The 50,929-nt window shown below is 42.1% G+C and overlaps 2 protein-coding genes and 1 long non-coding RNA gene across 6 annotated transcripts; 2 read left to right on the plus strand and 1 right to left on the minus strand.

Moving 5' to 3' along the window:
• Positions 1-3,811: 3,811 nt before the first annotated feature.
• On the plus strand, positions 3,812-4,762 carry OR10H2 (olfactory receptor family 10 subfamily H member 2; the record flags this gene model as incomplete). Its single annotated transcript, XM_079114095.1, has 1 exon — positions 3,812-4,762. One exon carries the CDS (start codon positions 3,812-3,814, stop codon positions 4,760-4,762), a length of 951 nt encoding a protein of 316 aa, XP_078970221.1.
• Positions 4,763-11,760: 6,998 nt separating this feature from the next.
• On the plus strand, positions 11,761-33,187 carry LOC306646928 (uncharacterized protein). 4 transcript variants are annotated; one of them, XR_013760001.1, is made up of 7 exons: positions 11,761-11,874; positions 16,905-17,031; positions 17,384-17,444; positions 17,820-19,764; positions 27,578-28,119; positions 32,789-32,914; positions 33,127-33,187. XR_013760001.1 is itself a non-coding variant. In XM_079115799.1 (4 exons), the coding sequence occupies exons 1-4, from the start codon at positions 11,872-11,874 to the stop codon at positions 19,036-19,038; spliced, it is 1,410 nt and encodes a 469-aa protein (XP_078971925.1). In that variant the 5' UTR covers positions 11,761-11,871; the 3' UTR covers positions 19,039-20,222. The 4 variants fall into 4 exon arrangements, 1 of the variants encoding a protein (XP_078971925.1); XR_013760002.1 differs by lacking the exon at positions 27,578-28,119; XR_013760003.1 differs by lacking the exons at positions 27,578-28,119; positions 32,789-32,914 and having other exon boundaries at positions 33,127-33,144.
• LOC306646934 lies at positions 19,811-27,352 on the minus strand. Its single transcript, XR_013760007.1, has 3 exons — positions 27,240-27,352; positions 20,620-25,483; positions 19,811-20,585 (listed from the first exon to the last, which is right to left on the minus strand). It is a non-coding gene; the product is annotated as an uncharacterized lncRNA (long non-coding RNA).
• Positions 33,188-50,929: the final 17,742 nt, after the last annotated feature.

The raw sequence follows: 50,929 nt of genomic DNA on the forward strand, positions 1-50,929 counted from the left end.
GTGCGGCTGCGTGAGGAGCCAGAAGGCTCCCGAAGTCCCGCCCGCCTCCTGGGTCCTGAGGTTCGCCCCGTGTGGCACCCCGCCCTGGGATCCCCCGAGATTCTTTTGGACGGTGACGCTGGGGCCACAGGGATAAAGCAAGGTCGCAGCTCCTCGCCCCGCCCACTCCCTTGCTGAGCTTGCCGTGGGGGTGAGGGCGGCCGGGCTCTCTCCCCAGCCCCACCCCGCTACTGCGCGAGTGTTTGTCCCAGGCGGTCTTCTGGGGGCGGTGACTGAAGCGCGGGACCCGGGAAAGGGCTGAGGGCGAACGGAGAGTTGGGGTGGGGAGGATCTCGCACCCCGAAGGCGGCTGAAGGACGTTCCGAGTGAGTAGGGCCTGGCGGGGAGGGTCCTCATCCCGGAGTCCTGCGCCCAGGGTCACTGTGCACTTGTCCACGCAGGTCGTAGGGTGACAGTTGCGAGCGAGGGACACCGAGCGTCGTCTCCATGCTTCTGCGGTACTGTGAGTGCGCATGCTGGTGTTCACCCCGGGTCTGCACGCGCAGGGCTCTGCGGTGGTGCGTCCATCTCCGTCGGCGGGATCTAGACTTTTGTGTAAGAGCTCGGGTCTGAACACAGCTCGTGGGCGCACGTCTGGTTTAAGTAACGGAGCCTACAGCACCTGCGCATGTGCGAAGTGGGGAGTTGGCGGCAGGTATGTGCAGGAGTGTGGACCACTGTGAGATTTCTGGCACCGCGTCCCAGTCTGTAGAGACAGGAGGCTGCCCACCCCAGGAGAGCTTTCCAGCGGAACCTCCATCACTGTTCTCAGACACACCTGGTTGAGGCTCAGCTGCTGCCCTGGGCAGGAGAAGGAAGGCTGAGCCCAGTTAGCGCTGTGGCTATCCCCTCCCGTAGCCCTGGACAGGCCGGCAGCACCTTGAGACCCTTCTTCCTTGCTGTGGACAGGCTGAGCAGTGAACACAGAGGAGAGGCAGAAAAAAGAAGGGGAGGGCTGAGGGAGGCCCATTTTGCTTTTTAAAAACTTGATGTAAATTTCACACAACATAGAATTCGCCATTTCAAAGTGCATAATTCAGTGGCATCTAGAACATTCACGATGTGCGATCATCACTCTAGTTCTAAAATATTTCCATCACCCCAGAAGGAACTAGTAGCACTCGCTCCTCCTTCCCTGTGCCCCAGGCCCTGGTGATGTGGAATCTTTCTGTCTCTATGAACTTGACTGTTGTGGGCATTTCATATTAAGAATCAGAACCCCTTTTGTCTGGATTCTTTCACTTGGTATCATGTTTTCGGGGTTCATCTTGTTGCAGTATGTATTTCATTTTAAAAATTCAGGTGAAATTCACTTAGCATAAATTTAACCATTAAGCATTTAAAATATAAAATTCAGCTGAATAGGGTGGCCCACACCTGTGATCCCAGTGGCTCAGGAGGCTGAGGCAGGAGAATGGAGGCCAGCCTGGGCAACTTTGCAAGGCTCTGCCTCAAAGTAAAAAAAAAAAAAGAATGGGTGGGTGGGGCTGGCTCCGGATGTAGCTCAGTGGCCCTGGGTCCAATCCCCAGGACACACACACACATACACACACACACACACACTCACACACACACACACACACACACACACACACACACAAACAAAGTGTACAATTCTTTGGCAGTTAGTACAGTCACAGGGTTGTGCAACCACTACCTCTCTTTAGTTCCAAGACACTTTCACAACTCAAAGGAAAACCTCATACCCACCATTGGTCATTCCCCATTCCACCCTGCCCCCATTCCCTGCCAATGGAGACTCTGCTTTCTTTCCCTGTGGATTTACCTATTCTGGACATTTCAGACAAATAGAATCACATACTGCATAGACTTTTGTGTCTGGCTTTTTTCCCTGGGCATCCTGTGTTCAAGGATTCAACTTGTAGCACAGACCAGTGCTCCACCCCTCTGTAGTGCTGCATGATATTCCATTGTATGGATGGACTGCTTTTTGTCTATCTAGTCATGTGTTGATTCATTCTGCATTTTAAGATAAATTTTGCATTTTGCATCAAGTCTGTTTGCAGCCTGGAGAGGAAGAAAGGAGAGGAGCCATAGCAGAGAGGAGGGATCCTGATAGAGTGGGTGCAGGGATGGGGAACTGCCCTCAGTGAGAACTGAGGCAGATGTGACCTGTTGCTGCTCAGGGAAGGAGATGAGAGTGTCAATGGACAGGGTCCAAGGAGTCCACCCAGCCTGGAGGAGCGGGCAATAGGACTTCAATTCAGCCTGGGCTTGTTCTTGGCTTCCTTAGCTGAAAGGAATTCCAGGATACATCAAAAGCAAGGTACAAGCAAAGATTTATTATTTAAAGACAGAAAGGTGTACATACCCCAAAGGTAGAGTGTGGGTGCCCCTTTCTTTTCAGAGAAGAGAAGATGAGTGATGCAGAAGGTTGAGTTCTCTGATTATATGCATGATATTCTGGGAAGAAGCATGCAGGTTTTCAGGCAAGCTTCTTGGAAAATCAAATCCCATGTCAATCATTTGGTATTCGGGGTTCAGAATGTTTCTATCCATAAATCAATTGTGGGCACATTGTGTAAGTCTTTGAATCTGTCAACATTTAAATTGACTATGTTTTTATTCTCCATGATCTGTTACAAGTATACGCTGGAGGTTTTGTTCATCTAACTAAAGGGACAAGCGTGGCTGGCCTTGCTCATTGATGGGAGTCTCCATCTCCTAAGGTTTCTTTTTTCTGTCTTCCTGAGAGTCCACCTATCTTAAGAGAACCTGTGACTGAGTCTTGGTTGGTTTCTGCACTGAGCTGGAGGCTGAGGATGATGGGAAGTTCAGGGTAGGGGTTAAAGAGAAGGGAGGAGATTCAGAGAATAGCATTGGCAAGTGCCTGGAGATAGAGCACTCAGGTGGGACCAGACAACATGACTTCATGGTGATGCCACCCTTTGGGGCAACTCATCGTCAAATAATGACGATGACAGCTGAGTGCTTAATGTGCATCACTTCATTTAAGCACCTCATAATAGCTCTGAGATAATGATTATTAGTTCATTTTCCAGGTGAGCAACAAGTCTCAGAGAGGGGAAACAATCTGTCCCAAGTCTTACAGCTAGTACGCAGTGGCGTTGAGAATTAAACAGAGCCTACATCCTTTCCGTATCACAGAGAATAGATGACTTCCAACTAAAGGTGGCAATTAGGGAGTAACTTTTTCTTAATCCTTGCAGGATTTATAATCATAATGATGGGGGGAAGGGTAGAGAAACTGGAGCAAAGAAAAGCATGTTAGAGATAGGAGTATATGAGGCTTACAATAGTAATAATAGTCCAATAATTATATTAGTAGTAGTAGTTCTTATTTATTGAATTCTTACTAGAACCTGTGCAGAGCACTTAAGATGTAAGATCTTACTTAAACCTCAACACATTACTACTATTATTATTATTATTATTTGGGTACTGGGGATTGAACTCAGGGGCACTCCATCACCAAGCCACATCCCCAGCCCTATTTTGTATTTTATTTAGAGACAGTGTCTCACTGAGTTGCTTAGCATCTCGATTTTGCTGAGGCTGGCTTTGAACTCTCAATCCTCCAGCCTCAGCCTCCTGAGCTGCTGGGATTACAGGCATATACCACTGTGCCCAGCTAACACATTATTATTAACACCCTTTTAAAGATGACTAACTGTGGCTTAGACAGGTGAATCATGCTCTACAGGAAGTCTCCCCAGGTAGGACTCATTAGAGACATTGTACTCCTATCCATGAGTTTTCTTCCCTCTCTCCTCCACCAGGTGCAACCACAATGGCGTGGCTAAACTACTCCTCGGTGTCTGAATTTATCCTCATTGGCTTCTCCACCTTCCCACAGCAGCTTCTGCCTGTCTTCTTCCTGCTCTTCCTGCTGATGTACCTGTTCACGCTGCTGGGAAACCTGCTCATCATGGCCACCATCTGGAGCGAGCACAGCCTCCACACACCCATGTACCTCTTCCTGTGTGCCCTCTCCATCTCCGAGATCCTCTACACCTTGGCCATCATCCCCCGCATGCTGGCTGACCTGCTCTCCACCCACCGCTCCATTGCCTTCCTGGCCTGTGCCAGTCAGATGTTCTTCTCCTTCACATTTGGCTTCACCCACTCCTTCCTGCTCACTGTCATGGGCTACGACCGCTACGTGGCCATCTGCCACCCACTGCGCTACAATGTACTCATGAGCCCCCGTGGCTGTGCTTTTCTGGTGGCCTGGTCCTGGGCTGGTGGCTTGGCAGTGGCACTGGTGGTGACAACGTCTATTTTCCACCTCACGTTCTGTGGACCCAATGAGATCCAGCATTTCTTATGTCACGTGCCACCCCTGTTGAAGTTGGCCTGTGGAGGTAATGTACCAATTGTTGCCCTTGGCGTGGGCCTGGTGTGTATCACAGCCCTGCTGGGCTGCTTCCTCCTCATCCTCCTCTCCTATGCCTTCATCGTGGCTGCCATCTTGAAGATACCATCTGCTGAGGGTCGGCACAAGGCCTTCTCCACCTGTGCGTCTCACCTTATTGTGGTCATTGTGCACTATGGCTTTGCCTCTGTCATCTACCTCAAGCCCAAGGGTCCCCACTCTCAGGAAGGCGATACCCTCATGGCTACCACCTACACCGTCCTCACACCTTTCCTCAGCCCCATCATCTTTAGCCTTCGGAACAAGGAGCTGAAGAATGCCATGAAGAAGACCTTCCTCAGGAAATTTTATTCCTCAAGCACCTGAGTAGCCAGTGTAGAACGCAGTACAAAGAGGACCATGCCCTTATCTGTATAATGGAGTAAATAACATGTACCTTGTAAGACCGGTGTGGAGAGTTGTGTGTATCACCTAGGAGGGGCTCAATAAATGTTTAAAACTTTTCTTCATCTTTATGAGTCCTTAGTTTTGTTTCTATTGAGATGTAACAGATTTATCAGAATATAATTCACATTCCAACAATTTATCCATTGAAGTGCACATTTCAGTGGTTTTAGTACATTTGGAATTAGGCAATCCACACCACAAAGAATTTTAGAAAAATTTTATTACCCAAAGAAATAAACTCATACCATTAGCTGTCACTCTCTGTTTCTCCTAACCTCTTTGCCCTGAGTCCTAGGCAGCCGTGAATCTACTTTCTGTACCAGTTTGTTCATCCCAGACATTTCCTATGAATTGACTCATAAATGGCATCACAGTTTTTTTGACTGGATATTTTACAGAGTGTAATATTTCCAAGGTTCTCCCATGTTGTAGTATGTATCAGTTCTTCATTCCTTTTAATCAAATAATATTCCATTGTATGGATACAATACATTCTATTTATCCATTCACCATTCATGGATATTTTAGCATTTCTAATTTTTGCTGTTTTTAATAATGCTGCTATACATGATTATGTATAAGTTTTTGTTGGAATATATGTTTTCATTTCTCTTGAATATATACCTAGGGGTGGAATTACTGGGCCAAATGCCATCTCTATGTTTAACTTAGAAACTGCTAGACTATTTTCCAAAGTTGGCACCATTTTACATTACCAGTAGCAATGCCCTAGGATTCTCTAATTTCTTTACGACCATACCTTTCTCTTCAATCAGCCTTCTTAGTGGGTGTGAAGCTCTATCTCACTTTGGTTTTGATTTGGATTTCCCTAATGAATAAGGATGTTGTGCATCTTACCTTGTGCTTTTTGACCATTTCTATGTCTTCTTAGGGAAATATTTATTTTTCTACTTAACCGTTTTTAATTGGATTGTTTGTCTTTCTGTGGAGTTGTAAGAATACTTATATTTTCTAGTTACAAGTCTGTTATCAGATATGTGATTTTCAAATATTTTCTCACATTCTGTGGGTTTTCACTTTGTTTTGGGTGTTTTTTGCAGCCTGAAAGATTTTGATTTTGATGACATCAATTTATGTATTGTTTTCTTTGGTTACTTGTACTTTTGATGCCATGTATAAGAAACCATTGCTTAATCTAAGGTTATGAACACTTAATGTTGTCTGATACTATTATTATAGTTTTAGCTCTTACACAGAAGCCTTTGATCCATTTTCAGGTAGTTTTTATACCGTGTGTGAGGTAGGGGGCTAATCTTAGTTTTAGCAGGCTCAGGATTGTTTCAATCTCCTTGAAACTGACCATGTCTGAGAACAGTCATCTGTGATCCATGCCTATGATTATATAATTTTTAAAGAATGTGGAAATCATCACACACATACACTGGGAGTATATATTATTCATATTGAATTAGTAAACAAAACTTTATTGCTGGATAGTCAATGGTGTCCCTGCTGCTGTTTGGCAATAGTAAAAAAAAAAAAATCCACTGTGTGAATACATATTGTATATTGAGCAGTATACTATGTCTGGCATTTTTCATAAATCATCTCTTTATCGCTAAAGACCTGTGAAGGAAAAGAAAGATAATTGTGCCAACAGAAATGTCTTGGCATTTATAATTGCTCACTGGCTTTGAAAGACATTGAGTCTCAAGAAAGACTTGTTTCTGATTTGAGCATTGGCTATGAGAAGTGGGTGTTAGAGGAGAGATAATTTCTTTCTTAAAACTTTTAAATTGACATTGTTTTGTATATGATTCTGAACTGAATGTACATCAAAATCCTGTGGAAATTTAAATTTATGTTCAGACACAAACGTAGATTAGACATGGTCAAATCATGGTAATAAGCACTTTCTCTTCAGATGCTATCATTTCTATTTGCTGGAAGTCTTTAAATTCTTCTACTCTAGTTATATTGAAATATATAAGAAGTTATTGTAGACTTTAGTTATCCTGTTATGCTGTAGAACTTTGGAACTAATTGCTCCTATGAATCTGTAGTTTGGTAACTGATCAAAACTTTTTTCAGTTGTTTTGAGTTCCTTAGGTTTTTCTGGATATTAATCCCTTTATGGATGGACAATTTTCAAATTTCCTTCCTTTCTGAAGATTTTCTTTATGCTGTTGATTATTTCTTTGATGTGCAGAAGCTTTTTAAATAGTGCCATTTACCCCCTTGTTTTTATTGTCTTTTGAGATCTTTTTAACTCTTTGCCCACGCCAATGTCCAGAAGCAGTCCCCTATGTTTTCTTTTAGAGTTTCATAGTTTCTGATCTTACGTTAAGTCTCTAATCCATGTGTTGACTTTTGTATATTGTGAGCAGTTTAGTTTAATTATCATGCTTATGGAAACCCAATTTCCCTAGCACCATTTTATTGAAGAGACTGTCTTTTTCCCCAAAGTATATGTTTGGCACCTTTGCGAAAATCAGTTGGCTGTAAATATGTGGATTTATTCCTGGGTTATCCATGCATCTGTATTTTTATGTCAGTAACATGCTTTTTTGGTTTCCATAGCTTTGTAGTATATTTTGAAGTCTGGTATTGTAATGCTTCCGCTTTTCTTGTGTTCAGGATTATTTTGGTTATTTGGGGATTTTTTGTTTGTTTGTTTCTGTATGGATTTTAGGAATGTTTTTCTATTTCTCTGAAGAATGTCATTGATACTTTGATAGGAAATGCATTGAGTCTGTATATTATTTTGGATAGTAAGGACAATTTAACAATATTAATTCTTCCAGTCCACGAACATGGAATATTTTTCTTTTTTGTGCATGTGTCCTCTTTAATTCCTTTCACCAGTGTTCGATAGTTTTCATTACAAAGATTTTTTACATGCTTGACTATTTCTAGGTACTTTTTCATTAGCTTTTGCAAATAAAAATTTTTAAATTTATTTTCAGATAATTTACTATTGGCATAGAAAAAGGCTAAAGATTTTTGCATATTCATTTTGTATCCTGCAACTTTCCTGAATTTGTTGATCAGTTCTGACTTTTTGGGGGGAGTGTTTAGGTTTTTCTATACATGACATCATGTTGTCTGCAATTAGGGACAATTTGATTACCTCTTTTTCAATTTGGGTGACTTTATTCCTTTTGTATAATTGCATAGGACTTTTAGTTCTATGTTGAATAAAAGTGGTAAAAGTGGGCACCCTTGGTTAGAGAGTTTTCAACTTCTTCCTGTTCATTATGATGTTTGAGACCTGATTTAAAGATGGATTTCTCCTGAGAGATTCGTTTGTGCTTTAACCACTCTCCTGAAGGGCAGTATGAATTTGAGATAAATTACTTTAAGATTTTGGGGTGCTCAAGAAAGCATTATTTCCATCTGAAAACCTGCATTTGTAGTCCCAAATTCTTTCTGAAGATATTCCTCCCTCAACTCAGTGCAGAAGCTTGATCATCATTTTTCCTTGAATTCCCCTTGTAGTGGAATTCCTTGTTCCTAGTGTACCCTGACATTTTTGATTCCTTGCTTTATGGGGAGGAAGATCTCCATTTACACTTTCCAATCTGTCTGTATCTGTGTTTGTTTGTTTCCTGTACTCTCCAGATCTTGGAAACTGAAAAGTAGGCTCATTTGCATCAGTTCATACATTCCTGGTTAAAGCTGAGTGGAAGTTCTCTATTGAAATCTTGAGCTCCTGTCCATCAAGACTCTGGCCTGAGAACGTTTTATTTCCTCCCCAAGTCATCAATATTTACAAGAATATGATTTTTATGTTTTCCTATTCTTTATAGCTTTTCATGGTGGGAGGCATGACCCAGGGATCTAATGCACCAAAGAGCTAGAAAAAACAGTCACATTGAGTTTTTCAGGTGCAATTTCACTGTTTTTTTGAGACCAGCTGCATTTGTGGATAGAGTACATGGTGAAGTAAGTGAATCTCAGGGGTATAGAACTCTTAAAAGACTATTATAGGTGATAGTATGATATAATTTGGATCCTGAATTTCCCCCAAAGGTTCATGTATTAATGACTTGGTCCCTAGACAATGGCACTATTGGGAAGTGTGGAACTGTTAGGAGGTGAGGCATAGTGGAAGAAAGTTAAGTCATTGTGGGGGAATGCCCGTTAGTGCGATTTTGAGACTCCAGCTTCTTTCTTTCTTTCTTTTGCTATCTGATCATCATGCAATGAACAGGCCTCCTCCACCATGCTCTTCTGCTGTGATGTACGGTGCCACCATAGTACCAAAGTAAGAGAGCCAACAGCCCATGAACCAAAACCTCTGAAACTATGAGTCAAAATAAACCTTTCCTCCTTATAAACTGTTCATCTCAGTTATTTGGTCATAGTCCAGGAAAGCTGACTAACATGGTTCTTGGTCAGTAGGAAAGATCAATCCATATTCAGGATGAATTTAAATTTCAAGCCCCTTCTGCAGTAGTAGGCATTCAATACAATCAACCTTACTCCACGTTGGTGTATTCCAGGGTCAGCATTGTTCTCTACAATTAATTGGTAAAGCAATCAGCAATGACAGCATCCAGACCAGCCTTAGTGAGGGATCACCTTCTTGTGCTCCATTCCTGATGTCATCCCTGTGTGGCTCAGGAGGGCAAAGACAAAAAGACACTCTCTTCCTTTAAACAAAATCAGCAGATACAGTCCATTACTACATATTCTCAAGACAGACCATAACTTGTCTTCATGGGAAAGAACTTGATAGCATGCATTGTTTTACATTATTTCATCTTCAGTTTACCTAGCAGTTAGGGTGGCTATCTGTTTTGGTTAGTTGCCTTTTATGAAAGGAGAAAAACACTGAATCTTCACAACAACCAATAGTTATAGTTAAGACAAAGAAAGCACTTACAAGTCATCTGCTGGATAGATAGCTACTACCTATGAATCAGTATAGGTACATATATCTGTAAATCTAGCCTTTCAGTCAAACACAATGGATCACCAGTTGAAGTAATGCTCACTATGAAGGCTTCTTCTCTTCCTTGATGCCCTGCAGGGTCACCACTCCATAAAGATGTCACTTGGTAGCTTCTCCTAGCCAATGGTCACTCATGTAGAATCATCTGTAAACTCAGACCCAACATTTTCTACAGTCCTTATTCAATTAATCCCAGGTTTAAGGACTTAGTCCCACAAATGGGCACTATTGAGAAATGTGTCAGAATTGGGTGCTCAGAGTACCTGCACTTCTGTCCAACTTGGCTACAAAGTCAGATTCTCACAACCTCTTTCTCATTTTGTGCTTGATAATTTGCTAGAAAGACTCACAGGACCAAGGAAACACTTTCCTTACTATCATCAATGCATAATAAAAGTTAAAACCCAGGAATAGCTAAAAGGGAGAGGTGTGTAAAGCAAGGTATGGGGGAAGAGGATATGTGGAACTTCCAAGTCCTATTTGAGGGTGTCAACCTTCCAGCATCTCTCCGTGTTCACCAACACAGAAGTTCTCCACAACGTATCATTTAGGGGTTTTTATGCAAGTTTCATTCTATAGGCATGCTTGATTAAATCATTTATCACTGAGGATTAGCTCCATCCCTAGAGATCTAGAGAGTGGGCTCCAAGTTCCAACCCTCTTCGTCAATTAAAAATGAAGTTAAACAATTAAGAAGTTCCACTCCATGCTGTGGTCTTTTCTGGTGAACTGATTAGCCTCCATCCTTGAGCTATCTAGGAGTTTCCAGGTAGGACTCATGAGCATACAAAACCAGTCTTATTTCTCCAGAGATGACGAATGTCTTAGAAACTCTTTTGTCAGGGACCTGCAATGAAGATACAATATAGTAGTCCTCTTTAAATGCACTTTTGCTTTCCAAGATTTTGGTTATTCTTGGTCAAACAAGGATCAAAAATATTAAGTGGAAAATATTGCAGGATCACTAGAGGCAGATGATTCTCTCTCCTTCTGCCCCTCCCCAAACTACCTTCTCTTTCACAGTGCTGGGTATGGTGCTAGGGCTTTGCCATGCTAGGCAAGCACTCTAAGCTACATATCTAGCCTGAACTTTTCTATCTTGATCACTTTGAATTAGCTCAGACAGTGAATGAATAGCAGCTTAAATTAACTTAGCTCACAATGCCTGTGTGATTCACCTCACTTCATCTCACCACATATGCATTGTTCCATCTCACTTCATCCCAAGAAGGGTGAGTACAGCATAATAAGATAGAGAAATAAAGGCATCGCCTTCACATAAATTTTATTACATTGTATTATATAAATTTTATTATTGTTTCTAATCTCTTACTGTGCCTAATTTGCAAATTAAACTTTATCACAGGCATGTACATATAGAAAAAAAACATAGTATATATTGGGTTTGGTACTATCTGAGGTTTAGGACCTCCACTAGAGTTCTTGGAATGTATCTCCCGTGGATAAAGGGAGACTACTGTAATATTTTGTGTGTACTCTCAATGAGCAGATATGACCAGGTTACAAAGAACAGAAGCAAATAAAATGGACATGGTACTCATCCAAGATATCACAGTCTATTCTGGAAGAAAGTTTCAAATCAATAACTTAAACAGAGGGACTGAGAGAACCTCAAGTGAATTCAACCAGAGTCTGTTGAATTAGACTGTTTGAAAAAGGAAAGTTATTCATTCGATGCTTGTGACCCCATTTCGAGGACGAAGGAGCAGGAGAGGCCCACTGAGTGTAGTAAGAAGCAGGTGCCAGCTCTGGAAAGGCAGGGACAAGTTCTGTTTATCCCTCATTAGGTTACCTGGGTTAGCGAGGACCAGAAGGGTCTCTTGCCACTTACGGTTCAGGAGCGGGTCCTGGATCACGAGTCAATCAGGGCCTCGGGGGCGGGGCTGTGTAAACTGTCCAATCAGGAGCGCCCGCAAGGGGCGGGGTAGACGCAGCACAAACCTTGTGCGGGGGTCGTTTATGCGCAGCCGCAGTAGGCGTCTGGCCGCCGCTCCCGCGAGGCGCCTAGCGGCTCAGCCTTTGTTGGACTGTGATCTCCGCTGACCTCAGGAGCCGCAGGGAGGACGCGGGAGACCTCGGAAGCCGGGAAATGGTGAGTGCGGGGGCGGAGGGGGAAGGAGGGCGGGTTGATTCGGCGGAAACCCACAGTAGGGACCGGCCTCTCGGTCTCGGCGCGGAGTCGGCGGCCGACCATGGCTGGCGCCGCTTGGCTCGCGGTCACCGGCCGGTGGGGTTGGGGGCGGCCGCGACGCCGGACTGGGGCTGGACAGCCGGCCGCGCGGCCCTGCGCCTGCCGGGACTGTGGTGGCGGAGGCGGGTGTGTGTGTGTGTGTATGTGGTGTGGGGTCCCCCGTCCCTTTCTCCCCTGGGAGGATCTGATTTGTGTGCGAGTGTGTGTGTGTGTGTATGTGTGTGTATGGTGTGGGATCCCTGCCCCTTTCTCCCCTGGGAGGCTCTGATTTGTGTGTGTGTGTGTAGGGTTTGTGTGGAGAAGCTGTGGTGTGTGGGATCCCTGCCCCTTTCTCCCCTGGGAGGCTCTGATTTGTGTGCGAGTGTGTGTGTGTGTGTGTATGTGTGTGTATGGTGTGGGATCCCTGCCCCTTTCTCCCCTGGGAGGCTCTGATTTGTGTGTGCGTGTAGGGTTTGTGTGGAGGAGCTGTGGTGTGTGGGATCCCTGCCCCTTTCTCCCCTGGGAGGCTCTGATTTGTGTGTGTGTGTAGGGTTTGTGTGGAGGAGCTGTGGTGTGTGGGATCACTACCCCTTTCTCCCCTGGGAGGCTCTGATTTGTGTGTGTGTGTGTAGGGTTTGTGTGGAGGAGCTGTGGTGTGTGGGATCACTACCCCTTTCTCCCCTGGGAGGATCTGATTTGTGTGTGTGTGTAGGGTCTGTGTGGAGGAGCTGTGGTGTGTGGGATCACTACCCCTTTCTCCCCTGGGAGGATCTGATTTGTGTGTGTGTGTAGGGTCTGTGTGGAGGAGCTGTGGTGTGTGGGATCACTACCCCTTTCTCCCCTGGGAGGATCTGATTTGTGTGTGTGTGTAGGGTCTGTGTGGAGGAGCTGTGGTGTGTGGGATCACTACCCCTTTCTCCCCTGGGAGGATCTGATTTGTGTGTGTGTGTAGGGTCTGTGTGGAGGAGCTGTGGTGTGTGGGATCACTACCCCTTTCTCCCCTGGGAGGATCTGATTTGTGTGTGTGGGAGGGGCTTCCATCCCTTTCTTCCCTGGGAGGATCTGATTCCCCCTGAATTTTCCAAATATTTGGAAGCAGTGCCTCAAATCCACAGCCCTGTCTTCTCAGCGTAGCTCTTCCCAGGTTTTTAAGTCTGTTTGCCGTTGCTCATAACTCAATACCATAGTCTGGGTAATTTATAAAGAAAAGCTTATATTTAGTTCATGGTTCTAGTCCAAGGTTGAGAGGTGCCATCTGGTGTTTGCTGGCAGAGCTGAGGTAGGTGTAGGGTGTCACGTGTCCAGAGAAAGGGAGTGCTGGAGAGGCTTAGCCAAACTGGCTCTCATAGATACTTAAAATAACCCATTAATCCATTAATCCATGGATGCATTAATCCATTCATGAGGCTTGGGCTTAATCATCTCCTAAAGATCCTGCTTGTTGATATTCTCATAACAGAAATTAAATTTCTGCATAAGTTTCAGAGGCAACAAGCCAGGGCTGGCAATAAATCCCTCAATTTCTAGGTCTCCCTCTGCTCCACATTCCCAAATGCTAGTTTCCATGAAATTCACAATGTTTTGAAGGTTTTATCCCCTATGCTTCATTTCATTCAGCTTCAGTGTTATAATTGTCATTTCAACAGACCAATAGATGCCTCTTTTTAAAAGATAGTTGTTTGCAAACATTTCACATGAGAAGAGAATAATTACTTGACACTCTAAAAAAATCTTTTTACCTCTCAGAACTCTCACCTTCTTTGAGTACAGACTTCAGAATGTCTTTTGCTTGAGGTTCCCTTTGGGAAATTTTTCAAGGTAATGTGTCTTTAGTCCACTCTCCTATCTTTTCATGGTCCTGGGTTTCAGAACTCTCTGTGGTTGATCCAGGATGCCTGTTGCAGCAAAGTCTCTTGGAGTGTTTTGAGAATATCCACTCCTAGGTTATCTCCTTCCAGAAGACAGCTGAGGTATGGGGGTTGGAGCCATTGATGGGAGCAGATGGATGCCCTGTGGGAGAGAGGAGTCTCTTCATATGCCCTCATTTAAATGGCTAAGCCTTTGGGACATTAGGATTTTCTTTACCCAACCAGGTCTCCATTCCTTGAAGACATATTGGTTGGCCCACTTATCAGATGCTGGTGCTGAGGGGACTTGGTAGAAATGATTCTTGCCCTCTGGATTCCTTTAGACTTGTGAAGGGATAAAACTATCCCAAAGTCTGGGTGAGGTGGCATATGCCTGTAATCCCAGTGGCTCCAGAGACTGAGACATGTCGGAGGATTACAAGTTCAAAGCCAGCTTCTGCAAAAGCAAGGTGCTAAGCAATTCAATGAGACCCTGTCTCTAAATAAAATACAAACTAGGGCTGGCGATGTTGCTCATCCCCAGTGGTCGAATGCCCCTGAATTCAATCCCTGGTAACTCCGCCACCCCAAAATGAGGGGAAAGTGGGGAGGACACATAGAAATAGAGGAAAGATCTTAGAGCAGAGGGAGGAAGGATGGGGAAAGGGAGGAAATGTAGAATGACATTGACAAAATTATGCTATGTTCATATGTGACTATACCACAGTGAATTCTACCTTGATGCATATCTGTAAAGCATCAATTTAAAAAATAATAGAAGGAAGACCAGTAGAGTAGTGGAAGGCGGATAAGGGAGGGAAAGAGGAATCACTGGAACTGAGATGGAGCAAGTTGCATTCCATGCATGTATGATTATGTCAAAATAAACCTTACTGTTTTGTTTAACTATAGTGCACTAATAAAAACTTTTTTTTTTTTTTTTTTCAAAAAAAAAGGTCATTTTACCATTTTAAAAAATATGTGGGTATCTTTCTGGGCTCTCTGTCATATTCTGTTGGTCTAGTCTTTATGCCATCACCACATTGTTTTTATTACTCTACCACCGAATAAGAATTTGAGGATTTTGGTACCAATATTCATAAGGGACATTTGACTGTAGCTTTTGTTATTATTGTTGTTGCTATGGTTAGCCTTATTTTGGCCTTGTAGGATAAATTTGGAAATGTTATCCTTCAATTTTTTTTGATGACTTTGAGGAGGATTGATGATTATTCTTAAATGTTTGGTAGATTTTTCCAGTGAAACTATTTGGTCCAAGACTTTGTTGGAGGCAGGTTGGGGTTGATTACTACATCAATCTCCTTGTTAGTTTTAGGTCTGCACATATTTTGTTATTTTTTCATGACCCAGTCTCAGTAGTTATGTGTTTCTAGACATTGTTTACACTTCTTTCATGTTACCCCATTTATTGGTGTGCCCCTTCAGACTTCTTAAATAAGGCATGAGGCATGCAATTCTATCAATTTTATTCTACTGCTGTTATACAGGAACCCTACAGATGTCGTGATAAACTACAGAGGAAGGCAGAGCATTGCACTGATGTGTTTTGACCTCATTTTTAGGATGCCTGTGTCCCTGGGTTGTCACTTCCATGAGAACTCTTCATCCTTACCTCTTAGTTGAGGCGGGAAGGTTACCGAGAGTGGGTATTACACTTGCCCCAGAGGTTTGGCTCTTGCTGTGATTTGGATAGAGTTTGAGTGTCCTCCAAGGCTTCATGTGTTGAAATTTAACCCCTACTCTTAGGAATTAAGAGGATAGACACTTAATCTCACTGGGGTATTTAGAGTTAGAAACTTTTGGAGGTGATTAGGTAATAAGAATAGAGCCCCCATGATTGAATTCTGTTGATTTTTTTAATCAGAGGGAGAGAGAGCAGAACACACACACACACACACACACACACACACACACACACACACACCTGCATCTACACCTTGTCTCTTGCTGTGTGATCCTCTGCACTGTCTCAAGACTCTGCCTGTGAGAAGGCCGTCACCAGATGTAGGCTCTTGGCTTTGTACCCTCAGAACTGTGAGCCAAAAGAAGCCTCTTTTTTTTTTTTTTAAATAAAGTAGCCTGCCTACAGTAATACCCTGCAGTGATACCCTTATAGTAACATAAAACCCTGGAAATATCCCAGTTGATAAGGCCTTAGAGAAATTGTTTTGAAGACTGGAAAGAAGAACACATTTCTATGGGCATATTTCAAAATGACTACTTTTATTTTCCTCCTGCTCAAAGTAGGAAACAGTTTTTATTTGACCATCACAATGAGAACTGGTAATATTTCTGGAAGAGAAAAGTCATAAATGAAGGGGGACTTCCTAAGAATGGGCCCCCTCTACTTTTTCCCTCTCAGACTTGTACCCATTCAATTCAGGCTTCAGCAATTAATCAATTATGGTTTAGTTCAGGTTTTCATTGTTCTTGTTTTCTTGTTCTCCCCCCACCTCTTTTTTATATTTTTTACCCTCTGAAATGCTTCACAGAAGTTTCTACTTACAGGTTTTTGTTCCAGTAAGATATAATTCTCTTATTAGTTACATTGGTGGGTTCCTTTCCAAAATCCAGATTCTGGATGCTATCAAAGGTCAGATAATACCAGAAAAATGAGAAGTTACACTCCATTTATGTATGATGTATCAAAATGCATTCTACTGTCATGTATAACTAATTAGAATAAATAAAAAAAGGTCCAATATTGTAAACAGACTGTTCTAAGGATATGCCATCTCAGGACTGCAGATGGTAGGCCCTTCAGTACACTGACAACTTTGCCATGACAGGGACTTCAGGTCCTCTGTTCAAAGAGACTTAAGGGTGATCCAAGCTGTATATCTTACTCCCTGAATTCATCAATGAGAGATGTGTTCCTATGCTGTTGCTTTATGCATAGCTCAAGTTTGTCACCACAATTGCTGTATGGAAGGATGTGAGGGTGAATAAAGGGTAAATCTGATTACCAAGTCATAGAATACATATTTTGAGTTCACAACATCATTTGGACTATTATGAGTTCAGTGTAGATCAACAGTGTTGAGTCTCACCCTTCCTTCACTAAACATATGTGGAATGTTTTAGGACCTAATGACCTTTGAGGATGTGGCAGTGAACTTCACCCTGGAGGAGTGGGCTTTGCTGGATCATTCCCAAAAGGATCTTTACAGAGAAGTGATGCTGGAAACCTTCAGGAACCTAACCTCTGTAGGTAAGGATGGCATCTTTTCCTCACTTTATCAGTTAGAGAATAAGTGTTTCTTGCTCATCAGTGCTCTTTGGTGATTTGTAATATAGAAAAGATTTATGTTGGTGAATAAGTCAAACATGGTCACAGTATTATGAATAAAGAATCTAACAATCTTTTTATAATGTAATAACTCAATTTTTTTTTTTTTTAAGTTTGATTGATTTTTGAGATGGGGGTACTGTTAGGTTGCCCAGGCTGGTCTTGAACTCCTGAGCTCCTGGGATTCTTCCACCTCAGCATCTTGAGTAACTGGGACTATAAGCATTCACCACCATGTATGACTCATAATGATTTTTCTGTATCTACATTTTAGGAATACAATGGGAAGACCAGAATATTGATGATGAGTACAAAATTTTTAGAAGAAATCTAAGGTAATTTATAAACACAAGAGAAAGTGATGTCCCTGGAGAATCTTAGAATGACAACAAATTTTAAAAATGAGGAATTCAATTTCAAATTTATTTATTCTTATAAAATTTTTTCTAAAACTTAAATATGACATAGATATGTTTGCAAAATAGTTCACTTGAAAACAGTATTAAGAAATCCAGTGTGAGTATTACTGTTTCATAGGAGTTACGGTCCAGCCATCTTGCAGAACCTTCAGTCTATTCATGCCCAGAAGATTCAGGCAGGGCATAAAACCTGTATTTTCACTGATAATGTTAAAAATGTAAATCCAGTATCTGTAAGTAAATATAAAATTATTAATAAACCTTCAGTAATGTGCTTCTCATTTTTTGCAGAAATCAAGTGATTGAGAAACTCTGTGAATATAAAGAAGGTAATCCATGTGAAGAAATCTTCAGCCAGATTTCAGATCACATTGTGAACAAGAAAACACATTCATTAAAACCATGTGAAAGCCTCGTGTGTGAAGTGGCCATTGGTCATTCATCCCTTAATAGGCATATCACATCTGACTTTGGACATAGACTATATGAGTATCAGGAAAAACCCTCTGAACATGAAGAACATGATGAAGTCTTTAGCTGGCCCAATTTCATTCAAAACTATGAAAGAACTCACACTGGGGAGAAACCCTATGAATGTAAGCAATGTGGGAAAACCTTCAGGAGTTCCAGTTATGTTCAGGTACATGAAAGAACTCACAATGGAGTGAAACCCTATGAATGTAAGCAATGTGGGAAAGCCTTCAGGAGTTCCAGTTATGTTCAAATACATGAAAGAACTCACAATGGAGTGAAACCCTATGAATGTAAACAGTGTGGGAAAGCTTTCAGTTGTTCCAGTTATATTCGAATACATGAAAGAACTCACACTGGAGAGAAACCCTATGAATGTAAGCAGTGTGGGAAAATGTTCACTTATCTCCAAAGTGTTCGAAGACACATGATAATGCACAGTGGAGATGGACCATATAAATGTGAGGTATGTGGGAAAGCATTTCATTATCCCAGTTTATTTCGTATACATGAAAGAACTCACACTGGAGAAAAACCGTATGAATGTAAACAATGTGGTAAAGCCTTTAAGTGCCCCAGTTCTGTTCGAAATCATGAAACAACTCACTCTGGTGAGAAACCCTATGAATGTAAGCAGTGTGGGAAAGCCTTCAGTTGTCCCAGTTACATTCGAATGCATGTAAGAACACATGCTGGAGAGAAACCTTATGAATGTAAGGAATGTGGGAAAATATTCACTTGTCTCAAAAGTGTTCGAAGACACATGATAACACACAGTGGAGACAGACCTTATAAATGTAAGCAATGTGGGAAAGCCTTCAGTAGTTCCAGTTATGTTAGAATACATGAAAGAACTCACACTGGAGAGAAACCCTATGAGTGTAAGCAGTGTGGGAAAGCCTTAAGTAGTTCTAATTCCTTTCGAAGACATGAAAGAACTCATACTGGAGAGAAACCTTATGAATGTAGTGAATGTGGGAAAGCCTTCAAGTGTCCCAGTTCCTTGTATAAACATGGAAAGATTCACAGTGGAGAATAATTGTACAAGTATAAGACATGATAACAAGTCTTCTGTTGTTTCCATGAACACATGGAAGAACTTAATACTGTACAGAAACCTTGTGGACGTAAAGAATGTTGGAAAATATGCTCTTGTTCCAGTTCCTTTCATGAGAAAGAAAGAACTGATCCTGGGGAGAAATCCTACCTAAGGAATTCAGGAACGCTGATAATCACACAGCCTTTCTAGCACACACAAGAATGCATAGTGGAGAGAACTGCTATGAATGGAAAGAGTATGGAAAAGCTTTTAATCCTCACAGTCCAATTTGAAGAACACACAGGGAGAGAAACCTCCTGAATATAAACAGTGTGCAAATGTCTTCAGTTGATTTACATCCTAACTGCATGTAAAAATGCACACTGGGGCTGGGGATGTAGCTCAGTGGTAGAGCACTTGCCTAAGCCCTGGGTTTGATCCCCAAACTGAAAAAACAAACAAACCAAGAAATTTTCAATTTAACCAACATTTTCAAGGTTTTGCAGAAAACCCCACTGTTTTGACATTCTATAAATCTAAGAAATATGAAATGCTTGATGCAAACTAACATGGGTATATTGCTCACCAGAATCCACAATTTGAAGGAAATGTTATAAAAGCTGTACATATATTATCTTTGTCAGTGACTTTCTCTTAAAGTGGATCTTTCTGCTATGGATTTCTAAATCTTACTCTCACAAAGAAACATTGAACTGAGATAATTCTGTAAGTACCCTTGAATTAATGCATTTAATAGGTATTGTTTTTTCTCTTATGTCAGTTAATAAATTTATCTCATTTTATGTGTAAGTTTGTAAGCTTCCTGAATGAATTGAAATGTAGTTCTATTATGCAGTAGGTCTGATTTTTTATGTAGTTTTAAATTATTCTCTGGTTAATAGGACATTGAAAAATTAGTCTGTTAAAAGTTGAGTGTTTTGTATTCTGGTGTTTGTTGAATTGGTCTTATTATATCATTCAGGCTGGTCTTCAAACTCTTGGGCTCAAGGGTTCTTCCAGCCTTAGACTTCTGAGTAGCTGGGACTATAGGCAATCACCACTATGCCCACAATTATTGAGATTTTGTCGCTGGCAGGTTTGGGATATCCCATTTCTATTATGTATATTCTACCCTTTATTATGGGGGAAAATGTGGTACAATGAAGTTCATTCTATCTTCATTGCTAATAAATAGTTGGCATAAATTTGTAAATATGTCAAGTTTATTATATAGTTCTGTGTGAATTTAACCTGTTACCCTTTACTCTGTTATTTTTTCTGACTTAGTTGGATGATTGACTTTGGGTTAAGGAGAAAGGACAATAAAAAACCTAGAGTGGGAGAATAATTTTTCTGGATTGAGTTATGTCAGTGTGAGAAATGTTGGGAACTAGTATTTTCCAGAATCCCTTTCCTTTATGGTTCTATGTTAGAACACACTAATAGACTGAGAGACTAATAAGTCATGTTTTGGAGACATCATACCCGGAGACAGTTGTGTTAGGTCATACAGACACCTTCTTCTGTTCCCTTCCCTGACTTTTTAGCTTGTCAGTCAATGATATCCCCCCAAACTACCACCTACTATCGGACTTCCATTTTCTCAGTCTTGTAGGTTTTCACAGATGTCTCTAGAAGTTCCACATTACAGGTATATCCACAGTTTGGATTTTCCTGCAAGCCCTAATGTGTGCACCAGTCAGTTCAGACTGTCACTGTTGGGAATATTCTCTGATACTCTGACTCCCTGTCCGTAGATACAGTCTAATCTAATCACATGGACCTTATAGTGATTCTCTGATTCAACTTCTTTCCATTCTCTGACTCACCAGTGTAGCCTCCTGTCTGTGGGTGATGGGGAAAGAGAACAGATCCTACTTAATGGATGGGTTTTCCCCTCTTCTCTCTCTTGCTTCTCTTCTCTCCTTATCTTTATCCCATTCACTTGCAAATCCAAGGTCTCAGGAGATCTCAAGTTGCTGTTGGAGTTTTCTCCTAGGGCAAAAATGATGCTCCAAGCAGAACACTGAAGACCATGGCCACAGGAGGCCTGGTGAGCAGGTTCTTGTAGGCCTGCCTTTCCAGGTGCAGCCCTGAGAATTGCTGAAAAGGGCTGAGGTGGGGCTGAGCAGAGGAGGGGCTGTGCTGCAACCTGAGCCGTTCAGGGGCAACCAAGAGAAAAGTTGAAGCAGGGCTGAGCTCTGTGGCACAGCTTGTATCTTAACTGCTTGGGAAACTGAAGCAGGAGAATGGAAAGTTGGAGGCCCACCTGATCAACTTAGTGAGATTGTCTCAAGATTTAAAAGGGACTGTGTATGTAGCTCAGTGGTAGAGCACTTGCCTAGCATTTGAGAGGTCCTGTGCTCAATCCCCAGTACAAAAACGTGGGAGCAGGGAGCAAGCCAGGCTGAGCCAAGAGTAGCCTGGGGGATGCAAGGCTGAGGTCCGGAATCTGGAGGTACCAGAACCAGTCTGAAGGAGCAGAGATTGGAGACGGGGGTGGGTGAGTTGGGCTGGTCCTTGAGAGGCCGAGACTGACCCAAAAGGGGATGGAAGTCAGACAACTGGGTGAACGGGGAGAGTCCAGTTGGAGTTTAGGGACAATATGAGAATGAGATAGGTAGAGCTGAGTTCAGGGAGGAGGGTTGAGCTGTTAGATGGGCTGGGAGGGATCTCAGAGAGGAGGGAGAGTCCCTGGAGCTGGGCTGACCAAAAAGGGGTTTGCCTTGTCAAGGAGAATAGGAATGCTTTGTGGGCAGGTGGGGCTAAGCCAAGAAGGGGCTTAGGCTGGGGCTGGAGCTGAGCTAGAAGGGGCAGAACGGCAGAGCTGCAGGGCTGAGGGGCACCCTAGCATCCACAGTCCTAGCCCTGCTAGCCCAGCAACAACTGAAATAAACCTAGGAAAGCGTCTGATAGCACTCTCCCTCCGAGCACCTGGGTAAACATGGACCAGATCAGAAGTGAGAGCTAGGGATATGAAGGCCTGGTGGAAGTCGGGGGATAGGGAATTGGAGAGGGACTTGGGGAAAACCAGGTGAGCTGAAGTCCTCAGGTGCTTGAGGGTAAAAGTCTGGCAAGAAATCCAGGAAGTAATAGGAGTTAGATCAAGAAAAGTTCTCAGGATAGGGAGGAGACAGACACAACCTGGGGACCTGTACTGCACAAATATTCTGGCTAGGTTGTTGGCAAGGAACTGATAATGAGAAACCTCTATTTTATAGGAGACTCAGCTTAGAGGGGTGAGTCCAAGACTTCTAGTCCACACCCCATGCCCTGTGGGGGCACCTGGCAGGTGACTGGGACAGAGGAGAGGTCAAGGATCAGGGTGGGAACCAGACATTATAGTTTGAAGGTATCACAGGCCAGCTGTGGACACTTGAGTGAAGACAGTGGTAAGTGCATGAGGGTGGATGTAGCTGAGTGGAAACTGATAAGATAAAGACCAAGTGGGGTGACCTGTGTAGGAACCAGGTAAAGGTGTGATAGGAGGACCCTCACCTACATGGAGCATTGCCTCACTCACTTCTGGGAGCTGTAAGTTTTGTTCCCATTCTGCATGTGAAGGTGTCCAGGTGAGGGACTGTTACTCCCCATTCCTATCTCAGTGCACAGGTGGAACACAGAGGAAGTGGAGGTATGGCTATAAGGAGGGATGTCCAGGTTGATGTGCTGATCCCCATCTACCAAATGGATCTGGTGGAGGGGCCAGGTTGGGAGTCTGAGATATCATGATATAAATGTAGTTGTTATCTGCATTGTAGTTTCCTGTCATGGGCTCAGTCTGGCTTAGGTTCCAGGGAGGTGGGTAGTCTCCCCTGAAGAGAGGTGGACTAGGGTCTGTCAAGCCAGGGGATTGGCCACCTTATTCCTTCCTACCTCTTTCCTCCAATACTCATTTTCACCACATGCCTCTGCCACTGTCTAGACTCAATCTTGCCACCTCCCTCCAACCTCATGTCCTCTCTGAAATTTATCAGCTGTTGTTACCTGTGTAGAAACATCTGTCTCTGCATCTTAACAGAGCAACTGATGACTTCCTTTCTTCGGCCATCACTCCCCCTGATGAAGGTGATCCCCACCTAAGCTGGCCTCCTTTTCATTGTACAGCCACCAGCCTGTAGCCACAGCCCTTTGGCAGCCACAAGTATATTAGTTCAGTGCCTTAAAACTGATGTGTTGCCTTCACCTAGCAAAGCCTTCGAGGCAGGACTTCCCTGGGCTATGTGGACACAACTCTTGCTGTGGAGTTTTTAAAGATTATAGTCATACCATCCTTATCTACAGATGAGCATTCTGTGGTTTCAGGTACCATGATCAACCATGGTCTGAAAATAGTACATGGAAATTTTCAGAAATGACATTCATAAATTTTAAATTGCGTGCTATTCTGAGTAGCTTGATGAACTCCTGTGCTATCCTGTGCCATCTCACTTCATCTCATCAGGTAGTTATTGTGTGATGTCACATCAGTAGAAGGGTCACTACAGAATAATGTGGCACACTGAGAAAGGGACCACATTATGAGATTCATTACGGTGTATTGTTATAATGGTTTTATTTTATTATTAAGTGTTTTTAATCTCTTACTGTGCCTAATTTGTAAATGAAACTTTATCACAGGTTTGTACACATAAGAAAAAATATAGTATGTAGGGTTAAGTACTATCCATTGTTTTGGGCATCCACTGGGGAACATATCCTCTTGGATAAAGGGAGCCCTACTACATTTATTTCTTATTGTAGAAAAACACACTGCTCATGTTAGACTGGCTGGTATCACCAGGACAATGGGGATAAGATAGAAGTAGATCAAGGAGAGAGGCAGGACTGTATAGTTTGACCAGAAGACACGGAGCATATACATTGTCCAAGAGAAACCACTTTTACACTCCCAGCTCTACACTGCCCTAGTCCTGGGGAGTCTTCAACTCTGCCTTTACCTCAGAACGAAGCCCTGGCTTCCCGCTCTGGGTTCCTCCAGCTCCTGGTCTTCTTCCTACAGTGCCTTTGTCTATGCCTGACTCCTCATTGGATTGAGTGTTCTTGAGACAGGGAAAAAGTCTGGCTTATCTGAAATCACTCAGACTGGAACAGAGAGTGAGTTTGGAATGAATGAATGAGTGCTGTAGACATGGGAAGAGGAATGCACAGTTGGAATCAGAAGGGACTTGGTTGACGGATGAAGCAGCTATGTGCTGCATGTTCTCCATGCACCGGACTTGACAATGTGTCATAGTGGAAACTGAGAGTAACTTGTCCAACTTCACAAAGTTGTCTCCAGATTCAGAGTGTTGTAGATAGTTAAGGAGACGGTCACGCAGATAGGAAGAGAGACAACCAGGTGCCAATTGGATGATGCCTTGGTGGCAGCCAGGACTGTGCAGACCTACTATGGTTCCTATGCCTGATTACTACTACTTTCTCAGCCTCAAGTTTCTACTTTTGTAAAGTCAGTGAGGTTGACCAGAGGACTACTCTTAGATGTCAGGTCATGTTATGATTCTTTTTGTCATCTTAAGTGTCCAAGGGACTAGACTCCGGATTTGGGAGGACAAGGTCAGGTCTGTCAGTCTTGAGCCAAGGAAGGGATCTTTCTTCAACGTAACGTGATTTGTGTCTTTTTACAGAAACACAGGGGAACTGGCATCACTCATGATCTCAAGATGGTTAGGATGTTCCTCCACAGTTACTAGAACTACATGCTATAGGGTGAATACCTGCAGAACTTGTCTATGAGAAGCAGCAAGGCTCCTGCCACAGCCAGTCCCACTCCACCCCTGTGCCTCAGCCTTGGGTCCTTTTTCTCTCTGGCCTGAGTGCCAGAAGCATCAATAAAGGATAAGTTCATGGAGGCCAGCATTCTTGTGTTCACTCTTAGGTCCTTTCCATGTTCCTCCTGAGCTGAGGGAACATACTGTTGATGAATAGCTAACTTCTGTCTTCTGAAAAATCCAATCCAGAGCACAATAAAGCTACCTGAAAAACAGAGCAAAGGAATGGCCACAGCTGCCTCATTCCAAAGAGAATTTGGCTTAAACCTTCTAGATGCCCCAACCTTTTACCTGGGCTCCTACTGGCCCCAAAGTGATGACACTCGGGATCATCAAGACCCCTCACAGCATATCCCCAGTATGTATTTCCAGGTTTCCCTCTCCATACCTTTTCTCAAACTGTTCCCTCTGCCAAGAATGCTGTTCCAATATGTCCTGGGGAACTCTTTGTCCTTCGAAGTCCTCCAAGTAAATTGCCACTTCTTCAGTGAATCTAGTCAGATTCATACTTCTGTGTTCTTATAGCACCTTGTCCTCATTTTCTCATAGAGTCAACAATGTCAGTTTCATGCTCATTCGACATGGAAATATTCTGGGTGCTTAGATTCAGCAGTGATTAAGAAGAAAGGAGTTCTTTGTACTATGCTTCTCATTGTTCAGTTTTGGAAGCTCTCCTGTAATCAAGAGATGACAGAGTGGTCAGAGTTGTAATAAGAGAGGCCCAGGCATCTCTGGGAGCTAAGTGTAGTTCTAAGAGCTAGCTAGGGGCTTAGAGAAAGTGTCTGGAGGGAGTGATGGGTAAAGTGAGACCTGAAATGCGTGCACTTGTGATTCAGGTGAAACAGGCAGTTGGATGAGTTTCCCGGTAGAAGTAACAGCAAGTGCGAAGCCTCAGGGTGATAAGTCTGGTGTGTTTGGGACAATGGGATGTCCACTGAGCCCTGGCTGAGGAAGTCTTGATGAAGGCAGACAGGTTAGAGTTCAAGAGCACCGATGACCAGGAAGTCCACTTGAAAAGTTTGTCCTTAGGGCAGTAGGAAACCCTAAAAATTTTTAAATGCATGCAGAAAGAAGCTTCATGATACCTCATGGGTATTTGAGTTATTTCTAATTTGGAGTTCTCATGAATGCCTACTATGTATCCTTAGAAGGTAATCTTTATGGGCTCTTTTGGGTCTGCACCTGGGAATGTAATTGCTGGGTCACAGGAGAGGCCTCCATCAGCTCGCATAGACATTGCCAAATGTGTTTCCAAAATATAACAGTGGGTTGGTTTTAAGCATAAGTGACCAAGTATAGAGGATATAGACAGTTCTCTGACTGTTATGAGGAGGACAGACTACAGAGGACAGTGTGGACTTGGGGGTACCCAGAAAAGGTGGCAGTGGTGGAGATAGTTCCTGAGATGGGCTGAGTGGTTGAATTTGGGACTGACTGCAGAGGTGGAATGGATAGTGTTAACATAGCACATGGAGGGAAAGAAAAAGTGAACTGGTTTTACCCACCACCTTCTGACACCACTCTGTAGGTTCTTTCCACACCTAAAACCAGTTGTCTATGTCTCCAAACACCAAGTGGGTGTCCAGCAATTCCATTGAATTCTGAAAATTCACAGTGAGAAGCTGCAGAGCACTGAATAGTGGGAGCCCCATGTGCAGATAGGGTTGGAAGTTCTGTACTTTCTGAGGTGGTGACTTTGGTTATCTTGGGGCCATTCTTTTGGGCAGTGTTTTGGTTTTGGCATGCACAGAGATGCTGGAGTCTACCTGTAACTTGTATAGATGAAGAAATTCTCTGAAGGTCAGGCTTAGAGAAAGATTCATTTAGGTAGTCTTCTGGAGAAAGGATTTCTGATGGGCTGTTTACTTAGATAAGAACCTTTGTGAGACTTCAATTAAGAGTTTCCCTCTGGGGAATATTAAGGTATTGAAGGAGGGAGAGTTTTTACATTGAGAGGAGGGGATAGCAAGGCATAGTGAACTCCCAGAGTTAAACCTGTGGGTGTCCCTGCTTCTTCTCCAGTACTGATCCATCCTGGGGCTCTATTTCAGCATTCAGCCTGACCCTGGAGCTTGGCCATAAGTTTGGCCATATGTGAGATTTTCTTGAGATGTTGGGTAAAGGAAACTGCTTGTCTGACCCAATTCAAAGGTTTGCTTCTCTTCTTGCTTGACTCTTGTGTTAGCGTTTTGTCTGTGGCCAAAACACTGAATAAAAACAACTTAGAGAAGGAAAAGTTTATTTTGGTTCAGAGTTTAAGAGGTTTAATCCAAGGAGAGACAGAATATCACTGCTGAAGGGTGTGGTTGAAAAACCTTGCTCTATTCATAGGGGACTGAAAGCAGAGAGAAAAAGGGGAAGGGGCTCAGACAAGAACCCTTACAGGCCACATACCTAGGGATCCACCCCCTCCAACCACGCCCCACTTACCTACAATTACTACTTGTCGAATCAAACTAGGATGGACTGAGATTAGGTCACAGCTCTCACAATGTAATCATTTCGCTTCCGAATATTACTGCATTAACACAGGAGCTTTGGGGCACATCTCTTGTTCAAACCATAACAACTCCTTGTAGAATATTGCTACTAGATAACTCCAGTTTCTCCATGCATTAAAAAATTGTATCTCTTATTTGCATATTTTTCTTTTGTTGGTTGAAAATGGATAGATTGAGAAACTGTGAGAAAGCTTTGATCATTAAAGCCAAGTATTTCACCCCAGATTCCTCCACTGCGACAACATCAGGTCCTCCCTCCTGTTTCAGCCTGACCTAACCACCCCTCCTACTCTGAGGTCATGGGTTATCTCCGTGGACACTGAATCTGGAATTCCTTGAGCACGCTTATGACCCCATTTCCAGGAGTAAGATGCAAAAAGAGGCCGCTGAGTTGCAATTAAGAAGCGGTTGACCGCTCCGGAAAGCCAGGAGCAAGCTCTACGCATTCTCGGGCTGGGCCACGTCTGTGTCTGGGGAGGAAGAAAGGCCGGGTAAGTGTTGTAGCCAGAATCTGTCATTTTGCTCATCTCTGCCAAGTGAGGGGATCCCTTCGGTCACTCGGGTTCTAGGGAGCGGGTCCCGTATCACTAGCCAATCAGAGGCGCGGGGTCGTACGACCTGTCCAATCAGGAGCGCCGGCGGCGGGAGGGGCGGATCCATGCCGGAAGGGTCTTCCTCTCGGCGCCGGGGTATTCCGCAGGCGGTCAGCTATTTTGAAAGGAACCAGGGGCCTCAACCTCCGTTTTGTGACGCCCACTGACGCCAGTTACTGTGGGGAGGACTCCGGGCGACCCCGGAAGCCGGAAATGGTCAGTGTTGGGGAGAGGTAAGGGGTGGGGAAAGGGGCGGCCGCTGGGACCGGCGGTGGCGGGACCCGGCCTCCCCACGTTGGCTCCGATCCTGCGAGTGAGTCCGCCGCGGGCGCCGCTCGGCCCTCGGTCCCTCCGGCCGCCTGGAGGTGCTGACCTGGCAGCCGGGGGGCCCCGGTCTCCCCAAACTGGGCGGTGCCGGCGGGAGGCCACTTTATAAGGGAGACGGACATATATAGAAATTAGTATGTTCTTTCACAAACTTAATTCTTTGTTAAATTATTTATCATGAAGTATATTCACAAAAGAATAAATTAAAAGTTTGTGATAAAGTTTGGTAATGATAACAGTATTGTGTGTCTTTGTATCTCCATCCTTGAAATGCTCATCAAGTTCCTAACTAGGCCTTGGGCAGTCATTAGCTTCTCCATTGATTCGCTGCTTGACTCATTCTTGCCCCATGGTGACCACGGTCCTTGGCTACTTTTCCTGTCTTTGCCATATGTGGTTTTTGTTTTTTGTTTGAAAATTATTTCAGTGAAAGACTCCTCTATGAATACATTGGTTGAAGTAGAAGTGAGAATCATAGATGTAGATCAGCCATCAAATATTTATGTACTGGTCACAATTTGGAACCCAATAGCTTTGTTTATTCAAAATAGAAAATATTCTCAGTCTTCTAGTTGTCTAATACAGTCCACCCATTCGTTGCTTCAGTGGACTTATTTCTCATCCTGTTTTCCTAGTTGTTTGGGTAACTTCTTTCAGCATTCCTATAGAGGGTTAACATTATGATCACTGTGGGAATAGAATCAGATAGGTCTCACCTAAGAATATCCTCATAAAACATTGACTATATATGGAAACCACATGACAGGTACCCCAAAGACTACATTAACAGGCTCCAGTACTCTACATTATTGACAAAGCTACTTCATCTCTTATAGGAAAATCAATGTAAGCTCATCTCAGAATACAAAAACTCATTTTTGTTACAAAATAATTATAAAGCTTTGTAGGGTTAGAACTATGTTTGATAATATTTTTCCATTACAAGTGATTCTATCATTGATATCATATTTCCCCAGAGGGGTTAACCTATTGTAATATGCTATAAAATGTTGCTTTCTACTAGTTCCCCAAGCATTTTCTGATTATGGCCATTAACACAATTTGTGACAGTGGTGAATATAGCATATGATAAAGTAGGTATATAAACATGTTTGCAAATGGGTTTAGACCCTTTTGTGATCTCCTAATAGAAAAATCTTCAAGTGACTCAGAACTGACTTAACAGTTTAAAAAATGGTAACAGAGCTTAATGATCAAACACTGTCAAGACTGCATTTTAACACTTCCAGACTCCTACATTAACTTTGTTTCTGTCACTGCCATTATCTTTGAAATGCCTTCCATTCAGCAAAATCAGTTCAAAATCAATTCAGAACAAGTACACCTTCTGTCCCTAACACTCCCCTGTGTGCAGTGATGGGAAACAGTTTTAGTTCTCAGGGGTATCCCTGAGAGACAGGCAGGTATAATGAAATGAACTAGGCTTCTTTGTCTTCTGAAGCCCCAGGTTTTCCCAAGAGACCACCAATATAATAAATATTGGTTCATTAGGCCCGAGGGCTCTTCCACACACAGACCATTTTCAGTAGAGGGTCAGGTGCCAGAGTCTTTCCTCAGCAAAAGGTGAGGCCTTGACCTTGCATCCCCATCTCCTTTTCTCCCAGGGTCTTGCAGTGTGGCAGCTTGTCCAGCAGATGCCCTGGCAGCTGCATTTTCATCAGCCATTCTCTATTCCTGCAGAAGAGTCTTTGAAACAGAGTTAAGTTCTCGCCTGCTTTTGCTGGATGAGTTAAAAAGCACAGGGACCTGAAGAGTTTTCAGCCTTATCTTGTTCAGGAATATAACCAGGACTCAGGATCTGCCCTGATGTCTTTGCCTCCTAACCTATATTGACTATGGTGAGTGAGCCAAGGGCAGCACTGGGCAGCATTCAGGAAAAATGGGAGAAATGAACCAGAGAGGTGCAGAGGGCCTCTAGCTAGAGAGGGCTGGGGCCAGTGCCATCCATTTAGAGAGCAGAAGACGAATGTATTGGTGAGGGTGGGAATGGTTGAAACCTAGATTTGTGGAGAATGGCAGGGGCCCTCATAAAGGGAGGGCTGCTGGATTTCATAGCAGATTGGGAGAAATGAGGGCATCAGCTCCACTCTCCATTATTTGGCGGTCTCTTGGCACTAAACTGGGCGCAGTACCTCCAGACGCTCCAGTCTTATTCTGCATGCCCTTGCCTCCCCTGCTTCCCACTTTCCACCTTGGGCCAGCCTGCCAGCAAGTGCACAGACTCCCTCCTCAGTGTAAAAGCAGGACTGGGAAGGACCACATGTGATTTCTTACCAAGCAGATTCTTTTAGTTTTGTTCCCTTGGAACTTTCAGTTAGTGTTAAAGCAATTCCAAGGAAAAGCTTTATGGGTGCTTTCTTTGCCTCCCTGTCTAACCTAAATCTGAGGGAGGCACCAAACTACTTCCTAATCCATTCCAATGGTTATGGTGTTGGAGCTTTTTCAAGGTTACTTTTCAGTGCTGTGAAAAACAACACATTTGTGTCCTGGTACAAATGCCCAATGCATTTCTGGACATTCATAAAAATGACTGTTATGTAGCTTGCAATAGTTCAAATTGCAGGAAATGGTAGAGGAGTGTATCAGTTGATCCTCCTTTTGTGCATAACTCTGACTTTGCTGTGGTCTTCAACTCTTACATTTTATTTGGCTATTTCCTCAACCCAGGCCATGATTCTTTTTGGTGTTTGGTGTTTTATCTTGACATTAGGTGTGTTTTGGTCATTTTTCAATAATGTGTTTATTCATTTTTATTCTCATTAATCCTTTTATGTTACATATGTTGCAGATATTTTCATCCTTTGTTTTTATGTTTTTCCTCCTATAATTTTCATAGATTCAGATTTCTCTGTTCATTTCTTATGGCTTACTCTTTTTCTTATGAGGAAACTCTCTTTTCTTACATCCCAAAAGATGGATTATAATGACTTCTAAAAGCCTTCAAGTTTTATCTTTCTGGTTACAATTTATAACATGATATTGTCCATGGAGACACAGTGTATGTTTCCATGTGGAAACAGGTTGTGAGTGCCTCTTGTATTAAAGAAATTGTGATTTCTGCCACTGTTGCATAATGCCTTCTCTATCATGACTCAGTTTTCAGTTTACATGTTGAAGACTGTTCTTTTCCCATGATCTGTTTCTTAATAGCTGTGTTAATAGTGAATAGTGTGCAGAGTCTTTTTTGTATGTTAGGTAAGCTTTCACTTTTCTTGTTCCAAAGACTTTAAATATCAGCCAGGCATTGTGGCAAATACCTGTAAGCCCAGTGACTCAGAAGCCTGAGGCAGGAGGATTGCAAGTTTGAGATCAGCCTCAGCAATTTTACAAGGCCCTAAACAATTTAGTAAGACCCAGTCTCAGAATTAAAAGAAAGGAGGTGGGGAAGGGTTGGAGATATGGCTCTGGTAACGTGCCCCTGGGTTCGATTCCTGGTACAAAAAAAAATTTTTTTTTAAACATCTTTAGACATTTTGTTGTCAAGTCAAAAGTTTGTCTTAGAAATTATAGAACTTTGTAGATATGTGTGAGAGGTGAGACAAGAGATGTTAAAGAGAATCTGCCAGACATGCTCATTAGAGATTCATCATCCATAGTGTACTTGGGGGCTTATCGGGTAGGGAACCTGTCAGATACTTGCAAACATTCGCAGAGACAACAGGAGTTAGACAAATATATTGTTGGCAGAAACTGTTTAGGAACACCAAACCACTCTGTACAGCTAGGCTGCTGAGGTCCATCCCAGGAGCAGTTCCCAAACACCAGAAAGGTCAAACTTTGTTCTCAAGCTTTTCTGAGACCATGCAGTCTCAGCACAGATGCTGTTAACTCGCTTGTGAACTTTGAGTAGCAGGACTTTGTTGTGAGAGGGCTGCAGACCCAGTGCACAAAGAGAGGTTGGGTGACTGGGCAGCACAGCAGGTGCTCCTGTTCTGCTGTTGCTTTACTAAAGAGTTCCCATCTAGCATCAGAATTAGTGTGTGAGAGGACGTGGGTATGAACAGAGAGTGAGAGTGTGATGACCAAGACGTGGAATGGACATCTTTTAAATTTTAATTTGTTCTTTTTAATTATACATGATAGTAGACTGTATTTTGACATATTATGCATGCATGGAATATAACTTCCCATTCTTGTGGTTGTACCTGATGGAGAATTATTTGTATGTGAACATAGGAAAGTTATGTCCAATTCATTCTACTCTCTTTCCTATTCCCATCTCCCTTCCCTTCATTCCCCTTTGTCTAACCCAATGAACTTCTGTTCTTCCATCCAGCCCCCCCTTATGTGTATTAGCACCTGCATATCAGAGAAAACATTTGGCCTTTGGTTTGGGGGATTTGCGTATTCCACTTAGCATGATAGTCTCCAGTTCCATTTGCCAGGAAATGCCATAATTTCATTCTTCTTTATGGCTGAGTAATATGGAATGAACATTTAGAGAACACAGCATCATGTGATCTTACTAGGTAGTGAGTATGGATTTCCAGTGATACAAGTCTTACCTTTCCTGGTGGAAATGTGTGGGATGTTTTAGGAGTCAGTGACCTTTGAGGATGTGACTGTGAACTTCACCTGGAGGAGTGGGCTTTGCTGAATCCTTCTCAAAAGAAGCTCTGCAGAGATGTGTTGCAGGAAACCTTCAGGAACCTGGCCTCCCTAGGTAAGGGTGATGTCATTGCCTTACATAATCAATCAGAGAGCAAGTGTTTCTTGCTCATCAATGTTGCTTCATGATTTGGAATAAGGAAAGGAAAACTTTGGACTATACCAGGCATGAACACATTATACCATGAACCTACCTAGGATTTAATAATTTTTCTGTAACATTGTAGTAACTACTGATTTTTTTTTTTTTTTTGGTCTACATTTTAGGAAGAGGACAGGAAGACCACAACTTTAAAAATGGCTACAAAAACTCCAGGAGAAATCTAAGGTAATTTACATTCACAAAAGAAAGTAATGTCTGTCCCTCAAGAATCTTGGAGTGACAGGAAATTTTAAAAATGAGCAAATGATAAAAATAATTTAGCTTCAAGTTGATTTGATCTCAAAATATGTTTTAAAATGCATACAGAACATCCATAATTGAAAAATCCAAAATAAAAAATGTTCCAATGTTGAAAATATCTGGGATACCAACAGGCACAACTGATATTTTTCTGATGTTGTAATGTATATGAACTTTGTTCTGTGCACAATATTATTAAAATTGTTGTATGAAATTACCCTCAGGCGTGGGTGTAAGGTGTATATGACAGAAAAGTAAATTTTGTGTTTAAGGTGGGACACAGCTTCAGTCCTGAAATTTTGTTTTACGGTTTGGACGTGAGGTGTTTCCTAAAGGTTCATGTGTGAGACAATGCAAGACAGGTTAGAGGAGAAATGATTAGTTTATGAGAACCTTAATTCAGTGAATTAATCCCCTGGCAGGATTAACTGAGTGGTAACTAGAGGTGGGTAAGGCATGGCTGGAGGAGGCGGGTATTGGGGGTGTCTCATTGGTGTATTTTGTATCTGGCAAGTGGAGTCTCTCTCTGCTGCATTATCCTGTGAGCCAGTTCCCTCCACCACACTCTTCCATCATGATGTTCGGAGCCCCAGGGAATAGAGTCAGTTGTCTATGGACTGAGACCTCTGAAACCGTGAGCTCTCAAATAAACTTCTCCTCCTCTAAAGTTTGTTCTCATCAGGTTTTTTAGTCATGGCAGCAAAAAAGCTGTCAAAAACAATAAGGAAATACTCAACTGTATTGCAACGTGATATAAATATTCAGTGTAGTCCAATAATTACCTGAGAAACAGATTATAGATCTCTTATGAACCAATATAGTGATTCATCCCTGTAATTCCTTGTGAAAGAGATACAGGAGGATCAGAAATTTGAGCCCAGCCTCAACAAATTAATAAGACCCTGTCTCAAAATAAAAAGAATTGGTGATGTAGCTCAGTGGGTGCAAGACGCTGCTTCCATCCCCAGTACCACAAAAAAGAAAAAGAAAAAAAGAAACCTGCTGTGAACACCACTGTTATGATAATGACTATCCTTGACCTATACTGCAGAACATTCAGGCCATTCATCTTCAAATATTCATATATAAAAAGAGCATATCTCATGGTAGGTCATTAATAAATCATTTGAAATGTGCCGCTTCTATTTTTTGTTTGTTTGTTTGTTTTTCTTTACAGAAGTCAAGTGGTAGAGAGACTCTTTGAACATAAACTAGGTAGTGAATGTGGAAAAGTATTCAGCTGGTCTGCAGATCCTTTTCTGGATAAGAAAACTCTTTCAATAAAACCAGATGAAAGACCTGTGTGTGGAAAAGTCCTGGTTGATCATTCATCCTTAAATGACACACTCATAGCTCACTCTGTGCACAAACCATATGAATATTGGGATTATGAAGAGAAACCTTATAAATTTAAGGAACATGAGAAAGCCTTCAGTTATACCAAATGCTTTCTGAAGCATGAAAGAATTTGCAGTGGAAATAAACACCATGAGTGTAAGCAATGTGGGAAAACCTTCAGTTGTTTCAGTTATATTCAAATTCATGAAAGAACTCACACTGGAGAGAAACCCCACGTATGTAAACAATGTGGTAAAGGCTTCAGGGATTACAGTTACATTCGAAAACATGAAAAAATTCACAGTGGAGAGAAACCCTGTGAATGTAAGCAATGTGGAAAAGCCTTCTATTCTTTGAGTAATTTTTGAAGACGTGAACAAACTCATAGTGGAGAGAAACCATATGTCTGTAACCAATGTGGGAAAGCGTTCTGTGTTCCCAGTTCCTTCAGAAAACATGAAAAAGTCACACTGTAAAGAAAGCCTACGTGTGTAGGCAATGTGGGAAAACCTTTGTTGATTATAGTTCCTTTCTAAGACATATCAGAACTCACTCTGGAGAGAAATCCTTTGTATGTAAGCAATGTGGAAAAGCCTTTAGTTCTTCCAGTTATGTTCAAATACATGAAAGAACTCATACTGGAGAGAAGCCCTTTGTATGCAGGCAATGTGGGAAAGCCTTTAATTCTTCCAGTTACACTCAGATACATGAAAGAACTCACAGTGGAGAGAAACCCTATGTATGTAAGCAGTGTGGGAAAGCCTTCAACCAATCCAGTTCCTTTTACAAACATGAAAGAACTCACACTAAAGAGTAATCCTAAATGTGAAATGTGAGAAGGCTTCACTATCATCTGACCTTTTAGCAAAAATGAGAATGCATAGTGGAGAGCGCTCTTATCAAGGTAAAGCATGTGGGAATTCCTTTAGTAATCTTGGTTCAATTCACAGACCTAAAAGAACTCAACATGGAAAGAAACCTGGAATAAAAGAGGTGTACACAAGTCTTCAGTTGGCCTACATGTAAGAATGCACACTGGATTAAAACCTTGTAAGTGAAAAATATAAGAAAGTCATCAGTTATAAGAAATAAGTTTCTAAGTCCTGTGAAAATGCCACATGTAGTGGGATCCTATAAATGCAACTAACATGAAGAGCTTGAAGCAAAGTAAGTTGTGTAGAATGCTTCAGAAAATACACATGCTGAAGGAAATGAACTAAAATATATAAATGTGTTATCAGTGTTTCATAAGGTAAATCTGGGATATTGCCAATTTTTATTCTTGAAAATAAATGTTGTGGTAACGTAGTTTTGTTGGGTTTTGTTCAAGAAATAATGTATGAGTTTAATAGGTAGTATTGTTTTGTTTTTGAGACAGGGTCTTGCTAAGTTGCTCAGAACCTTGTTTAGTTGCTGCGGGTGGCTTTGAACTTGTGACTCCCCTTTCTCAGCCTCATGAGCTGCTGGGATGTCTGTCACATGTGCCATCATACCTGGTGGTAGTATGTTTTTGAATCAAGAAGCAAGGTTTTTCCTCCCTTTTTCCTTTCATTTTTAGTACCAAGGATTGGTCCCTGGGGGTGCTCTTTACTACTGAACTCAATTCTTTTTATTTTTTATTTTGAGACAGGGTTTTGCTGAGTCACTGAGGCTGGCCTCAAACTTTTAGTCCTCTTGCCTCAACCTCCTGAGTTGGAATTACAAGCATGTACCTCCACACTGGCTTCATTGAAATTTATCTGCAATATGCCAGTTAGCTTAATTTTTATGTAGTTTTTAAAGAATTGTGATTAATAAGCAATCAAAAAATGAATTTTTATTGATTTTGGGTTTTTTTTAATTGGGATCATGTGGCATGATGTGTATGTTCATATATAAATAGGCATCCTTATCAGAACAAATGACTTTTTTCATGATTTTTATAGTTTTTTACTTCTTGGGATGTATTTTCAACCAAATTTCTGTACTTTTTTAGAAAGGGTCTTTTTTTTTTAACTATTCCAATTTGTAGATCAATAAATATCTTTTTCATTTCCTAAGAAGATATCTGCAAATATCCCATCATAATCATGGATTAATTTATATATTTAACCACATTTTTCCTTTGATGTTGAGTCATCATTATTATTAAAATTTAAGGTTTTTCCCCCTCACATAAATTGTACCTTCATGTTTACATTGTGAAGACTTTGATTGTATTTTGTTCTTCATTATACCAAAAGATACATCATGTTGGTGTGAATTTCCTCTTGCCAGAGACCACCAGGGCCACAGCTTTTGTCAGTTGATATGAATTAATTATTGTAATAAATCGCTCCACCCACCATAACTAATTGTGTGGTTCATCAGTAATATAATTCCCTATAGAATTTCCAACAGGATTGATGTTGGTTTTGAAGGATTGGTGACCATTCGTTGGATGCAGTGAGAGGGTGAATACAGTTTATTCTCTGGTAACCACAATAGTTCTTACCTGGACGACTGAAATAGTGGTGAAGGTAAACCTAATTCATGAGAAGCACCAGCCAGTTAGTTTCACAGTAAGAAAAGGGGAACTTTGCTTATTTGCAGGTGGGTGGTTCAGAATGTATTTCATTTTCACCAATTTTAGAGACACATATATGAGATGTCTTTGTTTTTACCTTGATCCATCCTAGTCACTGTGGGTCATTATCTGCTGTCAGAGGAATGTGACATGTTTCATAAGACTTGGCCTTGCGGAAGTATAAGGCTGACTTTAGTCTTCTGGATCTGTTTTTGCCATATCTCATTATATAAACACTTAAGTATTTCCTACAATGCACTGGACACTTACTTATAACTATAGATTTTCTTCAACTTCCAATGGTGTTACCTTAAACTCATGGCAAGATTAAAATATAGTAAGTCAAAATTGCATTTCATAACCTAACCTACTGAACATCAAAGCTGAACTTAGCCTGCTTTGAATATGTTCAGATCACTTCCACTATCCAGGGGGTCTATTTTATAATGAAGTGTGGAATATTTGCAATTCACTGAATATACTATAAGGTATTGTAGAGTTTTCATGCTTTTGAACAGGGATCAAATATGCTGCAGGTCATTGCTGCTGCCCAGCATCATCACAAAATACAGTGTACATTGCTGCCCCGGAATGAGATCAAACTTGGAACATTGAGGACATTTTCTTCTGAGCACATTGACTTTCCCACCATCTTAACATCAAACAATCCTAAGTCAGATCATAACTTGATGATTGTCCTTATGTCAGTTAAAATATGTAAATGCACTTTCTCCTTAGTGTACTCATGATACTTTTAATCTCCTTTACAAGTCTAGGGAGAGCAATGTTTAGATAAATTGTCAGAGTACGAGCCTGAGAAAGGAGAGACATCTCTTGCTCTATAGCAATCAAGCTTTTGTTGGTCAGAATTTATGTGTGTATGTGGGTGGAATGGGTACTGGGATTGAACCCAGGACTTTGTGCACTGAGCTACATCCACATTCTTTTTTTTTTTTTTTTAACCATTTTTTTATTTATTTATTTTTATTGTAAACAAATGGGATACATGTTGTTTCTCTGTTTGTACATGGCGTAAAGGCATACCATTTGTGTAATCATAAATTTACATAATGTTGTTTCATTCTGTTATTTTTTCCCTTCCCCCCACCCCTCCCACCCCTCTTTTCCCTCTATACAGTGCTTCCTTCCTCCATACTTGCCCCCTCCCTAACCCTAACTCTAACCCTAACACTAACCCTTCCCTCCCCCCATTATGTGTCATCATCCACTTATTAGCGATATCATTCATCCTTTGGCTTTTTGAGATTGGCTTATCTCACTTAGCATGATATTCTCCAATTTCATCCATTTGCCTGCAAATGCCATAATTTTATCATCCTTTATGGCTGAGTAATATTCCATTGTATATATATACCACAGTTTCTTTATCCACTCATCAATTGAAGGGCATCTAGGTTGGTTCCACAGTCTGGCTATTGTGAATTGAGCAGCTATGAACATTGATGTGGCTGTATTTACCATTTATTTTGAGACAGGGTTTTGCCAAGTTGCCTAGGTTAGCTTCAAACTTGGAATCCTCCTGCCTTAGCCTTCTGTGTCAATGGGATTACAGGCATGTGCTACCATACCTGGCTAGAAAATGCTCTTGATGTTAACTTCTAAACATCTCTCATACATGTCCACCATGGTAGACTATATATAGCGAGAATTAAGCACAAATAACCCATGCAGCCCATGGTTAATGCAGTTGTGTGAAACATTCTTGCAAATGCTACTGCTTATGTATTTGTGAGAAAAGCAAAGCAGTGAACAAATGTTGAAACTTGTGTTTCTAAGGTGGAAATGGGACTGTAAAAGAACACAGAGGAGGTGGGTGACTCTGTAGAAGCTGCAGAGGGCAGTTTCTGTCTCCTCTGTGGACAGTGAGTGTGTAGGTATGTCATTGGTATTCCTGCTGCCATATCTAGTACCTTTTCAGCCAGGTCAGCTGGTGCTTGTGTGGATGTGGAGAGGGGAGAGCACTTCAGGAAAGCCTGCCTGGTGGAACTGACCATGATTCTTTGTAAAGTGCAGCTATAGTGCATGATTTTTCCAATGATTAAACATTTTAGTACATGTTATTTGTGATTTTGAATTTGAACACAAGATTCTAGGATCTGATAACTTTTTGTTACTTTGGGCCAAAGGTGTCTGAGGTGCATCTATTTAATGTGATTTGAGGGTTTTAACTACCTTTTATATATGACTATATCATTCTACTTGTATAGTGAGTGATGTCAAGCACATCCCCTTAAGCCCTGGAGTTGAAGAAACAGTTTAAGAAAGGGATATGAGGGCTGGGGACATAGCTCAGTTGGTAGAGTGCTTGCCTTGCAAGCACGAGGCCCTGGGTTCGATCCCCAGCACAAAAAAAAAAAAGGATATGGTCACCTGCACAGTGCTAGCCCATGAGCTTTTTCCTAAATGGAGTGACATCTAAGCAAAACTACTGTGATTTCCCCCTTGTACACCAAAGGAAATACTCCTCCTTCTCCCCTGCCCAGAGGTCTAGGGGGTGGGGCTCAAAATTCTAATCCTCTTACCAATTACAAATAATTTAAAAATGTCCACCATTTAAGTTGCCTTGGTCTTTCTGGCTACCAGACTATTTCCCCATCCTGAAGTTACCCAGGGACACAAAAGACAGTCTTATTTTTGCAGAGATTCCCAGTGTTTAGAAACTCTTGGATCTGAAACCCTGGACAGTTTCCCAATACTATAATTTTTGTTGCGTGTCCTAAATGAGCAGGTGCTATGAAAGGTTTGAGGAAAAACAGCAAATAAAATGCCCTTTTAATCACCTAAAATATCACCACTTTTTAAAGATCATTTCAAATGGGTGTTTTAAATGGAGAGATGTGATAGACCCTCAAGAGGACTCGGCCTGTTAGAGTGTTTGACAGGGAGAGGTGTTTCTAGTAGCTAGAGAAATGAGTGGATGCTGAGTGGTGGTGGAGGCGGGGTGCAGAGACAGCATCAAAGGAGCAAAGAGAACATGTGTCCCTAGGCACAGAGCAGCTGGTGACAGCTATCCACTGGGAACACAATGGATCCCCCAAAGTGGAGGAAAGAGAATCCACATTTTATCAGTTATTTTCCATACCAATTTGTTGACAGGAAAAATAGTCTGCTAGCATTATTTTCTTCTCAAAGGAATGATTATTGGCCAGTTTTTAAATCCAAATAAAGTGTCTTCGTTTTCCTTGTCCATTTTATATGTGGATGAAAATCAAGGACTCCCTCAGTTTATTATTCAAAGATTTGGATTCAGCATCTTTGTCTCATTGAACTCATTGATGTTGAGTTGAGGCAGGTGCATAACCTGGAGTGGGAAGCAGAGGGCTGAGAACAAGTGACTCCAAGCTGAGGCCCATCTTGCAGTTCTAGTTGGTGCTGGTGGGGCAGCTGCCTGCCCTGCATGTGGCCTCTAGCTACCCAGAACAGTTACAGCCAAGTGTTGAGAGTAAAAAGTGCAGAACCCTGGACAGCAGCGGCTCGTGTGCACATGCGTGTTGAAGTTCTGTCCTCTCCAAGGGGCTGCTTTCTTGTCCCTGTTTTTGTTTCTGCATTCATAGAGTTATTGGAGTCTGTAATTTGTACCTGTGAAGAAAATCTGTGAGGGTCAGGCTTAGAGAAAGACTCTTTCAGATAGTCTCCTGGAGAACGGGTTTATGAATTGACAGTTTCTTTAGGTCAGAACTTTAATTGCAGGTGAAAGTTTCCATCTGATGAATTGTAAGGTGCTGGGGAAGAGAGCATTTCCACACCTGAGGAGGGGACAGCAGGGCAGAGTGGGCAGAGTTACATCCCTAGTGCCCCCTTCTCCCCTTGCCTCACTGGGGTGGAGGGATCCACTGTGGGACTTCATTTCAGCAGCCATTCTGGTTTTCAAGAGCATTCCGTGTGATATTATGTGAAGAAGGCTGCTTCTCTGAACAAAGAATTGCTTTTCTTCTTGCTTGATTCCTTTGTAGAATATTGCTGCCATATACGTCAGTTTCTCCATGAGTTGAATAATTGTATTCCCTTGTTGGCTTTTACTTTCTTAGCAGAAAATGGATAGATCAAGAGATAAGGTGTGAGCTGGGGTTGTGGCTCAGTGGTAGTACTTGCCTAGCATGTGTGAGGCACTGGGTTTGCTTCTCAGTACCACATATAAATAAATGAATAAAATAAGGGTCTCTCAACATCTAAAAACTATTTTAAAAAAGAGATAAGGTGTGCCAAAGTCTTGGCCATGAAGCCAACCACTTCATAGAGGAATTCCATATTCCTCGGATGTGACATCAGGCCCTCTCTCCTGTTCCAGTGAAGTCTGGCCTGGCTTAGGCATCCCTCCTTCTCTGAGGTCAAAGGTTGCCTCTATGGGACATAGCGTGGAATTCCTGAGCACACTTTATGACCCCATTTCCAGGAAGAAACAGCATGAAGTGCCACTTAGTAGAGTAAGAACCAGATGTCGGCTCTGGAAAGTCAGGAGCAATAACTGCTTAAATAGTTATCATCCAAGCTGGGTCAGTTCAGTTCATAGAAGTGAACCCGGCTGCTAAGCACTGTGGTAGAATCTGTCAGTTCGATCACTCTGCCTGGGTAGGGGATTCCTTTTGTCACTCAGGCTAAGGGGGCGGGTCTTCGATCCCTTGCCAGTCAGACATTGGGTGAAGAGGCCTGCCTATGTTACAGACTGGATCTTATTTTCTAGCACCACCACACACACCACCAAGTCTCAGTTGCAAACAGGCATCCCAGGTGGCACAGCCTTATGGTTCTGTAATAGTCAGGCACTGTAGTAGCCTGGGGAGGAATCCCGGACTCCGGAAGCCAGAGGGTAAGTTGAGGTTGGGAGATGATAGAGAGAAGGCTTGTTAGAACCGACCGGAACTGGCTTCGGGGAACCTGGTCTCCCTGTCAGCTCTGGAGTTTGCAGCGGAGCCCGTGGGCCATCCTCCCTCCCTCCCTCCGTCAGTGGGGACCAGCGTCCTGTCTGCTCGAGGCCCAGAACTTTTCTAGGAAGCTGCCCGGGAGCCCGGGTCTCCCCAGATTGTGAGGGAGGGTCCCGGGAGACTTCAACTCGCTGACTCCTGTGTGGCATTTGGCGCGGGAGGAGCTGTAGTGTGTGGGGCCCCCGGCCCCTCATTTCTCACCGTGGCATACTTGATTGCCCAAAATTTTGTTTGCCAAGCACGGTTTCAAATCCAGGACCTGAAATTTCAGTCCAGTGCTTCGTGGGCCTGGCAATAATTCACTAAATTTCCAGCTCCTTCCCACGTTGCCAAACTCATTGGAAAGGGAGATCCATATTCACACGTGGTTGGGGTTCCAGGGGAAGGGGAGTTGTATTGCGATGTAATTGTTAATTGTCCTCAGACTGTCTCTACGTGTTAAAAAGAAAACAATGATTGACATAGCACATGACTATCTGAAAGTATTGCAAGGGGAAAAGCCTCAATTAAAAGGTCTGCAGGCATCCCCAGGGTTCGTCTGGGAAGGAGCAAACAGGAGTAGAAAGGTGGGAGAGGAGGGGATGATAGAGGGTGACATCAACTCCTCAGCCAGAGCACGTTGACCCCTGAGGGCAGCCTGTTCTCAGCGTGACAGCATGGGAGGGTGTGCGTGCTGGCTCAGGCTGAGCAGGTCAGAGATCACAGGCCTGGAGGAAGGAGCAGTACTTAGAAAAAATTGCTTAATCATCTAATCTTTTCTGGGACCAAATATGAACCTGGTAGTTTCAAAAAGGGGGCATCATTTCCGTGTAGTGGGAAGTGTGTTTGTTTACATGGTGCTGTTTCTCCAAAACAGCGTCCTGGGTAGGGGGTTCTTTAATGACCAGTGTTTACCACTGATAAGGGACAGACAGATGCAAATAGTGGGAACATGAGGCTAAGGGAATAATTCTATAAAATGGACCCATTGTGCGGACCCCCACATTCTTTCTTTTCCAGGAAGCAATTTACCTGCAGCCCTGCCTGGCCTAAGTGGACAGGATATGTCACATTTCTCAGCAAACTGCCTGCAGGAGAAATACAGACCCTAAATAATGTTCAAGAGGAGACCAAGTTACCCTCAGGGGAAGATGCTTGTGACGCTTTTCACAGACCAGAGGAATCTGTAAGAATTTATGGTTAAGGATCCAATTAGAACCAGTCAGCATGGGCCATAGTGACCTGGAGTTGTCATGGCAGTGGGGACTTGAAAGTCTGATGTCATCTTGCCGTCAGTCAAAAGTCAAGAGGTGGACCTGGGTGGGACTCTCTGGAATCCCCAATAAAACTGGAGTGCAGGAGAGGCACACTGTCCCTCTCCTCTCTGAAAAGATTCATTCTTCCCTTTCCCTTTTCCTATCCCGTCAACAACCTCATTGCCTGTTACTACTCTGAGCGACATGTCTGAAATCTTTCTGACTCGATTGCGAGAATCTGGGTTTGAAGGGGTCCTCTTCAGCTGCCTCAGTTTCCTGGAAGACCCCTGCTCTCTAACTTGAGGATGTCAGTGCTTGAGTAAAACGGGTGAAGTTTGTGATGGTTACTCTGAGAGAAAGACACCTCTGAGTTCTGCCTGCTGCAGAAAGGTGTGTTTGAGTTTGATGGTTTATATGGGTGTGACTAATAATAATAAAATAAAAATAAATGAGTCTTTGTCCCAGATCCTGGAACAAAGATCCTAAAAATCTTGGAATTTACTGGGCAGTGGGGGTGTCTGCAGTTGTTTATCATAAGCCCCTTGTTGGCAGCATCTGGACTGAGGTAAGTCAGGGTGCTGCCCCTAGATAACTTCAGAATGGGCACTAGTGACCAGACACCAAACACACTGGGTGTCAGTGCTGAACACTGGGTGTGAGTGCTGAACGTGTAGAATCTCTGCTAACTCTGGGAACCGGCAGAATTGAATCGTAGGGCACCCAGTTGGTGGAGAATTGGTTGGTACTCAGAAACAGCATACAGTTGATATCTAAAAGACACCACAGATCAGAACCCACCCCTGTGTGTGGGTGAGAGTTTGGTCCTGGTCAGTTGAGCCTGTGAAGGTGAGGGCCTTTTCTTGCTTGGAGAATGCAGCGGCCCAGTGAGGACTAGGGGCGTGCAGGTTCTAGAATTGAATTTCCTGGCTGCTTAGATTCCCTCACCCACTCTCTAGGAGGGAGCTCCCCTGGGCTGTGTCTGCACAGTGAGAGTGGTCTCTAGGCTTAGGAATGTCTTTAACCTTCTCAGTGATTTTCAATGTTGTTGACAGTGTTATTCTTGGTTTTGTCCTCAAGTGCTACTACATCAATTATTTTCCCAGAATAGAGAAAATATTGCTGGTGTGTAGGTGACGGATAAAATCAAATTTAGTCTTGAATTATTTCTATTATTATTTTAGTTTTGGGGATTGGACCCAGAATACTCTAAAACTGAGCTATATCTCATCTTTTTTTTTTTTTTTTTTTTTGGAGGCTATGGGGAAATAAGTTTTGTTGTTGTTGTTGTTTGTTTATTTGATTTGTTTTTTTTTCTTTTTTCTTTTTCTTTTTTTAAATTTTTTTATTGTAAACAAATGGGATACATGTTGTTTGTCTGTTTGTACATGGGTTAAAGGCATACCATTTGTATAATCATAAATTTACATATGGTAATGTTGTTTGATTCATTCTATTATTTTTTTCCCTTCCCCCCCGCCCCTCCCACCCTTCTTTTCCCTCTAAACAGTCCTTTCTTCCTCCATTCTTGCCCCCCTCCCTAACCCTAACCCTAACCCTAACAGTAACTCCTCCCACCCTCCCCCTTATGTGTCATCATCCACTTATCAGTGAGATCATTCGTCCTTTAGTTTTTTGAGATTGGCTTATCTCACTTAGCATGATGGTCTCCAATTTCATCCATTTGCCTGCAAATGCCATAATTTTATCGTTCTTTATGGCAGAGTAATATTCCATTGTATATATATACCACAGTTTCTTTATCCACTCATCAATTGAAGGACATCTAGGTTGGTTCCACAATCTGGCTATTGTGAATTGAGCAGCTATGAACATTGATGTGGCTGTATCTCTGTAGTATGTTGATTTTAAGTCCTTTGGGTATAGACCAAGGAGTGGGATAGCTGGGTCAAATGGTGGTTCCATTCCAAGTTTTCTAAGGAATCTCCACACTGCTTTCCAGAGTGGCTGCACTAATTTGCAGCCCCACCAGCAATGTATGAGTGTACCTCTCTCCCCACATCCTCGCCAACACCTGTTGCTTGTATTTTTGATAATCGCCATTCTAATTGGGGTGAGATGGAATCTTAGGGTGGTTTTGATTTGCATTTCTCTTATTACTAGAGATGTTGAACATTTTTTCATATGTTTGTTGATTGCTTGTATATCTTCTTCTGTGAAGTGTCTGTTCATTTCCTTAGCCCATTTGTCGATTGGATTATTTGTATTCTTGGTGTAGAGTTTTTTGAGTTCTTTATATATTCTGGAAATTAGTGCTCTATCTGAAGTATGAGTGGCAAAGATATTCTCCCACTCTGTAGGCTCTCTCTTCACATTGCTGATAGTTTCCTTTGCTGAGAGAAAGCTTTTTAGTTTGAATCTATCCCAGTTATTGATTCTTGCTTTTATTCTTGTGCTATGGGAGTCCTGTTGAGGAAATCTGGTCCTAGGCCGACATGTTGAAGATCTGGACCTACTTTTTCTTCTATAATCTGCAGAGTCTCTGGTCTGATTCCAAGGTCCTTAATCCATTTTGAGTTGAGCTTTGTGCAGGGTGAGAGATATGGGTTTAGTTTCATTCTGTTGCATATGGATTTCCAGTTTTCCCAGCACCATTTGTTGAAGAGGCTATCTTTTCTCCATTGCATATTTTTGGTATCTTTGTCTAGTATTAGAAAGTTGTATTTATTTGGGTTTGTGTCCATGTCCTCTATTCTGTACCATTGATCTACCTGTCTATTTTGGTACCAATACCATGCCGTCTTTGTTACTATTGCTTTGTAATAAATTTGAAGTTTGGGTATTGCGATACCCCCTGCTTCATTTTTCCTGTGAAGGATTGCTTTAGCTATTCTGGGTTTCTTATTCTTCCAGATGAATTTCATGATTGCTTGCTCCATTTATGTAAGGTACATCATTGGGATTTTAATTGGAATTGCATTGAATCTGTATAGCACTTTTGGTAGTATGGCCATTTTGACAATATTAATTCTGCCTATCCAAGAACATGGGAGATCTTTCCATCTTCTAAGGTTTTCTTTAATTTCTTTCTTTAGTGTTCTGTAATTCTCATTGTAGAGGTCTTTCACCTCTTTTGTGAGATTGATTCCCAAGTATTTTATTTTTTTCGATGCTATTGTGAATGGGGTAGTTTTCATAATTTCTCTTTCTGAGGATTCATTACTTATGTATACAAATGCGTTGGATTTATGAGCATTGATCTTGTAACCTGCTACTTTACTGAATTCACTTATGAGTTCTAAAAGTTTTCTGGTGGAATTTCTTGGTTCTTCTAAGTATATAATCATATCATCCGCAAATAGGGATAGTTTGTGTTCTTCTTTTCCTATTCGTATTCCTTTAATTTCTTTGGTCTGTCTAATTGCTCTGGCTAGCGTTTCAAGTACGATGTTGAATAGAAGTGGTGAAAGAGGGCATCCCCGCCTTGTTCCAGTTTTTAGGGGGAATGCTTTCAGTTTTACACCATTTAAAATGATATTGGCCATGGGCTTAGTGTAGATGGCCTTTATAATGTTAAGGAATGTTCCCACTATCCCTATTTTTTCTAGTGTTTTGAACATGAAGGAGTGCTGTATTTCATCAAATGCTTTTTCTGCATCTATTGAAATAATCATGTGATTCTTGACTTTAAGTCTATTGATATGGTGAATTACATTTATTGATTTCCTGATGTTGAACCAACCTTGCATCCCTGGGATAAAACCCACTTGATCATGGTGCACTATCTTTTTAATATATTTTTGTATGCAATTTGCTAAAATTTTGTTGAGAATTTTTGCGTCAATGTTCATTAATGATATTGGTCTGAAATTTTCTTTCCTCGATGTGTCTCTGTCTGGTTTGGGTACCAGGGTAATATTGGCTTCATAGAATGAGTTTGGGAGGGTTCCCTCCTCTTCTATTTCATGGAATACATTGAGAAGTATTGGAATGAGCTCTTCTTTAAAGGTTTTGTAGAACTCGGCTGAGAACCCATCTGGTCCTGGACTTTTCTTTGTTGGTAGGCTTTTGATGACTTCTTCTATTTCAGTACTTGAAATTGGTCTATTTAAATTGTGTATGTCCTCTTCGTTCAATTTAGGCAATTCATATGTCTCTAGAAACCTGTTGATGTCTTTGAAATTTTCTATTTTGTTGGAATATAGATTTTCAAAATAGCTTCTAATTATGTTTTGTATTTCAATCGTGTCTGTTGTGATATTTCCTTGTTCATTCCAAATTTTAATGATTTGGGTTTTCTCTCATCTTCTCTTTGTTAGAGTGGCTAAGGGTTTATCAATTTTGTTTATTTTTTCAAAGAACCAACTATTTATTTTGTCAATTTTTTGTATTGTTTCTTTTGTTTCAATTTCATTGATTTCAGCTCTGAGTTTAACTATTTCCTGTCTTCTACTACTTTTGGTGTTGGTCTGTTCTTCTTTTTCTAGGGCTTTGAGCTGTAGTGTTAGGTCGTTTATTTGTTGATTTTTACTTCTTTTATTGAATGCGCTCCATGAAATAAATTTTCCTCTAAGTACTGCTTTCATAGTGTCCCAAAGATTTTGATATGATGTTTCTTTGTTCTCATTTACCTCTAAGAATTTTTAAATTTCCTTCCTAATATCTTCTGTTATCCATTTATCATGTAATAGCATATTGTTTAATCTCCAGGTGTTGGAGTAGCTTCTGTTTTTTACTATTTCATTTATTTCATTTCAATCCATTATGATCTGATAGAATACAAGGTAGTGTCTCTATCTTCTTGTATTTGCTTACATTACCTTTGTGGCATAATATATGGTCTATTTTAGAGAAGGATCCATGTGCTGCTGAGAAGAAAGTGTATTCACTCTTGGTTGGATGGTATATTCTATAAATGTCCATTAAGTCTAAATTATTGATTGTGTTATTGAGGTCTGTGGTTTCTTTGCTCAATTTTTGTTTGGAAGATCTGTGCAGTGGTGAGAGAAGCATGTTAAAATCACTTGGTATTATTGTGTTATGGTCTATTTGGTTTCTGAAATTGAGAAGGATTTGTTTGACATACATGGATGAGCCACTGTTTGGGGCATAGATGTTTATGATTGTTATATCTTGCTGATTTATGGTTCCCTTAAGCAATATGTAATGTCCTTCTTTGTCCCTTCTGACTAACTTTGACTTGAAGTCCACATTATCTGAAATGAGGATGGATACCCCAGCTTTTTTGCTGAGTCCATGTGCATGGTATGTTTTTCCCCATCCTTTCACCTTTAGTCTATGGGTATCTCTTTCTGTGAGGTGAGTCTCTTGCAGGCAACATATTGTTGGATTTTTCTTTTTGATCCAATCTGCCAGTCTATGTCTTTTGAGTGATGAGTTCAGGCCATTTATTTTCAGGGTTATTATTGAGATATGATTTGTATTCCCGGTCATTTGGCTCATTTTCTTTCTTTCTTTCTTTCTTTCTTTCTTTCTTTCTTTCTTTCTTTCTTTCTTTCTTTCTTTCTTTCTTTCTTTCTTTCTTTCTTTTGACACAACTTGGTTCTTCCTTTATTTGACAATTCCTTTAGGATAGTTCCTCCCATTGCTGATTTGCTTCTTTGTTTTTCATCTCTTCCTCATGGAATATTTTGCTGAGAATGTTCTGTAATGCTGGTTTTCTTTTTGTAAATTCTTTTAGTTTTTGTTTATCATGGAAGGATTTTATTTCATTGTCAAATTTGAAGGTAAGTTTTGCTGGGTATAAGATTCTTGGTTGGCATCATTTTCTTTCAGGGCTTGAAAAATGTTGTTCCAGGCCCTTCTAGCTTTTAGGGTCTGGATTGAAAAATCTGCTGATATCCGTATTGGTTTCCCCCTGAATGTAATTTGATTCCTCTCTCTTGCAGCCTTTAAAATTCTGTCTTTATTTTGTATGTTAGGTATTTTCATTATAATGTGCCTTGGTGTCGGTCTGTTGTAATTTTGTATATTTGGAGTCCTATAAGCCTCTTGTACCTGGTTTTCCATTTCATTCTTCAGATTTGGGAAAATTTCTGATAGTATTTCATTGAATAGATTGTTCATTCCTTTGGTCTGTTTCTGTAAGCCTTCCTCAATCCCAATAATTCTTAAATTTGGCCTTTTCATGATATCCCATAGTTCTTGGAGATTCTGTTCATGATTTCTTACCATCTTCTCTGTTTGGTCCACTTTGTTTTCAAGGTTAAATATTTTGTCTTCAATGTCTGAGGTTCTGTCTTCCAGGTGCTCTATCCTATTGGTTATGCTTTCTATGGAGTTCTTAATTTGGTTTATTGTTTCCTTCATGTCAAGGATTTCTGTTTGTTTTTTTTTTCAATGTCTCTAACTCTTTATTGAAATGATCTTTTGCTTCCTGTATTTGCTCTTTTAACTGTCGATTGGTGCAATCATTCAATGCTTGCATTTGCTCTTGCATCTCATCATTTGCTTCCCTGATCATTTTAATTATGTACATTCTGAACTCCCTTTCTGTCATTTCTTCTGCCATGCTGTCGTTGGGTTTCATTGATGTAACATCTAGATTTGTTTGCAGCATTTTCTTTCCTTGTTTTCTCATATTGTTCAGGTATCAGTGGACCGCTGTGATATTGCAGATTTCCTCTATTGACTTATAATGTCCCTGAAGATTTCTAGTATATCCCCTCTTAGCCTTCAGTAGCCTGAAGTCTTGGAGGAAGTTGATAATGCGGGGCTCCGCAAGGAAGCTGACTCTCTAGGGGTGGTGGCCTTCCGGTGGGGTATATTCCCTGCTATTGGGCAGAGGTACCTTCACTTGCTGATGAATGGTCATCCAAAGGGGAAGTAGGATGTGGGCTGATGCAAGGCCAGTTTGGGCCTGTGTCTCTGGTTTTACAGTCCTTGTGGGAGAACCTCACCCGGCAGAGGACTCACCCGGTGGGGAGGTCTCGCTGGTCAGTTCCCCTCCTAGAGGTTCCGTTCAATTCACAACTACTGCCTGGGCTGGGCAGCCTTCTTCTACAATGTTCCCAGGGACCCGGACCTACCTCCTGGGCCTGGAAGCCTCACCCTTCGCAGACGAATCTCCTTAGGCTGCCTCTCCTCAGAGAAGCTGTCTGCAGTCCTGAAGCCTTCGCTCCACTCCTCAGTTTGTCTGTGCGGCTCTTCCACTAAGAAGCCGCCGAGGTCCTGGGACCCTGCTCTGTACCTAATCGCCTGGCTATGCGGCCCCTCCTCTGAGCAGCCACCTGGAGTTCCTTACAGTCGCTCTGAGTCCCAGTGACCTGCCACACGCCTCTTCCTCCGGCAGCCGCCTGGTGTTCCGTGCGGTCGCTCTAAGTCCAAGTGACCCACCGCGTACCTCCTTCTCCACCAGGCAGTCACCCAGAGATCTGGTGCATTCGTCACAAGTCCCAGGAACTCACTGTGCACCTCCTCGTCCCGACTGCCACCCGTAGCCCTGGTGCAGTCACTCCAAGCCCAAGCACCCCGCCGCGCTCCTCCTCCTCCTCTAGACAACCCCCCTGTGTTTAGGAGCGGTTGCTCTGAGTCCAAACCACTCACCACGCTGCTCCACCGGATAGCCGCCCGGAGCCCTGGTGCAGCTGCTCCAAGTCCAAGCGATGTGCCGAGCCCGTGCTTCTCC

Source organism: Sciurus vulgaris, assembly GCF_902686455.1.
Source record: "Sciurus vulgaris genome assembly, chromosome: 16".
NCBI lineage: Eukaryota > Metazoa > Chordata > Mammalia > Rodentia > Sciuridae > Sciurus > Sciurus vulgaris.

Excerpts from the sequence above, each read along its gene's own strand:
- LOC306646928 (XM_079115799.1), top strand. Across the intron at positions 17,032-17,383 it reads CAGGAACCTAACCTCTGTAG|GAATACAATGGGAAGACCAG; the intron begins GTAAGGATGGCA and ends TCTACATTTTAG. Across the intron at positions 17,445-17,819 it reads ATTTTTAGAAGAAATCTAAG|AAATCAAGTGATTGAGAAAC; the intron begins GTAATTTATAAA and ends CATTTTTTGCAG.